The sequence below is a fragment of the Fundulus heteroclitus genome, chromosome 16 (genome assembly GCF_011125445.2).
Source record: "Fundulus heteroclitus isolate FHET01 chromosome 16, MU-UCD_Fhet_4.1, whole genome shotgun sequence".
NCBI lineage: Eukaryota > Metazoa > Chordata > Actinopteri > Cyprinodontiformes > Fundulidae > Fundulus > Fundulus heteroclitus.
Window position 1 is genome coordinate 14,409,737 of NC_046376.1, and position 60,948 is coordinate 14,470,684.

Here is a 60,948-nt window from a genome sequence, read left to right on the forward strand (position 1 = left end):
GTTAAGATACAGCTGGCTGTGATTATACAACTTGCCAGTAGGTGGTGCTGTGTGCACATGAACCGTCAAGAAATGAACCTTTTCTCGAACCAGTTGGCTGAGTGGTTCAATGCTTCATGAGGCTTCATCTCGCCATCACTAATTTAAAGCATTTTATTTTCAGTTGTGATGGTTTGTGCAGTTCTTCTCAGCTGGCACTGATGACCTGTCAACAAACCAAACCATTGATTACTGTTTAGAATTGTGATTGTTTGTGTAAATGACTTACCTCCTGTCTCTTCCTCTGCAGGGTGTTCAGGCTAAAAGATTCCCCGGGGGCCTGAACACCTTTTAAAGGTTCCGGAAGAGTCCATTATGGATTGAGGGGGGGAAGTAAACTGTATTTTGGCTGGTGTAGTATTTTAGGAATTTAGATAGAAATGTTCTGAGATATTTATAGATGATGATGATTGTTAAATAAAGTATAATGTTTTAGCTATATTATTTGTTAGTGTTTGTATGTTAGAGTGTGAGTGTGTTTCCCCTGTTTAATGGTAGATCTGGTTAATGGGAGGAGTTGGTGATCTATAAAAGGCTTCTTGTAAGACTTGAGTGTGATTGTGGCTGCTCCTGTGACCTGTTTGCCAAGGTTGGACAATAAATACCAAGTTGGTGCACCTTTTCTCTGCCTCAAGTCTCCTGCTTCAGCCAGCCTCTAAGGGCCATTCTAACACGGACCTGTAACACACCCTACATCCTATTGGATCCCCTGGATCCACCTTTCTGATCCATTGCTACCTCCCAGATTCTGAGAAGGTTGGTGGCTTTTATTCAGTGTTCAGTGTTTTAAACTGTGTTGTTCTTAGCTGCTAACCATTCTCCTTTGTTTCCAGTGGTTCCTGAGTGTGCCCCTAGCTATCTCCTGTCTATCACCAATACTCTTATTCCTTATACATCTTTTGAAACTGCTCCTGCTGTCTGGCTGAATTTTTCGTATCTCCAGTTTCTGTCATTACATATTTGGCCGAGGAAGCTTTAGGTTGGCGGGTCTTAGTCATGTGTTGTGCACACAGACAGAATAGACCAACAGCAAGAGACACACATTGTGATGGAGGAGGCCCTTGCCAATTCAGACAGCGTTTGGAAGCTAGATGTTTAGGCGCTATTTTAGATTCACGCAAGTCAAAGGTAAAAATGTGCAGGATGAATAAATAAATAAATAAATAAATAAGTGAATGGAGAGTTAGTAGTAAGTATGGAGTGTTTGGGTTTTTAATGCATGTTCAGAAGTGGGCCAAAACGTATACTTTTTGGTATTGCTTACAAGTGGGTACCTTAGTTTTGCACTTTACTTATGCAAAACTTCGGTGGTATGCTGTTATTTTTTTACTGTCATGATCACAAAAAATATTTGAATTGCAGTCTATCTAGCTGTTGTATTGAACCCTAATTAACTTTACTGCAAAGTGTATTTTATTTTGTTATATTTCTATAAACACTTTACAGCCAGTTGTAGCTAGTTAATGTGCAATAATTCTGAAGTTCTAAAACATCTATTATTTTATTATAACCATTGAATATAATGTTGATGATCATATCGACATATTTTAGTTTACAGGTGTCTTGTCTCTTTACTCACATGTGCCACCACACACACACACAGACAAGTGTACAGTGTTTTTATATATTTAGTCCATTTCATTTCTTATCAAGCATCTTATGTTTGATAACTGAACTCAGTAGTATTTAAAGTTCTAATAACATGAACGTCATCCAAATTCATTGGCATTGTAGATTGTGAAAAGTAACTGCATAGTTACTTTTCCTTGAAAAATAGTTACTTTGATCGTGCAGTAACCAATTTAGTAACTCGGTTACTTTTTGGAAGAAGTAACTAGTAGCTACAACTAGTTACTTTTTTAAAGTAACTTTGCCAACACTTGTTACCTCTTTGTTCTCCCTTGGAGTAAATTTGGAGACCAACCATTCCTGGGAAGATTCACCACCTTTCCACTTTTTTTTTTTATTTGCAGATAGCTCTGACAACCTCAATAGCTTTGTTTCTCATCTGTTCTTGAATTTCTTTAGATCATGGAGTGATTTGTTGCTTTTTCAGATTGTTTAGCCAAGTTTATGTTGCCAGAAATAATCCATTTAGCCGATTGTTCTAATTCTTGGCCGGTAAAATTGAAAATCCCACTTAATTCATAATTTAATAAGGGAAACAGTTATTTTTTGTTTTACAAAGGGGCAGGTTGGTTGGGGTAGCTTTTCATCTCTTAAACAAATTGAATCAATATTTGAAAACTGTATTTTGTATTTACTCCGTATATCTGTCTTACATCAAAATCCGTTTGGTGATCTGAAACTTTTAGGTATGACAAAAAGCCAAAGCAGAACAAATCTTTAAAATAGCAAATTCTTTATTTTACAGCACTGCGTACCAACTCTTCACCAGCATATTTAATTAGGCTCTTATGTTTATTTATGGCATGACATTGACAGAGAGTACCTTGTTACATCCTGAAATAAAAACACTGAGGCAAACAGAGAGATTATGCAAAATCCACCTTGAAACAGCTTCTCACACAGACTTTTCTGCTGTGGAGCTGCTGTGATGACAAACAGCGTCTTGCTTTCTGATGGGTGAGTAGAATACACAAACAAATAGCTTTAGCACAACACAAGGTTGGGAAGAAATCTAGGTTGCAACAGCTAACAGGGAAGATGGTCTTGGACACCCAAGTGAAAGTCCAGACCAAATTGTACAAAGTAAACATTCAGAAGAAAAACACTGGGAGGTTGCTTTCTCATAAGAATCTCCTGACGGGGGCACCAGCAAAAGCACAAGTAAGAAAACATGTATGAAAATGAAATGAACAACTCAAACTACTGTTTTCCTACGTAAGCACTGTACTCTGTACTTATTCTACACTTTTTGTGCAATCCTGATAAAGCAAAGAATTGTTGTAAATATTTTATTATTAGTGTAAGGCAGCAAAATCAAAGGCCCTTAATTTGATTTGATTACTAGTCTTCTGAGGAATAGTCCTAAAATGTCAAACACTTTTTTTATGTAAGCTGCTGCTCTTAGAAGTAACCTTCAGTCAGTGCATTTGGGTTTTTAGATATTATTTTTCTAACACTTTCTGCCGTCGTCACTCCAGGACTTTCTCTGCTCTTTTGAGGCCACCCTTGCACAATTGCTCTTATTTATTTTCTTGGGTCTTTGCTCAGAATAGGAAAATGGTTCTGAGCTGGTAGTCTGCATGCAGGCCCTGCACTCCTTAGTCTGGTTGGCTCGGCATCCAAAATTTCTTAAACGAATAAAAGAGGTTTTTGCAATTTAGTTCAGTATATGTTCATCGTCTCTGCCCCCCTAAATAAATTGTGCTCCCACTCTAATTCAGAATCAATTGAGAGTAGTTTATGAAGCCTTTTATGATTTCTCCACGATTGTGACTCTTGCCTTAAAAAATGAGAAGGGTTCAGTTGTAATTCAGTCATTCAGTAACCATTTCCCTCATCCCTTGTGTGTAGAGATTATTCAGAATTAAAGAAATCAATTATTGGAATATTTACTCATGCAGTCTTTCATTCTGGGGCTTCTCATGAATAACTGTTTTTTTTAAATCAAATTCACATTGATTTTTCCCAAAACTTATATTCAAACAAAACATTTAAGAGTGCATTTGTAAAATGTTCTTCCTTTTTTCCCATCCTGTATTCCAAACCATGCCCTTCGATGGTATTGATTGAGGCTTAGATTAAGCATAAATTGGCTGTTCTGGGAAATGTGTTTATTTAGTGTCACCTCTGCCGCTGTGCGATATGATTTAATGTGCGTGTAGTCATTTAAGAGCATTCCAGGGCTGAGCCGAAAACGTTTACTGAGTGAAGGATGTTCCAGTCAGATTTTGATGCGTGCATTTCTGGAGCAGTCAGGAGAGGAGACGGAAATCGAGGTGTGCTCAAAGCCTCTTTGATTTCTGTTCTCCTCTGTAAAATATTTGAATCCCCCTTCTGTCAGTGACAAAATAGAATCACAGTTGCACTGACAAGGATGTGCCAAACGTGAAATATCAAAACCACGTTTACACTCCAGTATACTATAATGACTTTTTGAGGTTGTTTTTTTTATGCAGTGCATTGCTGAGCAGTTGGTTGTAGTATTGCAGTCTCTAGTCTCCCATCTAAAAATAGAAAGTGAACGGGAGACTAGTCAAGCATGGGATTGCTACTGCAGATTTTTTTATTTATTTATTTTTAAGTGGTGCTTCAGGAAAAAAAAAGTGAAAGTATCCGGAAAGCATAGCTGAGTGATAGTGGAGCAATGGTTGATTATTAATAAATAGTTTCCAATGTTTCAAAAGTGGTTGTCCCCTGCTGGTCATTCATTTTCATTTTGAAATAGTCCGTTTTGCACTGCTTCCACTCAGTGGCCGTATTAGATCAATTCAAAACACAAAACAGAACTGTAATAATAGTAACTTCTGCAGACAGAAATATCACATTGGGTTTTCATATCTTGCTAAATCCCAGTTTTGGTTATATCTGACCTGGGTTATAGTATTCTCAGATGTTCATCTAATGTGGTATAAGATCAGTCTAAAAAGAACATCAGGGTAAAGTTGCTTTGGCTGTATCTGTAATGCAGCACAGCACTCTAGTGGCCACCAGGGTAATGTCTGAGTGTCTGTTGCATAGCTAGCTTTAGGAGGGTGGTCCTTTCTCCAAAGTTTTATAACTTTGGAGAATGGATGGTTCGGGAACATTAATCTCAGAGCTGTTTAAGTGTTGCAGTTTGTCTTTAGGAAAGGCGCTCTGAAGTAAGGGTTAGAGTAAGACTTTATGATAAGGGCCTCTGTAACGCAGACAAGTTCCCCTGCTATATGTTTCCTGACTTTAGTAGGCACCTAAGAAGAAAATGCTTTCCAGACATTGCTGTTAAGTGAAAATATAGTTGCAATGCGAAAGTGTACAGATAAGAAAAGGCTGCTTGAAAGCTACACTGGCATATTGAATTCTAATGTAACAATAACTAGTGGGGGTGGTAGTGGCCAGCAACTTCTTCATACTGCAAATAAGATATTTATGTGGGAAGATATCTTGACACACAGAATCTTTCTTTGAGACAGCCAGACACAAAGACTCAGCTTCTCCGTGGGAAGTGTTTATGGAACTCAAAACCCTTAAGCGGCATCAGCTCTCTTTCTTTTCTTTGTGTCACACCAAAGCTAAACGTCTGGGCTTAGGGTTAGATTTTGTGCTTGTCACATTTCTATTGCCCTAAGAAAGAAAATAAAAAAAAAACATCAAAAGTGCATCTTATATCTTTTTCCTCTATTTAATTTTTCTGGATTCAGTTTTAGGTTATGATGTTTGGGATTTAAAGGCCCCCGTTTGATCATTCTTTTTCTGCAGATAAAAGCAAACTATCTATCTGATGAAGATGTAAATTGGCTCAAGCGAAAAAACAAAAAAAATGGGGGCAAAATAAGAGTACAAACTTATGATTTAAAAAACAGATGGAGCCCATACCCAGTGCAATCTTCACATAAATCACCTCATAATAAATTAAACTACTCTTCATTTTCTCTGGAAAACAGCAAGCACCCCTCAAGCCCTGCGGCCACTGCAGCCATTAGTAGGACTCGACAGCAATTCATTATGCAAAGCAAAGCCTAAGTAATTCACAGTGTAACATTACATGGACTAAGTGATTTGAGACAAGAAATCTTTTTTTAAACTCTCTGAGGTATTTTATGTCAGAAAAATAAAATAACGAAACACACGGTTATGTGTCATATGCTGTTCTTCGTTCCCCTAGCAGCAGCTAGCACCAAAAATCCCATCCATCCCCCGTCTTTACCCGCTTATCTGTGCAGGGTTGCGAGGCGGCTGGTGCCGAGCTCCAACGGTCACTGGGCAAGAGGCGGGGTGAACCCTAGACAGGTCGCCAGTCGATGACAGCCCAACAGAGGGACACACAGAATAAATAACCATGCACACACACACACAGAGCAATTAACCAAAACGTTTGGTTCTTTTGGACAATGTGAGAAAGTACCCACAGACACAAGGAGAATATAACTCCATACAGAAGGTGCCCAGGCTGGGAATCACACCCCGGACATTCTTGCTGCAATGCTACCCTGCACCACTGTGCAGCCCAATATCGTAGACATATTTGCTCAAAATGTATAAACATCTTTTTTATAACCACTTGTCCTTGCAGGGTTGGGGTGGGGGTGGGGGGTGTGCTGATTCCTGTCACTGGGCTTGAGGCGGGGTAATTTAGAAACAATTAAAGTAAAGGTGAATCAGTTTGTCTGCCGTTGCTGAGTTAAAAGGTTCATAGAACAATACATTTATTAATATTCTTTTTATATATATTTTTTATATCTTTTTTAATTTGACACACTCAAGGTCCTCATAGACATCATACAAACATAAACACAACAAATAACAACACAACAAAGACCATAAAAGACTTACATACCAGTGTTTCCATAAAAACGACTGGTAGCGTTGTACACTGACCGAAGGATGCGAGATCATTACAATAAGACTGTTCTGTCAGCTGCACAAACGACACATAAACTTATGCATCAAGTTTCTCATGATTGCCTAAAATGTCCTGACACGTGCATTAAAAAACATCTCATTTGCACTACTGAACCTAGGTTTTCATGAGCGGGATACTCAAGGAGTCATTATAGGCAACCTCAAGTTTCTGCATGCTTGCCTTTTTATATCTATAAATTAATATGGTATTTTATACCACAACGGAGCTGTAAACAAAGGTGTACAGTAGGCTTTAAATTAACTGATCTTTAAATCATTTGAGCACATGAGACATTTCCCCTGCAGAGGGTTTACGGCGCTGCCTATATGTGTCATCATCACCACAAAGCAGGGCTGTGATGTAATGGCCCAGATACTTAGTTGTTTTGCAAACATTACATTTTTTCTGCCCTGAGAGACAAAAGTCTGGAAAACAAAGTTCCTTGTCCTCTTCAGTCCTGCACAACACTTTTCTTAGCATTGTACTGCATGTCATATTCCATCCCATAGTCAGAGCAGACGCTCAGCAGCTGCTGAAAGCCAGCACTGCTGGGAGAAATATTTTTTTGTGGCTAGACCATAAAGAGCTGGCAATATGTAGGTTATTTTTACTTTGGTATTTTTAGTAAGCTAAAAATATTTTTCTCTTTTAAAATCTCATCAGAAGCAAGGCACGCAAGACGGGTTAAAGATTACTGAGTGTAATATGAGAAATAGAAAAAAAATATATACCCTAATATTCCTTTAATAAAGTGTTTCACATAAAAGACCTGGTTTAGGTGAACTAGTCATGAATAAATCTTCTGCTTATGAGCTCAAACAAACCCTCAGACATTTCTAAAGGATTATTAAACCAAGTTATTAAAAAACGTAAAGGCCATATTTCTGTTTTATTCCTATATGCCCATCTTATTAAATGTATATATCTCAGCAGTACTTTTTAGAGTTAATATGCGGCTACTGAACCACAAGGCTTTTCAAAGATGTTGCAAACAGATATTGACTCTTGCTACGACTTATTTAAAAACTCAATCTGGGCAGCAGGTGACTTCCACATAAAAATATCTATCACCCACTGGGTTTCTTTAAATATATGCTGAAATCAACTTAGGAATATTTGAATTACAATTTTAGCATAATATGATCAGTCAAGGACACATGGGAGTTGAGGGGAGGTAAAGGAATTGGCCCAACCAATTTCAAAGCTACTGCTGCCTCCTCACAATGAATAACAACTCAGCGGGGCTGGTTCTATTTGACATTGTGAACGTGTCATGTTCATAGGGATGCTTTCCCCCGTTCTGTCAAGGAAGCCTGATGCAGCACTCACAGATTTCTGAGCAGCCTTACATCCACCTGAAAAGTGTATTGCAAGCATTTTTGCTAACAGTGAAAACTCCTCAACTGTCCATTTCTGCAGCAGCAAAAAAAAAAGTAGGCGATCTACAGTTGTTTCCCAGTTCTTGTGTATACTAATTCTTTAGCTACTTTATGATTTTAATTTCCAACCCTTATCTATATCTGTTTCAGTCTGTCACATTTATTTGTTTATGGTGTTAATATTGACTTGTCTTATGGGTTGAAAATCATACAGGAGCTGTTTTTCCTGGTCCTGTGTGCAATAAACTTTGATTTTAATAAAACTAAAAGCAAAAGAAAACACAAAGATGAACATCAACAGCCATACATTGTCTGCTACTTTTAAAGCTTCATTCGGCCTATGTGGTTGCTTGTTGTAGTACAGCTGTTCCAGTTGACCTAAATTGACTGAAATGTATCAGCCCGTGGCAACAACTTAATTCAAGCCTTAATAAATATTGTTTTAAATTTAATTTATGAAAGCCCTGTTCATTCACTCTTGCTTTGTCCTTTATTTCTGGGAAAGTCACAATGAAGATTATGCTTAGTAACAACTGTGCCGAAACCTAAATCCTATTTATTATGAAACTCAAGGGAAATTTGGTGTGTTTCATTTAAAGTGCCATTATGTGACTAAACAAACAAACTTCTGAAACTCATAAAACTGCTTAGGCACGGTGTGTCTTTGTGACAAATTGAAAGTAACTGAGTACTTTGTTCCTGGATAATTTATTTGTAAATAGATATTACGTACATATTACATCCTTTTATGGCTGTGATTCAGGCCAGTGTTAAGGGGTTTGACAAAAATAATATGGTTTGGGGGTTCACTAAAATGTCAGGACTTTATGCAAGTGAACATGTAACCAGTATGCAAGTAAAACTTCTAAAAGCAACCCACTAAGCTTAAGGAAATATTTCTCACACCCACTATAAAAACATAACATGAAAGTCAGGTTTCTTCGAGGTAAAAGACATTGTACAACAAGAATGAGGGACGATTCAAGACACTTGCAGAGTGGCAGGTGTAGGGGTGTGTGCAAGGTTAACCATGCAGCCATGCAGCCTCAGATCAAATGTTTATATTAGTCACAGATAACGCGGTGAATGCAACAAATGCAAAATTCATTTTTCAAATCATGGTTTAATTTATTACAGAAAAAAACGATCCGAAACTGTCTGGTCCAGTTTGGAAAATGTGTCTCTCCTGCATTGTTAAAACCATTTTTCCTGCGAATTACCACTTTTTTTTTTTAAAGCAGTGTTAACTTGTCACATCCAGCCCTGATAACCTACAGGATCCTGAAATTGCTTTGGTAAGCTAGAAGATCTTGAAAGTAAAACATCATGCTTTGACAAAAATTAATTCAAGAACATATGAGAAACAAAGTGCATGCCATCCATTCTCTTGGAAACGGTTACAAAGCTATTTCTAATGCTCAAGTAGAGATAATGTGGAACAGTGGTAAACCTTCTCATGAGTGGCCACCTTACCAAAATGACTTCAAGCATGTATCAGCAACTCATATAGCTAAAGAACCCAGAAGAACATCGAAAGCCCTGCAGTCCTCATATTTGCCTCAGTTACTGTCAGTGTTCATCATTCAATGCTAAAAAAAATACTGGGCAAACATGGTATCCATGGGAGAGTTACAAGGCAGAAACTACCGCTGACCAAGAAGAATACAAAGGCCTGTTTTCTATTCACCAAAGCATGATTGATGACCCCCAAGACTTTTGGATAAATATTCTGTGGAGCAGAAATGTCATTTACCTTCATAATCCAGATGTAAATATAAGTCTTTGGTTTGGTAAAAAACAAAACAAAAACGTAGAAGCGAGGCTCATTGCAGACACATCACAGAGCAAACCCAACCAGCTGTGTCTCTATTTGTGGATCGAAGTCGCTACACCTTGACAGGTCATTAGTCTATCACAGGGCAACACAGAAACACACTACAAACAACTTTGCTCACACTCATACCTAAAGGCAATTTAGCTAGTTAGACTAACCTAACTGTCATGTTTTGGGATTGTGAGGAATCTGGAGTACCCGGAGAGATAACATCCATGCAGAAAGACCTATAGGTGTCAAATGTCCTGGTTTGTGTGTTACTGTGATGCATTTTTCACTTCTGCCTGGGTCAAATTCTGAAAAGTCCAAAAATATTCAACAGGCGCTTTTCTGAAATGTTAATAAATTTGAGCTGCTGTCATCGTCACAAAGCTGCGTCGGCTGTCAATCAAACTACAAGGCAGCGTCCCACATGATGACCAACCTTCACACGATGCTCGTAAAAATAAAATAGAATGGGTTCATTATTTTAATATAGAATACAAAATATGATCTAAGTCAAAGAAAAGAAAGTGCAGCTATAACAGACTGGCTTATAACTGGTTGAAGCTAGTGAAAGGGTATTCTCAGAGAGCTATTTGTGAAGTTTGTCAGTTATATTTCAATTTCACACAACCGGGAAGCTTGATGTAAAGCAACAATGTAAAAGTGAGTCACAAAAAATGCATAGAGAAAAAAGTGGCCTGTTTATATTTTTACTCAAACCCGAAGATGGTTGTCTGAAAGACAAGAAAACGGCAGCCGAGATTAACTTAAAAAATATATTTCACCTAACACAAAGGTTTAATAACGTTTTTCTAAAAAAGATAAAAAATTGTGTTAAACCTTAAAAGCTTGTAGGTATTTTCTGATAACCCTAGAACTAAACCTTTTAAAATGTTCAATAGTTTTATTAAACTTAAATAACGTTTTATGAACTTGTGCTAATTCATTGTTGTGCAGGGATTGATTGAATGTGAGATGTGTTAAATTAAAATGTATGACGTGTGATAATGTGTCCCAGAAGGCAACTTTTTTTCTTTCTTTTTTGCAAGTAAACAAGGAAAACAAGAAATTATTTGGGAATCACACAAATTTAAAACGAGCATGAAAAAAAGCTAAGTTTGTGCCAATGTGTAGTGGTGACATTTAGAGTGAAAATAAAAATTTTCACTTCACATGATTTGCATTTAATAATAAATTTCAGCCGATGACTGCCCCCAGTTTGTCTACGCACCACACGATACGTGGAGATTGGACGTGACGTAATCACGCAAAGTGCGTACTCTCAATAGTGCGGGGCACGCGTGTTTCGGTTTGTTGTGATGCTGGAGGAAGAATAGCAGAGCTAAGCTAAAACTACCGAAAGTATCTAGATTTCACTGAGAAAGAAGTTGACATTCCGGACCGAAGGAGGCGTCTGGTGAGAGCTTTGAACAGTTGCACGTCTTTTTCTTCGAGCTGTCAGGTTTTTCTTCCGGAGCTCCCTGTAGCTCTGAAGCTAACGTTAGCCTCCAAGCTGCAGCATTAGTCATTCTGATGAAGCAGCCTGAACTACCACAAATGATCATAGGTTTCGTTGTCTGCCTTGTGCATTTTACTAAGGATGTAGAGCATACACTGCAAGAACGGAACTATAAATAAGTAAAACGTTCTTAAATTCAGTGTATTTGTCCTTGATTTGAGCAGGTAAATAAGATGATTTACCAATGGAATAAGATGTTTGCACTTAAAATAGGACAACTCATCTCCATCATCTTATTTCAAATGCAGGATGTCTAATTATGTTATTTTATGGATAAAAATTCTCATTCCATTGGCAGATAATCGTATTTATCTGCTCAAATCAAGGACAAATACATTAATTTTAAGAACATTTTACTTATTTTTAGATCCGTTTTTGCAGTGTACCCTCGTCCTGCGCCGATGTGGTCTATTTAAACGTCTACAGTGTGTTTGTCTCAGTTTTACAACCTCATTCAACGAAAGTTTGGATTATTTTAGATCGATAAGCACCCTTTTGGTATTTAACGCATTATTTATTGAACTGTTTTGTGCCTCGTTGTCCAAAAATCAGGAGATATTTCTGCTGGTGTGATTATGAAAGGTATGTAAGGAAAATGTGTTAGAAATTGTGAAAAGCAGTGGCCTAAAATCATATAAACGTCTAAATGTCCGTTACAGTCAAAATCTGAAAATGTAAATACATTTTAGTTTAACTTATTAGCTTTTAGGATAAAGCATTTTAATTTGTAAAAACATAAAACATTTATATATTTCTTGTGAGCAACAGATTTTGCTTTGTAGCAGTGGGGGCAAAAGTGGCTCTTTGAATTGAAAAGGATGCAGACCCCTGGGCTAGAATAAATAATACTTGTAGTAGTCTTTTTATTCGGCCAAAAGAGTGTAGAATATATTTTCACCATTAAAAACTGCAACAGAGGAAAGGAAAAGGAGCCATTCTGCTGACCATTTTTAAAATTAAACCTTATTGTCAAATCCTAAATTTAATCTATACGTTGTTTTTAATGTTTAATGGAAATTGCCTGGGTTATTTGTACACGTACACGTGCATGTGTGTAAAATAGGATGATTTTGTCCTTGAAAGCATTAACGAGCAGATTATTTTGTTGGTCTTACAATAAAAAGTATATTTATCTTAAAGGAGCTATCAGTAAGATAATTACCGTAAAATCAACCTAAATCATTCTCATTTCTCACCTGGGATGGAAGTAACATTCCCTATAAACAGTTGGTCCTCTCCATCATTAGTCATCTTTTTTCTCCTTTCAAACCTAGAGGTACGGTCCATAACTACTTCAGATCAGAGAGTAGCCTGTGTTTACTTCCTGAGCTAATCATATGAAAGTTCTCAGAGCGCAGCATTTGACATTTTATTTTGGTAAAAGAGTAGCAGCTTCCAACCGTGGAAGCCAGCAAGAGAAGCGGACCAGAAATGAGGCGGTTCTCAAATGACGTCACATTTTCCCCGAGACAGCTGGTTTCCGGGCTGGTCGGACAGGAAGGGCGCAAATTACATTGGCAACAACCGCATTACTAATCATTTTGGAAAATCACGAAAGGAGCTTCATTTCAACCTGCTTCAATAGAGAAACTCAGCGTAGAACAGCTGAAACGCTGGTTGATTTGTAGAGGACTCAAAGTGAGCAGAAAGAAAGCAGTATTTGAGGAAATGTAGGAGAGGCTGTCCTCTCCTCTCTCACGCCTCAAACTCCAGGAAAAAACCTGCTGATCCAACGAACAATTGCAGCTGATACTAAGAAATATATATATATTATTACAGGCCTATATTTTAATGTATTATAGAGCTCAGTGCAGAAAATAGACTTAAAAACAGTCAATCACTCTGCTGTAATCAGACACTAAGATCCCGTCGTCTCCTCTTAACACATACGTGCACACACACACACCACACACACACACACAGATCACTGTGAGAGAAGCAATCGACTTGAGCAATTAAAAGAAGCAGAAGACCAGCAAGAAAACCACCACAGCCACTTCTAATCATCACAAATGCAGGTATTTAGCTGGTATTTATGCACACCGGGACTTTTCCTGCACGTAAAATAGTTGTCATGGGGGAGGGGGGCTTGAGCCCCGCTTTCTTGCTGTGCGGCGCGATAACCAGACAAAGGTGTTCTGTCTGGGGGGGGAAAAAACGAAGCCCAAAAAAGCGACTGCACGTTCAGAAACAAATCCAAGAATCCGATAACGCCGATTCCTGAAAGTTACAAGTGACTTTGAGATAAACAAGCCCTAAGTTGTTGATGACAAGCGGACTAAATGCAACACTGAAGCTCACATGAACAGCCCTCGTGGATTGTATGAAGTTTTAAAGCCGCTGAGAAAAAGCCACATAAACATAGCCTTCCTGCCCAGATGCTGCAGCCGCTGGTTCCAGGTTTGGATGCTCACATGTTCATACCACCGAGGAAATGTGGAGACCACATTTAGGTGTCTTTGGTCAGATTCCACAGGAAAGTCCTCCCGGTTACAAGATCGTATCCAACACTGACATTTCTCTGCAATCCTCTGGGGTTTTGAAAAATCAATGGAGAAAAAAAAACTCCCTTCATATGACTATGAACACCATATCAATAGTCACTCCAGCAGATACCAACGCAGCAGCTGTGTTTTGCTGTTGCCATATTATAGTCTTAGGTGATATTCAGGACTGGTCTGTTCACTATTTGACTCAAACAAGAAAACTATTAAAGCGTTTCAGCTCTGCTTGTACAACCACAAGATGGCTGCGTCTAAATTTAGTAATTTAACATTATTTGAGGACTGTTCTATAGGACTGAATACATCATATACCTATCCTGTGTTTAGTAAAAATTCAGTGGCATTTCACAGCTACAACAGAAAGGCATTGTGAATGTGTTGTTTGGATTTTAACCACTAATTACTTATAACTCCTTTATGGTAAATTAGGGTTTTGTCACATCAAATTTTCTACAATATGCATCAGCTTTGTCCTTAGCAGGAATGAAAGAAAAAAAAAAGACGATGAATGAGATTTTACGTCTGTTTTTATTAGAATTTCCTAAAAGTGTGACCTATAATGACAAATAAAAAGCTGTTTTCCATCAGTCGTCGTAGCCAGTAGCTTAATCTCCAAGCAAGTGATAGGCCTACATATGGCAGCCTTAGTCACTGATAGTGACATATCCAATTATAGTCATCTTTAGGAGCTCTGCCCTTTGTTACTGCTATACTCATACTGACAAAAGCACTGGTGACGGAATATTTGATATATGATGATATCTGAACACAAAGCAAAACCACTCATGATCTTCAAAACAATTTTTAGAGATTGCCATGCAGTGTTCAACAGACTTATCAGTATAAGAGCTCTGCCTTTTAAGTGTTTGGAACGAATGTTATTTAATTGACTGGTAACCGTCATTTTATTAAGCCAAAATGTCACGTCTGTTAGCGTGTAATGTAATATTTTCACAATTAAAAACACTAGCAGAGAGTTTCATTTAAAAATGAAAGATGATTAGCTTTTCTTCTTTGTCAGATGATACAGAATAGATGAATTCAGAAACTGAGATAAAGCATATTCCCATATTTGAATAAAAACTGAACTGTGAACTGGCTAATTAAGTATGACTTCACATTTTAAATCAGTTGATTTTTGGAACCTATTGACATTAACTATCAGATTGCTTCATTGATTTTTATTTTATTATTATTTTTTTTTTAATCCACTCATCCTCAGGTAAATCAAATCCAGCTGTGTACGACCAAAACGTTCAACAATCGTCTACATTGCTTAAATAAATAAAGAAGTAAACAATATTTTTAAAGACATATATTCATTCATCAATTTCTGTCTGTTTTCGTTTTCTCTCCAGCATTAACAAAATGGCAGAGGCAATCATCAAAACGAGACAAGCACAAAAAGAAGTCAACGGAAATCCAACAGAAGTCGTCTGCACAGAGTTCAGTAATTACATATTTGTGGTCCTCACCCAGTACGGCAAAATCGGGACATTGATTTCGGTCACACCTGACTCCCGATCTAATGATATCAGCACCCCCACGTTCTCCACCAAAGTGCTGCTGGGCAAAGATGAGGTATGCTGGGTGAAATTGGTCAGATTAATATTATATCAGTGTGATTATACTCTTCTTGTCACATGGGGTAACTCATTTCACGCGGCAAAAGGCCAGATGAGATCAGCTCTGAACTACTCCGGCAGATTGTAGAGAAATTAGATGCACGGAGTTCGGTGGTCTTTTAAAATTTACTCAAGAAAGCTCATTTCATCTCTGCTTGAGCTTGTTATTTTAACAGGCACACAAGTACACGAGGTGTGGAAATCTAAAGTGTTACAAAGTTGATCAGACTTTTAGTTGATTTAAGAAGAATCTTGAGAAGACAGGACGATAAAGAAGTTTCTCGTTTCAGATTTTCTTGTTATATACATCACAACATCTTGATGGCATGAATAATTTAATTAAACAGAATCAAGCTAAATTGTGTATAGTGAGATTTATGACCACTGCTAGAATTTAGAACAGATTTAAAAATAAATCTGACATCATTTTTATTGATTTAACTATCCTATATTGCTGAAGACAGAACATGTGTACCACATTTTTAATAGCAGTGGCATGTTTTTTTTTTTTTTATTAAGAATGTTTTTATTTTTCAAGTTGCAGTTGGAAAGTGAGGGAATTATTAAAAGTGCTGTAGAAAGAAATAATAATTATGGTCATAAATGAGTTAGATTTTTTTAGTCAGGTATTCCTTTGTTTACTGGTTTGTTTAATTAGAGCTGCTACATGTAATATTTAGAGTGTTATTGCTTAATGCCTAATTTGTATTTATTTTTCCTTAACAGCCTCTGACTCATGTCTGTGCCAAAAACTTGGCCACATTCATATCTCAAGAAGCTGGAAACAGGCCCATCTTATTAGGACTGGCCCTGATGGATTCCTCCATAGACACAATAAAAGAAATCAAAGAGCTCATCAAAAGTTGTCAAGTGTGGTAGAGAGTCGGAGCCCCTAAAATAATCACATTAAGTAAAAGGACCTGGTGAAATAAAGCTTTTGGCTCCTACCAGTGTCACATTGTGTAAAATTATATTAAATATTACTTATTTTGTATTTCAAAACTCCTCTAAATTTTGTACTGTTTGAAATGTTCATAAATAAAAAAAGATTAAAGGCAATTTCAAGACACTATTTGTGACTTTTTTTACATACCCATTAGACTGTTCAGTGTTTGGTAAAAACATTATTGCAGCCCTTATCACAGAAACAAACTTAAAGTCAACAGTAAGTTTTTGGTACTTGGCGCAGCTTTACAAGATTTTGCTTTATTACTGGGTGTGAACAACTGTTTATTTCTTTATTACTATAGTGTGTAAGGATTTTTGTGAGCTTGGTAATGACTAACATTTGGTGTGGGGCAGATCTTGGATCTAATAAATGTTCATCTTGTCGGAATTAGCTGTTTTTATTTTTATTTATTTTTTATTTTATTGTAAGATGTCTCAGAAGATTATATTATTATAAACATGCCATGCCGATCATTATTGATGCCATTGGAAATATTTGTAAGTCCCCCTATAATAAATTAATCTTTTATTCCGCAGTGGACAAATATAGACAGTTTCATCCCTTACTCTGAGACTTATTCTGAGGGAACAGCAATTGTATGTAAAGAAAAACTATATAAAAGCACCGTTGCCACAATTATTTTTACCCCTGCCTGTCTATTTTTAGGGTATCTGAAAGAGAAACAGGCCCACTGCATCACAGATCCTGCACTATACTCACCAGTGGATGTGCCTTTTCATTTTTTTAAATTTTTATTTTTGTGTGTGTCATGCTAAACACACGTGGAATTAGTTACAGTGAATCTGAGTCTTTTCCTCATGTTAACAGAGTACATGGTTCCAGGTATAAGCAAATATAAACATCTGTGATGATGGGGCAAAAAAATGTTTTTTTTTTTGTTTTTTTTTTTAGTATCACTGTTAAACTGGCTGGTGTGTAGATGGCATTTAAAGGTTTCTGTAGGTACTTGGTGATCCAGTGAGTTTTATTTACCTCCCCATTCATCCTACTTTTTTTTTCTAACAAGATGGCCATGGGTCCTTATCCAGCCTGGTAGGCATTGGTTAAAACAAGTGGACCTCTTATTTACACCCCATGGAAACAGAACGATGTGGATTGTGGGCTCTGATCAACTTACAAACTAAAGTATACTCTGAGTACCTTCAAAAAGTAAAGTATAATTTGATCAAACAGTTTATTTTTTTTTTTAAATGGAGCGTTGGGTACTCAAAATAAAGCAAAATAAAGATTTTGGCTATACTGGAATGTATTTTAAGGCTGTCAAAGGGTGCCAATAAATATGGCTTGCCACTGGATACAATCAAAATGTATATTTTAGTAAACAAAGCAGCAAATATTAATGTTGCAAGTATATAAAGTAAAGATTAAGGCTATTGTTGATAAAATTAATGCTCTATTTGTGGCAGTTACAGTAAAGGCAAACATTATTAACAACTTTGCCTGATTTAGATTTTAAGTAATCTTTACGTTACTTCTTGGTAGAAATCATTTTGGACTGGCCCAACCAGAGTTTCGACCTGAATCTGATGGAGAATTTCTGGAGGGAACTAAAGATTAGGGTAATAAGTGACTTTCCAACCTAAAAGACTTGAGTCTTGCCACTGTACTGCAGTGCTCCAGTACTGTAATTCTAAGGAAAATTGAGAAATGCATAAACAAACAAGTTTGTTAATATGTAAATAAAAGGCACATTTAAAAAGTCACCTTGTACATTGTTTCATTGTCTTTTGTAGATGCCTGCATATTTTTTCTATCCAACACAAACTCTGTTGAAAGAAGATAGCCTTGATTCTACAACTTTCTGGGTGTCTGTAATTCTGGGCTCAACTACAGAGGCTGAAGTAGCCGACAATGTTACTCAAATACAGTGCCTTGCGAAAGTCTAATTTTCAGTGGTTCATTTTCAGTAGATTTTCTTTGATTAACAGAGGGGTATCAACAATTTTGTCCAGGTCTCTATAATTTAAATGTTTTTTAATCGTATTAAGTCTAATAAGCTCTAGTGTCACCAATTACCTTCAAAAGTCACATAATTAGTGAAATGAAGTTCATCTGTGTGCAATCTAAATGTCATGCACTGTCACTATCAACACACCTTTTCTGGAGGGCCCCAGAGGCTGAAATACTATTAAGGAAGAGGCTTCACACCATGGAGATCAAATAATTCTCTAAGCAAATCAGGGACAACGTTGATGAGTAAGTGTGGGGTTATAAAAAATATCCAAATCTTCATGTTCCTCCAGTGCACCATCAAGTACATCGTCTTCAAATGGAAAGCAAATGGTACCGTACCAAACCTGCAAAGAGAGGGCTGTTATGTTGGAGAAGATTCTCAGTCATCCAGGTCATGATCAATGGTTTGAGAGAGGGACAAAGAAGGCCATTTAAGTAACGCAAGAAAAAGCAATTTTAAACACAGGGAGAGGCCTCGGGTTTAAACATTCAAAAACGTACAACACAGCGATTGGTTTGATTCCTGCCAAGTTTTACCCCAATTCACACCTCCACACATGTGACCACAACATTCCTTCTGTGAGCCAGAGAAAAAAAACAATGAGCCTAACGACTCTCCATTGTTGGGGCGACCAGTTTCAGGTGAATTTGCATGTGGATCTAAACTCCAATGAGGCCTCGCCTGCAGATCTTTAAAGCTTGGAACTCCACACTACCACAGACATTTTGAATTGAGAAAGCTTCCTTGATGGGAAGCAAAATGTCTTCAGCTTCAGAATAGAAGTCCAGTTTTTTTTTTTTGTTTTTTTTTACCTTTTTTGGAAAGAGAGGGCTGCCCACCAGAACTCGCAAACTGGACAAGAAACCGGACAAGGAGCGCATTAATCAGAGAGGCAGCACAGAGACCAAAGGTAATCCTGAAGCAACTGCAGAGCTCCACAGCATAGACTGGAGGATCTGTCCATGGTATCACAATAAGCCATACACACCATAGAGCCGGTCTTATTAGAAGAGTGGTCAGGAAAAATCTCTTACTTAGTGTTGAAAATAAGAAGGTACATTTTGAGTTTGCCAAAAGGCACGTGGGAGACTCCTCAAATGGAGGAAGGTCCTCTGTTCAGATGAGACTAAAGCAATACTTGAGTCATTTAAAGGGGAAAGTTTGTTGGAAAGGCCTGGTCAAATTCCAGACCTCAATACAATCGTGAGTCTGTGGTTATGGACTTGAAGGTTGCTGTTAACAAAGTGAAAATCATCCAATATGAAGGAGCTGGAGCAGTTTTCTCTTGAGGAATTTGCAGAAATCCCTGTGGCAGGATGTGGCAAGCTCATAGGGACTTATTCAAAGACACTTGCTGCTGTTACCGCAACAAAAGGTGGCCTCACAGAGTACTGACTGTAGTCAGCAAGCTGAAGTGTTTTTATTATTTTGTCTTAGTTGTTGTTTGTCTCACAATAAAAAAAAAAATATGTGCATGTTGTGTAAAGGAAAAAGTGCAAAGTCTCAAGCAATCCATGTTAATTCCAGGGTGTGTGGCAATAAAACACAAAAATGCGAAGGAGTGAATATTTTTACAAGCCACTGTAAAAGTGGCATTATTTCATTATACCTTCACTCAAGTAGAAATAAAAAAAAATTAGGCATCCAAATAAGATTACTCAAATTAAAAACGTATTTGGTAAAAAGTCTACTCAAGTAGACCACTGAATAACTGATCATAAAGTTATTTAATTTGTTCAAAATATATAGTATGGTAAAACCATTCTTGTTCTTCATTCAGTGGGTTGTTTAGAGTTGCCAGACATTTACTCAAGAGTCTGATATTGCACCACTTCTACTTGGTTATTATTTGAATTAAACTGCTCCTAGGCGTACATTTTCATTTTAAAGTTACTCTGGTTAGTTACTTCCCAACTGCTCAAACGGAGAACTCTGAGAATAACTAAGAGAGCATAAACAGTATGGAAACTGAAACCTAAATTCATTCCTGATTCGTGTTACTATCACAATTTGGTAATGAAAGAAACATGAAGATAACCAAACTGTCTTCTTCTTGTTATTGGCGAGTGTTAAACAGCCTAGTGCATTACCACCAACCAACCGCTAGGATAACCAATCGTTTTCGCAACTGTCACGCGCCTATGGGCTGAAAAAAACGGTTCGCATGTCGCGAGCCAACGTGATGACGACATCCGTTAAATCGAGGCCACGTGACTTCTTCACCTGTGCCCCTCCTGTTTATTTCTACTGTGGAGTCGAGTCGCTGCCTACGCATAGATTTTATTCGTAGGAGTTTTGTAAACTTTTAGAAGTTTATCTTGTTATATTAAGCAAGTTCCCGCTGTGTTTTTTTGTCTATTTTTAAATTTTTATATCATTTGTATAAGTTTTTCATCTCCTTCTCTGTGGACTTCGACCTCGCTGAGGCACCTGTCAGAAACAAGGAAGTCCCGCTGAACCCGTCTCGTATGTGAAGCTGAAACGGCTTTTTTTTTTTGCAAATGCTCACGGTTGAGAAGCAGGTGTTTTGTTCTCAATGCTGATCCTTTAACGCGGCTGACCTGGGTCGATCAGTGCCATCTAAGCGAGTTAAAGCTGCTTCCCTCTGCCTCGGAACAAGGTGAGCCGTTTGTTGACAGCAGAGAGATCAAACTAAGGAACGTTCACTCATGGGCGTTTATGTTTTCCAAACAGGGTTATAAGTGAAAAAAAGAAAGAAAAAAAAAACATTTATCGCTGCAAGGGGAGCGTTTGACCTGTTTGCTCCTGTCTTCTTCAGATGAACGGCTCTTTGGTCATGGATTCGTCGTCCGAAAATAACTCGATTGTTCACCTGGACGAGCCAATTCTCCCGGACAACATGACCATCATTCGGACAAGAAACGGGTCACTCCAGGAGGGTCAGATGTTTCTGAACACCACGTCTGCCCAGGCTCTGTCTGGGATATTCGTCTTCTCCGCTTTGCTCATAACATGCCACCAGGTGAGTTTGTGTGCTGCTCCTCCAAAATAGTTTTCACACACACACACACACCAGAGCCAGAAGAACAACAAAAAAAAAAAAAAAAAAAAAAAAAAAAATCTCATCCTCAAATAACACTAGAGAGGAGCACACCCTTAAAGCTCTGCTGCCACAGTTATGCAAATATGTAATCAAAGACTCTCGGGGACACTTCCCTTCCCTTAGGCCAGAAATAAATACCTTTAATACGTTAATAAAGGCTTTAACCCTCTTTAGCTTCAGACAGTGAGTCTGAGGTCTGAGCACCCTCCTTGCTTTTTTATTTTTTTAATTTTTATTATTATTTCCGGGTAGGTATTCTTGTGCTTGCCTTCAAGGGTGTTGCTATACTGAAGGCGGTACTCGGGCACAAGCATTACTGTAACCTTTTATGATACCCAGATCATGCATCCAGGGTTAAATATGAATATGAAATAAAAAGAGTCTTGGGGTAGGCAATGAAAAGCTTTTACTGAGGTGTCCTCGCAGCTAGTAGCATTATCACCAATCTAGCAACTGAAGCACAAATATGAGCCGCAGACTCACTCATGGTGCTGTACATAATTACCGTTTACATTAGTTTTCGCTGCTTTGCGCTTTATTTTTATGGCCATACTGATACTAGCAGTGTTACGGTAAAAGGTCAATGATGCACCTGCCAGATAAACAGCTGCTACTTAAAGAAAAAGAGACACATTTGACTTAACAAGTCAAAAAAATAACTTAAAGGGAGCGTCCATTTACTAGATAGGCTTAAACCTTGCATTGTTTAAATGGGGCTCATGGCCCTGGTTATGATTCAAACCCAAGACTTTCTTGCTGTAAGGCAACAATATGATGAGCTGCACCACCATGCAGTCCTCAAAGGAAGCAAAATCTCTTTTCTTTTCTTTTTTTCTTTTTTTTTTAATTATGGTTAAAATCATGTGCTTTCAGTCTTCAGTGTATATCATCCTAAGCAAAATTCACATTTTAGAGGGAATACATCATTTAGCTAAGAGTGGCTTCCAAGTTTGTATGGGTGTATGCACCACACATATTGCAAACAGTCAAGTCACCCATTCAAATCACTTTCACGGCCACAGGTGGATAAAATCCAGCAGCTTGACTGGCAGACTGCTTCTACAAACGGTAAAAGATTTGATCCCTCTCAGGAACTCGGTGAATTCAAGCGTGGCACTGTGATAGGATACCATCTGTCCAAGTCATAAAATTTCCTTGCTACTAAATGTTCCACCGTGAATTGTTGCTAATATCAAGACAAAGTGGAGCTGATTGGGAACGACAGCAACTCTGTAACGAAGCGGTAGGCTACGTAAAATCCCACAGCGGCCACTGGGGGATGCTGAGCCACATCGAGCTCAGAGGTTGCCATCTTTCTCCAGAATAAATAGCTACAGACCTCTAAACTTCCTGTGGCTTTGAGATGAGCTTAAAGACGGTGTGAAGAGAGCATAATGCAATGGGTTTCCATGGCCGAGCTGCTGGATCAAAGCCTTGCGTCAATAAGTGCAGTGTAGAGCATCGGGGTGCAGTGGTCTCTCGAGTGACAAATCATGTCTGTGGCCATTCGCTGGCTCAGTCTGGGTTTGGCCGTTGTCTGGAGAGCAGCACTTTCAACGCTGCATTGTGTCATTTGTAACATTTGGTGCAGAGGGAATCGTAGTGTGGGGGCTGTTGTTGGGGAGTTTGACTCGGCCTCTGAGGTCCAGTTAGAAAGGAACTCTTAATGCTTCAGCATGCAAAGACATTTTGAAAATATACAGCCTCCTAACTTTGTGGAAACACTTTTTTGGGAGGGTCTCTTCCTGTTTTAGCTTGACTGTGCACAAAGCAAAGTTCTTAAAGGGTAACACACTCCCAAATCAAGTTTTTTTGATAATAAACTGTTAACACGGTTGTCTTAGAGGGCTGTGTACATATCCTATTGATTATTTTGACAATTTACTGCATATTGGTTTGGTTGAAATCCTGCTTTTGTGTCTGGAACCGTCAGTGTGGCGCCCTCCTTAGATTCAACTGGTGCCTTGCATTGAATTTAGAATCATTATTGCTATTGGTCCAACATGGGGAAACTGCGTGTCAGCAGCACTGCCGCTGTGGGGTATAAAAGCAGGTCCGTCTTGGGCCTCTGTAAAAAAAATAGATTTTGAATAGCGAGTTTTGCGGTCCTATCGACTTTTCGGGTTAGCAACTTATTAGCTTAGCATTCAGTTTATTTAGCGTTCATTTAGCTTTTACTTGCCCCTCATATTAAACTATACGGATTAATGGTGGGTCATCACTCAAGTTTAAATGTGTATTAAGGCATGGTTTCCGCAAATGTCTTTTTATTTTAAAAATAAATACACTTTGCAATGCATTATCCATGAGATTTACAGCTACACGCAGTTTACATTGCATCGTTTTTTTGTCTTTAACTCTTTACATTTCCTCAAAGCTGTACTTATTTTATTCACAAGAGGGAACTCTGATTACAATGGGGGGAAAAAAAAATTGCAGCTGATTACAACGAAACGAAAACCCAGCAAGCCCTCTCTGCATGGCCGAAGTTGATGGCCGGGAGAAATAAATGGTTTACCATGGACCACCTTTACCCGCTGCCATCTCATCACTGTTGAGAAATTAATATTTCCTCATGTGAGCGAACGTAGCCCACTGTGCAGAGATGATAGCTTATCATTATGGTTTTATCATTTGCAGCGAACATAAAGGAGTGCTGCGTTTTATCAGCAGGGAAATCGGTGGATACCGAGATAATGTTCGCAGCTGTTTGAGCGTGTTGTTTTCCAGTCCACATTTTTTCTTGTTATTCAGCCATAATATTCTATTGTTTTTTTGTTTTTTTGTTTTTAAATGTGTTAAAAGAAACATTAAATAGGCATCCACACGGCATTTCTTTAAAGCTTGTTGACAAGTATTTGTACGCTGTGTGGTGGAAATAATTAAGGAGTAATCTGCGCATCAGGGAGACACAACAACAGCAGCATCACCCCCCCGTTTAGGGATTTGTAACTCAATATCCTGCAAATTGGTTTCTATGTTTTTAATATAGTACGTGTTTGGCCAAACACTTTCTAGCAAGACATTTTAATTGAACAAATAAATAGCAAGCTTTCCTCCGGGGGAATGGAGTGAGTTTGCAACAGGCATCGCTTGTGTCACAGTGGGGGAATAAAACGGTCTGTTGGACCAGAGTTATAATGTTGGCAGTGTTTCATCTGACTTGGCTTTGGAGAACGGCTATAAACTACTAAATGCTCTTTCAGAATACTAAATAGTCATTGACCTTAAAGCTTTTTTTGCTGTGATGTTGCCAATGCATTTCAGACTAGTATATAAGTAATATAAGTATTTATCCAGGTGATCTTATTAGCTCCTTTGGAACTTAAAGAATTGGAAGATCGCTTTCAAGCTCTCCTTGTTTGCTCTGCATGGTAATCTCTTCAAGACAGAGTATGGGGCTGTTCCATCGAGCTATCCATGTTTGAAAATTTTTGCAGTCGGCTGTCAGGTGAGAGATTGCAGAAATGAAATCAAACTGGAAGTGATTGCTCTGCTGTCGACGGTGTTGTTTTGCAGTCTGAATGAACTGTGGTTTGGCAGCCAAACTGTGTCGATCCACATGAAAACATCCGCAGAGTTCCAAGTCTCGCAGTGGACGGGATTTAATGAGCAAACTCTAAAGGAAATGTTATCAAGCAGCTTCTGTTCATGTGAAATCCTTTCTTTATACTAAGGAAAAACAAACCAATTAACACAAGAGATTGCACTGAACTAAGAAAAATACATTTATTGTTTCCTAAAATATGTAGCACCCTTGATTGGTTATTTTCCCCTTCGCTAGGTTTGGGCAGATATTAACAAAATCCTCTTATAAATCTATAACTACTGATACAAACCTTTTTAGTAGATGCATCAGTTGTTGTTGTAAATTACTTAAAAAATATCAGTTGCTGGATAATTTGAATAATGAAATTTAGATTTCAAATGTATGTCTTAGAGAAGAAGTTTAATTCATACAAATTAAATTAAATTTTCACAATTAGTCCACTAACTAATTAGTAGCAGGTTGTTTTACCCCAAAGCCGTTTCTTGTTTATTTCCTTTTTTTTTAACCTTATGCATTAAGATGTTTCAATAAGCTCAGGCACCATAACAATTTGTGAGCTTCAATAAGCACATTTTAAAGCATTTTTTTTAAAAAAAACAACTACTATATTCATCTTTTCGATGACAAGATCTTATGATTCGTCATATGAATTTTACTTGGTGTTAAATTTAATTAGCCCTACCAAGTTTTTTTTTTTTTTACTGTGTGGCTATTTTATTCGCCTAAGTAAAAACAACTGTTTTTTAAAGGAGTTTTAAAGGTTGAGTCACTAAATGAAAAACAATTTAATGAAAAACAATTTAACTTTCATTCAACTTTCAGTTTCAGGTTAAATTTAACAATTTAACCTGAAACTCTCCTTGTGTCTAATTTTATAAATGTTTTTTTCTTCTGCACATCATACTGTATAATACATTGTTTTAGCAAAAATAAAAATAAATGCCAGTATCAGTAAAGTAGAATATAAAATCAAACCTTTGTTTTAACAAACTAATCTCTTTATTGTTAACCCTCTGAAAACTTTTGCAGAATCAAGAGGTTACTGTTTCTAATAATTTCTGCATTGCCTGCCGTATGCTGTTGGTATTCTCCAAACTTATCCGATGCACCACGTTCCATATGTGGGCCATGTGTCAAAACCAAAGGTTAAAACCTTAATCAGCCCACGACAACAACATTGATATGCTGCATTGTCTATTTTTGTGTGAAAATTAACTTGGAAGCACAGTTGGTGTGAACAAGGTCTGCCCTGTAAGTTTAGAGCAGCATTGTTGGGGAGGTTATTAAAATGTGAGTGGGCTAATCTGTTTAGTCAAGACAATGTTGACACTGCATGTCCTCATAGGAGACACACAGTGGGCGCAAGTTAATCTGTGGCTATAAATTGGACCTTTTGGATAAAATGGGGAGCTCGGTGTGAATGCGGTTAAAAGACACAATCTTGCTTTTGATAATGATGCAGCGCTAATCTTCAGAACATTTGAAAGCAGCTAAGTTGGTTACTAGCATTTGCATTGCTCTCTCAAGAGTGTCTAATAAAAGAAAAAAGCGGTTCATAGATATATCATGTGTCTGTATACATTATCTTAAACAAAACAAACAACGATGTGGCATCTAACTTGTGAGCGCAGTGGGAGGCGGACGTGGAAACGCGGTGTATATAACTCGCCAGCAGCTGCAGGAATTTATGACCCAATCCAGCGGAAGACGCATTGATGGGAGCGCGACAGAGAAATGCACGCAGATTTTCAATGAGGGTGCCGCTCGATTTCTCTTCATTGAAATATTGACAGTGAGGTCTTGTACAAAGGCTTTGAAACTGAGAGCCATAAATCATTTAAAACAGAATTAACCATTTATGCATGCAGCATATAAAGGAAAGCAGTCAATCCTTATTTAATCTCACAAAAAAAAACATAACAAATAAGTTGACCTTTGTGTGCATTTAAGTGCAATTCATATTTTGAAATAGTTATTTCTATGTGCAACTGATATTGTTTACTGAACAAAAATTAAAAGCATTTGATGTAAGGCCTAAATTGGTCCTGCAGCCAGTTTGTTTACATTTTAATGACAAGTCCCACCCATGTCTGAAAATAGTTTTTTTTTTTTTTTTTTATCCGTGCTTTCACATGAAGCAGTAAAACATGGCTGCTTGGCTCACGTTTTGCCAGCAGCTGCGTTCAAAAGGTCAATTTCCTCCTTCAAGAAGTCGTACCGTTATTTACCATCGCATCCTAACCTTGTTTCACTTTGTACCTGTAAACAAACTAGTTTGTATCCATGTGGTTAACCATTACATATTAGGTTAATGTTCTTGGTAATTATCTGTTTTGATTAGATTAAAAGACGGTTTTCCTGAAGATTTTCTCTTCTTTAACTGTTCTGATTGTTTGGGACTGTAGCTTCTTATGAAATATATTATTGCTCATTATCAATTCAAAATTTGTTTATGGATATTATTAGTCACATAACTACATTACCCTTATTTCAAAACAAGAACAGATCTTCTAAAATTCATTTAACTAACTGGTCGACAAAGCAGGTAACAAAGGTCCCTAAGGTTGGTACAAATTAATGATCAATTGGTTTGAAATGTTATGTGGCACAAGCAAAATAGCACAATGCTTCTTTAGGACTCAAAGAGCTGCACAACTTGGGCCAGGCAGCAAAAGGGCTACATTAACCCTTATTTTATGAGTAATTATTAACAGTTATATATTTTTTGGCATCTAATATGCAACCTCCTTTTTTTTTAACGACTCAGACAGAATATTTGAGAATAAAGGAAGATAGATGGTGAGCTCTTGTGCAGAAAAAGCTCCAACTAAGATTACATGAAATTACGGCTTTGTCAGGAGGTTGTTTATTTTGTCTCAGTATTACTTACTGATGCCATACTTACCTGTTGCATGCTTATCGAAGCTAAGACACTCTGACGTAATCAGCACATTTCCAACCATATCTTCCAGGCAACTTTTTTTTTTTTATAATGCTTTTCTGATTCCAAGATGACAAGGTCCCATTTTATTGCTGCACTTTTTCCATGACTGAAAACAAAGTTCATAAGTTGTTAAATTCCTGACTTGAGTCTATGGTTTTTGTAACTATACTTACTGTATTCTTTCTAACTTTTATGTTTTATGTTTCATTTTTATTCCAGATCTACACGCACCTTCGGTCCTACACTGTCCCCAATGAGCAGCGCTACATCATCCGCATACTGTTTATTGTACCAGTTTACGCCTTTGACTCCTGGCTCAGCCTGCTGTTCATCAGCAACGACCAGTACTATGTGTACTTCGACTCTGTTCGAGACTGTTATGAAGGTATGTCAGTGATCTACTTGATGGCATCTTTTTTCTGAACAGAGGCAGGTGTTTCCCTGCCCTCATAGTTATGGAAACCAGAAGCAGAAAGACGAAGAAGTGACTGAACTAGTTTTTCTTCTCTTCAGTCTTTGTTTTCAATCTGTAGACCTCATTATGGGTGGGGTTGCATTTCTAGGAGAAGTCATTTTAGAAACATTCTTTTTTTTTTTTTTGGACTGTGACAATCTACACTTTTGGTAGTTTTTGATACAGCGTACCTTTTTACCACTGAAATCTAACATTGTACAGCAAAGTTAAAGATATTTGCAGAATGAAATGTAAAAATGAATTTTAAGATGAAAAGGTGATTACCATGCAAATCTGAATAAAATCAACTTGTTTATACTTATTATTACAAAAAGTTTGAAGGCCAAGAGGCATTGATGGTAGAACACTATTTGTTGCTAAAGCATAATGAACCTTCCCTTGACAGGACACCATCTGCATATGCTTCATTTAATCCTCCCTTAAATAGCAACAAAGGATTAAGAGGGGATTTCAAGACACGGAGCCACTGGAAAGGCCTCATTCTCAGGACCGAAACATTCATTGTTAGACAGTGTTGAACTTTGTTTTTTGTTTTTTTTAATGTGGATGTTTATTTCCATCTGACATTCTTTGACTTTCAAAGGAAACTTGAGCTTGAATGAGATGGGAAAGTGTCCTGCTTGTGATTGAAATGGTGCAACAAAATATGTTTGTGGGGGTTAAAAAGAAAAAAAAATTCTCTTTGTGTTTCAGCTTTTGTTATTTACAATTTCCTGAGCCTGTCTTTCGAGTATCTCGGAGGAGAGAGTGCAATCATGTCCGAGATTAGGGGGAAGCCCATCCAGTAAGTACTCACCGTGCTATTCTAAAATTGAACTACACGTGTAAGCTACAGACTGAACTATTTTATCTATTTATACAATTATGCTAATTCGGGTAAAATAAATGCAAATTTTACTCTGGTTATATGAGGTGCAAAATTGTCTTTCGGTTCAAATATTAATATTTAATCTGAAAACCACCGGAAAGATCCTGGCAGTAAACAGCCCTCCACAGGAAGCTGTTCTTTTATCTTTGAGCATTCGAAATAGCCTTTATAGTCTGTGCTTTCTGACCAAAGGGCACAAGCTCTTTGCTGGGTTCTAAAGACAGAGATTACAATAGTCTTGAGGTCTTTAAGTGTAAAGACTTGGAGTGCATACTTTGTCAGAAACATTTGCTGTTCATGTAAGTCTCTCAGGATTTCTAAAGATCTCCAATGTGTTTAGCCTAAAGTCAGACCAGACAGGAATTTCCTGCAAGTCCCACAAATTTGAAATATTGTGGAATACCCTCTTAGCTAAGGATTAACGTGATAATGTATCCTAAGTTTAATAGGATTTGAAAAGCTCTGCTTCAACTGGAGCAACTTTCGTAATGAGCTGAAAACCTTTGGAAGCAGGGTAGCTGTGACTCAGTGGGAAGAGTAGTTGTGATGCAATTTGGGAGTGTGGATGGGTGAATGTGACTCATACTGTAAAAGCACTTTGAGTGGCCAGCTTTACTAAAACAATATATATGCAGTGGCTCTATTGTTAAAATGGCAGGTTTTTAAAACCTAAAACCACAATGATCCATTTTTGAAAGTTTTTTTTTTTTTGTCATGAAATCCAATTAAAAAATCTAGTTCACACAGCATAAATGTGAATGTCCTTGAATTAAATCGATTTTGATGACGTTTGTTCACTCTGCCTTGCAAAAGTTATTCAAATCTATCAACCATACATACATTTTATAATTATGGTCCTAAAGTTCATGATAATCAGGCCTTCGCACAGTTTGGTTTGGGAAAATTTTAGTGAAGCTTGGGTGTTTTCTTTGGATGAAATTAATTTTCCCTCTGAACTGGTCCAGATATAAAGTCATTTTGTCAGTTTTGGAGAAAAGTCAGTTTTTCCAGATTTCCTCCTTGCTTCAATATGCCGTTGTGTAAACGCATAAAGCTGTGGGACTGTTTTGATCATTTATAACTTTCCTGCAAACTCGGAAATTATTGCTTTAGCTAAAATATCCAAGTGTGCTAATACTTACAGTATCCTACTGAATGTTATTTCAGAATTTTATTAATTAATTGTAGATGGGAGGGCTGGGCGATGTGGGTTTAAAATAAAACGGCCAGTTTTTATTTGACCAAGCTGTGGAACTTGGTTGTACAATGGAAATGTAACAAAATGTTTGCTGCTAGTGGTATTACACATCTAAGAACAGGCTTTACTTCACTTGTGAAACATCAAACTAACTTTAAAAAAGTGAATAACTTAAAGGGCATCTAAAAGTATTCTCTTTAGAGTATAGTTCCCTAAATCTATTCAACATTGCATACTTTTACCAAAACCATTTCCCCTTTTTGGGACTGATAACGCTAGTGTGAACTGCTAACACTGAATGCTGTAAATAAATCAGAACTAGCTTCAACAAAGTATTGGTTTAAAGAAGCGGAATGTAATAACGACACCTAATGTTCCAAAGCAGAATAACTGTATATTCAGTTGTAATGCATGAATGTCATACCTTCGAAATAATTTAGATTTTTTATTTAGTTTTTTGTACATCACAGCAACCTGGCATTTTGTCAGGGTGGGCATTTTGAGAGCTACTGTTTAATTGATTTACCATTTGTAGAGTCCTAAACACTATTTCAATCTATTGTTATTAATAATATAACACGATTGATCCATTTAACATTTTGGTTGTTTTTAGTTTGACAAGAGTTCTGATCAGTTTAGTACTTACAGTGGACATTTCTTTATCACACGCCGCTCTGGTTCTTCTCATGCCAGTAAAACTGGACACGAATTTAACAGATTAAAGCCCTGAATCTTGTTTACAACTGGGAACAAATGTTCACATATGCACTTTAATCTAACAGATTTTACAAGCTGTTACAATCTAGATAGGGAATGAATAATCATTGGTAATTAACCAAAGCAGTGAACCAGAACCAAAAGATTATTTTATAATCATTTCATGCATCCTCTTCTGTTTTTACCTGAAATGACCTGTATTCTATCTCAGCACATTCCTGCAAGAGGAAGATAAAAATGTGCGTGTGTGTTTCTGTGTGAATCGTGTTGCAGCTGATGCCAATGACTCCCTACATTCATACAACTGTACTTTTTATTGTAGCTCAGGCATACGTGTCAGGCTTATTTGCAACTTCATTAAAGAAACACAGAACACAATATTTATTTGCACATCAGCAGACTAATTTCCCTAATCTTTGCAAGATGTGAAGCCACAATAAAAGCTTAAACAGCAGTTCAAGTGATGATAATAATAATCATAATAATAATAATAATAATAATAATAATAATAATAATAATAATAATAATAATAATAATAATAATAATAATAATAATAATATCAAGACAAAATGACTGAATAAATGGTAAAAGGTCTGTACTATGATGGTGCTTAATCAAGTCCTGAGAATCCCAAAGCGAATGAGTAAATAACACCAACTTTTTTAAATAGACGTGTTGTTGCTCAGCAGATATTCGTTATTTATTTTTATTTATTTTTTTGGGGGGGTTGTTACTTGAACATTTGATCTTGTATTAATGAGCTCTTGTTGCAATTAAATATTTAAACTTGGAACATGTATGGCATCTAAATACCCCCCCCCCAGTTTAAAAGCTTGGGGTTACCCAAAAAAAGTATTTTTTTTTCCCCCCAAAGGAAACTGATAAATAAGTTCCAAAATAAATTGAAAATGTAGTCGAGACTTTGACAAGGTTAGAAATAATGCACTTGAAATAATAATTCTGTCCTTCAAATTTTGCTTTCATCAAAGAATCCTCCATTCGCAGCAATTAGTCTTGCAGACCTTTGGTATTCTAGCTGTCAGTTTGTTGAAGTAATCTGAGGAAACTTCACCCCATGCTCCCTGAAGCACCTCCCACAAGTCGGTTTGGCTTGATGGGCACTTCTTACCCGCCATACAGTCAACCTGTTCCCAGAGAGACTTAATAGGGCTCAGACCTGGTGACTGTGCTGGTCACTCCATTATAGACAGAATACCACAATAGCAATGTCTAGACTGTATTTCTCATTAATTTTATGTTATTTTAATTGAAGAAAGTTGTGCTTTTTATTAAAAATATAAAGAAATTACTATGGGATCCCAGACTTTTGAGCATTAGTGTACCGATTGTTAAAAAAAAAAAAAAAAAAAAAATTGTTTTAGGATCATATTTAAACAAAGACACTGTAAAAATGTGAATTTGGCAAAACAAATGCTGATTACGTGAGGTAATTAACTGATCAATGAGTTTAACTTTCTTGACAGTAAAAAAATAAATAGTCTACAGTGATTGAATGCATTAAACAGATCTGCAGTAACACTATAAAGCAGTGAGAGGGGACTTAACTGACTACATTTGACCGATGTTCTGAAGGGGAAACTAAAATGTTACTTTGAGATTCACCACCCTAAATGTTTAGGCATACTGATCTGATGCTATCTAATGGGTCCTTTTTATGAGCAAGCCCAATTCAGATAACCAATTTTACAAACAGTGCTTAAAGGATCTATTTCATAAATCCTAGAGACAAAGTCCAGCGATCTCTATTATCACCTTTTTTATTTCAGTAAAATCAGAATTTCAATTTCTATATCTTATCCCTACAGATTATAACACTTATATAGTCTTTATTTTGTCACATGTGCTCCCATTTATGATATTTTCCACTTTGTACTTTTACTTTGTACTGATAAGTAAGTTTCCTGTTTGGCATTGCACAATGAGTCCATCCTTTTTATGCCGTCTACACAGGTCAAGCTGTTTATACGGGACGTGTTGTCTGGTTGGAATGAGCTACTCCATCGGCTTTTTAAGATTCTGCAAACAGGTGAGTCTCGATCTGCTCTTGTCTGATCCAGAGATGATATTTCTGATCTCTGCAACAAACGTGCTTACACTGAAAATACAAATGCATGAAATTTTCATGAATGAAAATAAATAAATAAAAGCCCTGAGCTGTTAATGCAAGCCTCCTGACTGCTTACGTTTGACAGCGGCAGTAATTGGATGTTCTGTGGGTTTAAAAAAACATCGCAAAAGGAAAACAAAAGCAGGTGAGGGTGGGTGAGAGCAGCATGATGATATACACAGATGATGTCAAGTGCCAGCACAGAGCTCCCTCTGTGTCTTGGGATGCTGCACAGGCTTCCTCACTAACACTGATGGATATTGGAAGTGAGTGATGTCTTCCGCACAAAATGCGTGGTGAAAAGGACTGTTTTCTTTTTTTTTTTCCTCCCACTGGCACATAATAAACTCTGTGCTTTGACAATGTTATGTAAACCAATTTTAAATTGAAAAGCTTTTCTCTCTAGAGGCACAACTGAGTGGTAGGATATTTCTCTAATAGAGAAAAAAAAATTAAAAACTTAATATTTAATGCCATCACAAATAAATTAATCCATTTATTTCTTATAATTTGATTAAAGTTTGAAAGTGACCAAATCTCCTCATTTCATTTAAAAATGGATTATTCTGCATTATAGTGATTGATCTCATTGCTATTTATCAAAGCACTTAAAAATATAATGAATTCAACACTTTGGTGATATTAATAAATGCTGATTTGCCCACCAGGACCAATGTGAACAGACCGCTGCAGGCATTCAGAATAATAATTTTGTCTTTCATATTACAGGTGCACCTCAATGAACTAGAATATCCTCCATGTTAATTTATTTCAGTAATTCAGGTCAAAAAGTGAAACTAGTGCGATAGAGATTCATTACGCAAGGTATTACAGCTAATGAAAAACTTGAAATATAGATTATCTGGAAATTGTTATATTACACAGCACCAGTAGAACAAAAGAAAAGTTATGTCCTGGGCAAATTATAGTCCAGACGACTGACTTGACAGTTGTCCAGCATGCCGTGTTTGACCCCTACCACAATTGGAGAAAGCTGCAAAAAGTAATTTCTAAAGAAGCTGGCCTCTCTGATTGCTGTATCAAATCAGAAAAGTTTAGTAGAAGGAAACATTTTGATTGAAAAAAAAAACATGCTCAAACAACAGAGGTAACTGCAGCAAAAACCCATTGAGGAATTTGGAGGAGATGGACAAAGCCTGGACTGCTTCGTGTGCTTCATGAGCAACCAGACACAGCCGTGTCCATTACGACAAGTTATGTTTTTAAAATATTTTTTGTCTTTATTGGATTTATTTGATATTTTGAGGAAGCTGATTTGTGGGTTTTTATAGGCTGTAAGCCATCATCATTAAAACTGGTTGAAGTAAACACTTGAGGTTTACCCCTCTGTGTGTAATGAACCTGTAAGTTTCTATTTCTGAATAGACTTCTTAAAATTGGATTTTAAATGATATTCTAATTGCTTAAGAGGCACCTTTACTTTATTCTAACTGACCTGCTTATACATTTATTTTTGAGCAAATGGTGTTTACAGAAACAACATTTTACTGATGGTAACAGGTCTTATCAGAGCTGAGCTCTTTAAATCCGACCAGTGCAGCAGATCTGATGGTCCTTCTTGCCTTCTTTTTAGTGATGGGTGGTTATTAATATGAGCTGTCTGCATATCTGGGGAACTTTGAGCTTGTAAACTTCCTTTTCCAATAGCAGTATAATCACTGATCTGGAAAAGCAGCTTGGAGTTAGTGTGGCTTCTGATGATAAGCGCGAGCATAGGCTGCTTTTACATACTAAACTGCTTTTTGGCATTTCAGTGAGAAATTAGAAGATGTTTGAGGAAGGTTTAATTTTGTTTTATTTTTTTGGAGGGCAGACCCCTGTCACAGTTTTTGCACACGATCCGAACAAATTAAGAATTAAAAGGTTTTACAATTCCCGTTGCCTCAGCTTATTGTATTGGTTATGTTACATCAGAATGACCATTTAACATATAACCATGAATAAATGTAATAGATTTCCCAGCTTTACCCAAAGAGGTGATCCTAAATTGGGCATGTATATTTGACATGCCTTTTTATTGTTTTCCCATGCATTTATTTCTAGTCACATTGATTACTGCAATGGTGTCTTCACAAGTCTGCCCAAAAAAATCAGACAGCTGCAGTTGATCCAGAACTCTGCTGCTCGTGTTCTCACTAAAAACAGGAAGATATCTCAAATAACCCCAGTTCTGAAGTCCTTACACTGGCTCTATGTAGCTCAGAGAATAGACTTTAAAATACTTCTGTTAGTTTATAAATCACTGTATGGCTTAGTTCCAAGATATATTAAACACCTGTTGTTGTTGTATTAACCCTCCAGACCGCTCAGATCTTCTGGTTCTGGTCTAATCTGCATACCCAGAACCAGAACCAAACATGGAGAAGCAGCTTTTAGTTCACATGCTCCACAAATCTGGAACAAACTTCCAGAAAACTGCAAATCAGCCGAAACACTGAGTTCCTTTAAATCCAGACTGAAAACCAACCTGCTTAGAGTCACTTTCGACCCATAATAACAGGACCACTGACAAACACATTTGATGTATTGATGTTTAATATTGTTGTTGGTTTCACAACCAGTGACTGTTTCAGTGTTTCTATGATGTTATGTTTTCATAATCTAAAGCACTTTGAACCGCCTTGCTGCTGAAATGTGCGATACAAATAAACTTGACTTTTCATGCAGTCTACTAACACGCAAAAATTTTACTATTAAGATCTGATACATCAACAAAGGGTGAAAATTGTAGAGTTAGCTTTCGGGGAAAACCCAGAATATGCTTTGTAATCCTAACACCAAACATGCCAACGTTTTACTTTGAAATCTTTGCTTTGAGACTTTTCAGAGTGACTAGCTAACACTGGGACAAGTTTAGGACAACTAATGTCAGTACTGAAAGCTTCTAAGTAAATCTGTTTTTTTGTTTTTTTTCATGCAGTATGAATCCTTAACGCCAGTTTGCAAAGCACAGGAAGGCTTCCATCGGACTGTTCAAAGTGAACATTTCTGGCCTGTGCTTTCATATGAGACAGCCCCCGTTAGGTTCACTTGGGCTTATGTTGTAGTGTCGTCTTGGATGTGGATGATGTCTTGCTTTTTTGTTGATGGATGTGGCTAAATTCAGGGTAATCCTGGAAGAAAACTTGTTCAATGCTGCAAAAGCCTCGACCAAGAGGGAGTTTTGCCAACCATAAACGTATACGGAGCTGCTATAGAATGGTTTAGATCAAAATGTTCATGTGCTAGAGTGGCTGTCAGAGTCCAGACCCCAAATTCAATTGAATTGTAGCAAGAATTGAAAATTTATGTTTACAGATGGTTTCTATCCAATCTAAGCTTGAGCTAATTTAAAAGTGCCGACGGACAAATCAGGTTTTAAGTCCTCAATGCTGGTATAGACTCATCTTAAAAGAGCTGCCACTTTAATTTCAACTAAAAGGGTATTGTCTCATATAGATGTGGTATGAATAAACTTCACCTCTCAAATCCTTAAGTAAAACAACTATAAGAAAACAGTTTTATTTCACTTCATGCGTTTTGTGATAGACCAACACAAAGGAGCACATAATTATATAGTAAAATGTTTTACTGTGACATGACAAAAAGGGAATGTCAGGTATGGATACTTTAAAGCACTGCAAAAGTTGTGTATATACAAAAGTAACCGGCAATATGATTTAATATCTCTATATTTACACCAAGTAAAGTTCACATGTGTTGTTGGAGATCATTAGAAAACTGCTTGTCATGGAGCAGTCCTGAACATTTGATGTGCAAACCAATTCTGATGTCCCTGTCCTTGGTGTGCCGTTCTGAATTGTCATGTATCCTCCAGGCGACACTCCAGTTCTGTGTTGTCAAACCCACCATGGCAGTCATCACCATCATCCTGCAGGCCTTCGGCAAATATCACGACGGGGATTTTAAGTGAGCAGCACCTCCTTTCTGCATTTCATTCTCCCGTGTATCCTACCGATGCATGTAGTTTCCAGAGGGTTTGTTTGCTGCTCCTGTGAACATGGAAACAATTTGGAAATGGGAGATATGCATATCGCCTCTTTGCAGGAAGCATGATAATAAAGGTTGAGTTGAGCTCAAAGTTATGGGACAGAACTTTGCAGCTGCGTGCCGTTCCAGAAGTGTTTGTCCAAATAGATATTACAACTTTTGCTTTGGAATGAAGATCTCCAATTACATGATGTAGTATGGGTTCATTTTATACTTTCATTTGTATATAATTTCATATAAAGGATAGGCATAAAGGGGTTTTGGGGCTTCAGATGAGAGCAAAACTCTTAAAAGACTGAGGATAATTTAATAAAATAGGCTTTAGCATATATTTAGTGTTATCCAGATTTTTCTAAGTTCTTTAGATATGTTTTGATCCCTCTCAGCTCAGTCTGTCTGAAGAGTCAGCTGTGACACTTGTTTCAAAATTACATAAAAAAAAGCAGACCTCAATGAGTGCTTGATACAGAAGTTTCCAGTCTGCTTTCTTCTCTGCCTTCATATCATCACACCTAAAGATATGCTATCTTCAACTCCTTCTCCTATTCATCTGTATACGTCACATCTTCTATGCGGGGCTGCAAAACCATGATGATTCACTCATTGTTTACTTATGCCTTCAGCCGACCGCGCACTCTGTTCTGCATTGGCGTATTAAGCACTTTCACAGCTGAATCCTCAGACAGCCTCTGTTCAAGTACAAAAACTAACTATCAAATGTAGAAGTCTCCCTGCTTATCCGATGCACTCATGAAATTACACTTGTGCTTAGGCAAATGTTGAAAAGTGCTCTGGTGCTCTTCCACTTCCTCTCAATGCAGTGTTAATGGAGGCTACCTGTACATCACAATCATCTACAACTTCTCCGTAAGCCTGTCCCTCTACGCGCTCTTCCTCTTCTACTTTGCCACAAGTGATCTGCTCAGACCGTTCGAACCAGTACTCAAATTTCTCACAATAAAATCCGTCATCTTTTTGTCCTTCTGGCAAGGTGAGTTTGTCCCCCTTTCTTTAGATATGCATTTTGTCACCACTGGCACATAGAGCTACAAATTTACAGGATGCTTGTTGCTCGTTTTCATAGGAATGGTCCTTGCTATCCTGGAACGATGCGGCGTCATTCCCAAAGCGCTTTTCATCGAAGGACATGAAGTGGGTGCCGGCACCGTCGCAGCCGGCTGGCAGAACTTCATCACCTGCATTGAAATGTTCTTTGCTGCCATTGCGCTGCGGTACGCCTTTACCTGCACCGTCTACCAGGAGAAGAAAAACGATGTGCCAGGTGAGCTCAGTTAGTTAGGAAAAGCTGGCGAAATGGCTCTTATTACTGCCAGCAGTACTGTGGCCACAAATGAAGGATATTGCTGTGTATTCGGGCTAATTGCCCTTCTCACTTTCGCAAAAGTGTCATTCTTGAAAGAGTGTCTAGCAACATTCCTTTGGTGGTCCCGTTCCGCCGGGCCAGTCACGCTGACCTTTAATGCATAGCCTGGCCTTTAAACCGTGTTGTAAAGCCGAAGCTTTCTCTAAATCCTGACAAAATAGTTGACATTAACTGAAGCTTTTATTTCTCAACGACTGATGTTGATGAAGGCAGAAACATTTGAAAGATTATACCTTGGGGTTATATTGGTTCATGTTTCTTTTATTTATTTATTTTGCTTTGTTAAGGCTGTGAGAAAAATGTTTACTTGCCCCGAGAACACGAAAGGACATCAAACGAGTTGAGATTCTCACATGCATCTCATCTGCTTCTAAATTATATAAAAAGTCTGTCTCCACGAAAGTTAAGAGGTGAATGAAATGAACAGCACTGCTTGAATGAATGCCAAATGAATGGAGTGGGTGTCTGGATTGGATATAAAAGGAACTTCAATTAAATGTGTTGCATATATTTAAAAACACAATCTTAACGTTAAAGTGCTTAGAGTGATTTAACATATGAAGTGCACAATACTGTGAAAAGATTTAGGAGTCTTAAGAAAACTGACTGTGTTAAGGTCAAGGCTGCTGGATGCAAGGGGCCACAAAGTCTTCAGGCACCACGGTTATTGTGATTTGGGCTCACGGGGTCGGAGTTGCCTTGGAAAACATTTATCACTCAAAATCCACCGCTTCATTCAGAAATGAAACCATTTGTGAAAAAGTCATAAATCAGCTCTGAAGTCACAAGGGAATGATCTTATCTGAGATGGACAAAAAGATGTTGGACACGTGTTTTCTGGTGAAATGTGTCATTGATTTGTTTTGCTTTGGGGAAAAACTACAGCAGATTCAGTGGGAAAGATTTCTTTGGCCGTTATCGGTGAATGCAAACTCAAGCATCTGTAAGGCGGACTTGGCAGCCTAATGCAGCAAACAGACAACTTGGTGGTTGTGTAACTTGGTTTGTTAAACACTTTTTTTTTGTTGCATAACCGAACTGTGTTGGAGCTGTAGTGCGCTTCTATTACTGTGCCTTACAAAAGTATTCACTCCTCATTAAACAGTTGTGCTTTTTTCTTAATGCAACAACCACAAAGAATTTTTTTTTTTTATTGATTTATGTGATAGACCAATAGAAAGTGTCTCATTTTTGTAAAGTGGAAGAAAATTACAGGTTTTCAAAAGTTTCTACAAATAGAATTGTGTGGCATCTATATGTATTCAGGCCTCATTAGGTAAAAATTTTGTTTCACAGCACTTAAAGCTACAGTTGCTTTTGAGTATTCCTTTAGACATCTGAAGACTGAACATTTGAAAATTTTACGCACCGGGGCTTTAAATGTTTACTGCAGTAATGTTTTCACGCTGCCATCAAGCTATCTATGGCAAGAATTTACAGTGACATTCTGTATTAGGAATGCAAATTTACTTTACATATTAAAAGCTTTTCGCAGAATCCAAGTCCTGGTAACGGATCCTAGCTGATAACAAAAAACTCAGCCTCTAACTTTTTGGGATAATCATGTACTTTCCCTAATAACAACGTTTAATAATTTTTACCAATGTTTTAAACGAAATCTCTCTGACCCCAAAGCGTTCGTAGTGTAAAGAGGGAGCTGCTACTGTAGGTAAAGGGTCAGCGATCGCTGATTGGTCAGTTACTGATGAGCCTCCAAGATTGATTTACAGGCGGCGTCACGTCAATTGCAATTAATTTAAATCTTCAAGATGCAGAACTGTGCAATTTACGTGGATGTCCAACAGACATTCACTGGCAAACTAAAGTGTGCAAAAGTGTGTGTGGGGGCCACAAAGTTAGATTTCATTGTTATCTGACCAGCGTATTTTCTTTTATGTTTGCCAAGTCCCCTACATGGTTATTTGCAAACTGCAAACAGGATATATGGTCTTATGGCTTTGTTTTCGTTTCCTCTTGCCTCTCTTTCCCCAGAGGCCAGGTTTGTAGAGTGATTGACTCTTAGTGGTCTTGTCGACAGATTATCCCAACTGAGTTGTTGGATTTACACAGCTCCTCCTGAGAATCCATTGGCCTTGTGTCTGTTTCTCCTAATCAGACTCCATTTAGTAATTAGTTGACTTCTTGGATGAATTAGTTGCACTGAATCTTATTAAGAGAAATGAAAACAAAGGCTGATGAATACATATGGGTGCCACTCTTCAGATTTAGATTAGTAAAAAACTGAAATCTTGCAACGTTTTCATTCCACTTTCCAATAATAGACAACTTGTTTCTTGTCATGCGACAATATGCAGAAAATATGAAGGCTTGTGAATATTTCATCTTTGAAATGCACTGTAATGGAATCGGTAATATTAGATAAAAAAGGGAAGCAATTAAACTCATAAGCAAGCAACATTGGTTCCGATATGCTCTATAGACTAAACACCGACACTGTTTTTAATTCATTTAACCATAAATCTTGAAGGAACTGGTTCACATACTAGAAGCCTGAGGGGAGCTAGGAGGAGGAAAGGAAAAGAGAGATAAAGCAAATTACCATTCAAGCTGAGTACAACCAAAATGATGCATGAAAGTGAGGCATGGTACGTACAAGATTGACAGGGGATAAAATATAGGGAAAATATCTAGCATTCAAGGTAGTAATTATGGAAATGCTTTGAAGGGGTACATTGTTCTCATAAGGATTACTGTTTTAATCCTATGAACAAGTCGTTATTACTGTCACTGCTAATTGTCAGTTATATTACAGCCGAGTGGGCTGGCATGACAATGAATATAGGACGTCTCAAAGCAGAGACGGATATTGGGCATGACAGTGTGGAAGGAATGGGCCGTTGAGACCGATGAATGCTCTGAAGGCTGGTCGGGCCATCAGTCACAGATCAGGAACAAGCAGCTCCGGGGCCTGAGATGGCCAGTGACCGCACATTAGGACATCAAGCTTCAGTTTTCAAAGCGTCCTCTGTAAAGGACAAAGGAGAGATGAGATAAAACGTGGAAAAGCAAAGATCAAGAGGTTAGGAGGGAGCAACCCTGTTAGTAACAAGCAAGAAACATCTAATTATAAATTGGCCACGGCAAAACAAAAGATGGTAAGAAACGCATTAAATCCAATATGCCTATTTGTTTTTCTTTTGTCGATCAATAAGAATTGATGATGGACCGTTTAAAAAGTTCTCATACAGCCAAGCATGTTTCCCCGTGTAACTAAATTCTTCCTATTGCTCTACAAGCTGAACGACAAATGGATAGAAGTAGTAATTTAAACAATGGAGACATATAGAGAAAGAAAATAAGTTACAGGAAGTAAATAAAAATTAGATTAAGATGTTCATCTAGTTAGTACATATATCCACAGCTCATTTTCTATTCCGAGCAAAAGGATTAAGGAGATGTGACAAAATATTCCAATTCAGGCGCACAGGAAGTAGCTCTGGTCACATGGAGATGAATGTGGGGAGCACAAGGCCATGTAAAGCTTTAAAACGTATTGACGCCAGCTTATAGCTTATTTTTAATTTACCAGTTAGTCAGTGTTGTGTAGAAAAAAAGGATTACTTTAAACTGTTCCAGCTAAAAGTAAAAGTGAAAACTGGGAAATTATTAATTGCTGGTAAGAGTCTCTGTATGTGTTACCCTGGTTGCTGAAGTGTCCAGCCTATCAGCATGAGCTGGTTCTAAAACTCAGAACACATGCAGCATACTAAACTGAAGAAAGTTGAGGAGAAAAAGACTTCAAGCCACTATATAATAATTATTGTTGCGTCTTCAGCCATTTTTACAGGAGGAATACAGGTTTTTTTTTTACGTTTTGGAAACATAGAAGTGTTGGAAATGTTAATAAACAAAAAGTATTTGAGGATATTTAGTATACTTTTCTGTCGGCATAATTCAAAGAATATACTGACAAAATGAGTGTCATCTAGAGCTGTGTGTACTCTACTGTACACACAGCTGTGTTAAAAATAAAGGTGTTTAAAAAAACTCAAAATGAACCTATTTATTTTCATGCAAATTCATTCAGAACGTTAGGAAAAATTTATGAAATTGGTTCTGACTATGAAAAGGTATGGGAGGTAATGTTAGGTTATCGTTATCTTTGCTGTTTTATTTTTTTTTTATTTTACATTTTATTTTCCTTTGTAACTCAAACATTTCCTATAAAACCTGAGAAAATGCACAGTCTTTTAGTTCACATATAGAATCAGCTTGACTCATAGCTGGATACCCAGGAACCATCGTGATTTCTGATTAAACTAAAGCTTGGGGGGGGGGGGAAATCTGGATTTAAAGGGTACTTGGTTTTGTACAAAGGGTTGCAATGTAACAAAACACAAATGTTTTATTACTCCCTCGACAGCAAATACGTTCAGTGATTTAACGGCCTTTACCTAGAGACGTGTTTTGTCATTAGCCTAACAAAACTGAAGAATTCTGGTTCAATTTGAGGAAGCTTTTACTGCCATTTGTCTGAGGCTGATAGAGGGCTCCTCTTTTTGAATGTCATTTTCACTTACCTTCTCCCTTATGTATGCTCTGCAAATGTAATGCAGCAGAGTATAATATTTATTCTCTTGTCTGCGCAGAGTCTCTCCCCCCGATGCAGAGCATCTCCAGCGGCTTAAAGGAAACCATGAACCCAGGAGACATGGTGCAGGACGCCATCCACAACTTCTCCCCAGCCTATCAGCAGTACACTCAGCAATCCACACAGGAGGTCACCCAGCCCAGCGCTAATGGAAAAGTGGCCACGGGCAACAAGAACTCTCGCAAGTCGGACAAAATCATGCTGATTACATCAGATGATGAGTTCTAGGCGTTTTCTCCAGCAAGAGACCCAGGTGTTAGTGCCCTCCCCACCCCTACCTCTGACCCTCTTGGGGGGGAAAAAAAGCTGTGTCCATCGCTCTCACAGCTGGGCTGAACACAGGCGATTCATTTTCACGAGCAAGCGTTTAAGGAGGACTACCTGCTTTTGTTCCATTATAATGATGATTTAATCAGAGGACGTGGAGGAAATTTTAACGGTTTTAAATCACGTAGCTGAATGGGCTGAGAACTGATCCGTCTCCATCTTGCTGTGATAATCTGGAAAGTGACACGTCATCTTCGCTTCATCACACGAGTCGGGAACCACGCGCTTCCTTTAAATCAAGCAGCCAGATTTTCAGCTGCGTCCCCCGATGCCGACTCTGTCGTCGTCGTCGTCGTCGTCGCCATCTCGCCACGGCAGCCTCTCCGGCTGTCTGAAGTGTGATCCCCCTGAATCATGTCAGTTTCAAAGAGCAGATGATTAATATGTGACTCCAGGTGGGAGGCAGGGAAGCAGGCGATGGCTGAGAATGGCACTTCATGGACCGTTACTCACATCTGCTTGTTTGAAGTATTTGTTGAGCGTTCCTCGGCATGGTTCCCTGACAAATGAAAGGCTTTTGTTCAAAGACGCATTAGTTTTGGAGCAGGCAATTGAAACTGCAAACTGCACTTCACTGTCCTTTGTTTCCACCGTAGCAGGGGCAAATTAAATAAACCTGTCACCTACAAAGTGGGTGGTTGGATATTCTCATTAATTTTCTCTGCATGCTAAAGAGTAGCCTAACTAGATACCTATGTAATAGATTCTAGCAGTTAATTGTTTAATAGTGTTCTCTATTGTAACTATTTTGTGTAGTTTTTATTTAATTTTCATGCTAACATCCCATCTTGCAAGGGTTAGGAAAGCTGCTTGAAAGTTGTTTGTTGTGCTGCTCAGTATGGTCGGTTTATGTAAAAATATTGAGTTGTAAACCTGTTCTATTTATTTTTGAAAAGTTCAGACCATTTCAGGAATTGAAAAGTTATAAATTGTATGTTTATTCCCTTTTTTATTACTATAAAATATCTATGTAATAAGTATAGCTTTTCAGGGACCTCACTATTATTCAAAAGTCTGAATTTCTTTATTTTAATCCTCTTGTGCCAACAATGTTTTTTTTTTTTGTTTGTTTTTTTTCTTGGGGAAAGAACTATATATTGCAAAAGTATACATGATAGTTTTAAGCTGGTCTCAAAATTCAAATTAAATGACTTGTCTGAAACTTTGATGCAACAAACTGAGTGAACCTTTTAATGAGGAACAAGCTTTTATTTAAAGGTATAAAAACAGACACGGCAATGCTAATAAAAGGAATAATTTCTTTTCAATCAGGGCAGAAAAAAAAGTTTTATTTGTACATGAGGGTAGTTCATTAAGAAAACATGTAAATAAATGAAAGGAAAATAAAAAATAATTTAGCTTGTTTTTTTTTTTAATACAATTACACAAATCAATAAAATAAATACAAAACATATGAGCACATTAATGACAAGTTTTAAAGGGTAAATAACTGGTTTATGCTGCCATTTACTGTCCTTGTTCAAGGTTAGTATAGACGGCAACTAGTTGGCCTCAACTCATTGCTTGGGGAAAAAACAAAACTCTTCTACTCCAAACTAATTAAGAACAGAAATTACAGATATTAAAATAGCATTTGATTTGTGTCGTCCTTTCAACATTGTTATAGCTAATTCTACGTGGCTAAATTTAAACAGTAGCTTGTAGACTGGCAGAACTGGTGTTGAAAACTTATTTTATCAGACCTGGTTCAGAACAAATAATCTTAAAAAGTATTCCTTTATCATCAGAATACAAGCTTGTTTTTATTTACAATTCATATAAAAGTGTTGGGCTGGAGGGAACTATAAGCTCCTAGATGGTTGCCAAAAATATTCACAAACTTCAGAGGAAAGAAAATGTCTGGACCGAGTTTAGTAAACATTACGGCAGGAGGTGATTTGTGCCTCCTCTCACAAATAAACCTGTCTACATTTTTGTCTCAACATCTGTTCAAATGAAATAAAATAATTGGTTTCTACTGATCTGCATAAAAGAAAAGACCCTCGTGGATCTTGGCTTGGTTACAGTGAATAACATTGGATTTAATTCACCCAGAGAAAGGTTTGTCTTTGATTTGGCACGCTAAAAATAATGTCGGTTTTACATTGGAAAAACAAAATCTAGACAAATAACATGTGCTCAAAATTAATCACATTAGTCTCAGATTAGCGCTTAGAAGTTGATTTTTGAAAATGAACCATTAGAGGTCAGTATAATCCATTCCATGTGTTTGTCAGTGATATGTAAAATTGACCTATGTAAACAAAATCGATTTATTTTTTTATTTTTTTGGCTTTAGGACTGAAACAGGCTGTCACATGAACAGGCCTTGGTTGGCAGTGCTGAATACATGAAGCCCAAGCATTACCGTCATTGGGTGCACTTTAAACCTGCAGTGACTGCACCAGGTTCACACGTAAGCTAATAAGCTCTAAAAAAATAAAAATAATAATGCTGAACATGTGAAACCTTAAAGATGCTTTAACAATTCAGCCATTTTCCAAGTCTTCTCACTCGTCTCTGTGGGGAAACTAAACACATGCTTTAAAAGTTGCACGCAGGGATCCTATAACACATTTGATCATTAGATCACATTTTAATGAGGTCCATTGTATGTCTCGCCAACAACACAGCGACAGCTCTGCGTGCGCTTATATGTGACACAACTGCAGTCTCCACTGTCTGCAGGGCTACACAAATATGAGAGTCTGGGTGCAACCCGCGGCAGCTAATTGTCGAGTATAAATACATTAAAGGTTTAAGTTACGAACACGGTCGCCACATAAATGTGAATACATTTTTTTGAAAACGGTCAGCTTCAATGTCACTTTAACTTCAGTGAGCGATTTACAGGGAGTCTCAGACGCAAATCCTCGAGGGCTGGTGTGCTGCAGCTTTTTAAGGCGTGCCTTGTGCTGCACACCTGAACCGGATAGCTAAGGCCAAAAGGCCGCCAAGCTCTGCTAATGAACTCATGTTTGATTCAAGTCTTTTAAAGCAGCGATGCATCTAAAAGTTGCCCGACGCCTGCCCTCGAGGACCAAAGCGTGAGCCCAGTGGGTTACACAGACACACCACTCAAAGGATAGTAAAAAGACAAAAAAAAAAGAGTAACATGTATATATCTTTGTATATGTTTTGTAAGCAGACTGTATAAAACTATCAGAAAAACGAGTATAGGACATATCAACACTGGAACTGGGTGACAATTCAAAAAAGAGTAAGAACACAGCAATGCCCCTGCTTAAAAAAAAAAAAAAATAGAATCACAGCAGGTTGTACAGCAGCACAGTTCCCCATTCTGTCCTTTGCAGCTATTGAACAGGGGAAGAACAGTCATGTCCTCTTAGGCAAGATGAAACCCTGACATGGGCCGTCTCTACTGTGTTCGCTCCGAATCAAGAATGGATCCTCTGTAGGAACAGCTTGTTTTTCAAGTCAGCTTTATATTTAAATAACGCAAGATGTTCATAGAGAGAAAGACATTTACTGCATTCAGTAACTTTTGTCTAGAGACGGGCGTCAGGAGTTTCTCTTGTAGAAGAGTGTGTCAAACGCAAAGTAAATAGCTAATGGCTGTAAAAAAATAAAATAAAACAAACACCGGCAGCAGCACTTCGTGTGACCCAGCGGTAGGAATGATTTTCTATCTTTTTTTTTTTTTTCTGGACGGAGTTTATCAACCTAAGTGACAAGAGAGCCAGCGGAGGCTTTGTCATCTTTAATCTGTAATATACAGGAATATAGATGATTTTTTTTAAAGGACTGCTTTCATTATCACTATATCCAATATGGATTACCCACCAAACATAGCAAGTGCAGCAGGGTTTACCCTCCTTGCTTACTTTAGACTACCACTAAATAATCCCACATTTAGGAGCCAGTACATACAAAAATTAGCTTCTGTTAAATTGTTGTGTCATGTAATTTACTTTATACTGCATTTTTACAGTTATAAGTGCTATGTAAGGAAGTACATCCTCTAATTACAAACAAATTTAGCTTAATAGGCTTCCTAAACACATTTAAATCTAATATTTCAGTCATTAGTTGAGCTACAAAGAGGTTTAAAAACCTGTTCGTTGTAAAAAAAAGAATAGAAACCTACAACTTTGAGTTAAGAGCCTGAGGAATAGCCAGACACTTGCCAAACAGACTTCACAATGTCTTTAACAACACCTTTTAACCCCCGTTTATATGAAACCAAGACAACTTTCGGATGAAATTTCATAACAGAAGCTTAATGTAGCTGATGGAGACATCCTCTACATTTCCCGCTGCTTTCTTAAAACGCATTACTCAGTGTTTTCCAAACATGCAACCCCAAGACACGTTTGTCGGTTTTCACTTTTACCACTTCTTAAACGGCTTCTTTTATGGCTTAGCGTAAGCTAAACAAGATAAAAGAAGAAAAAAAAAAAACGGTGAAAACTCGGGTTTCATCTTTTCTCTTAGATCACTGAAAGCTGGAGAAACGTCTGCTTGACCTTAAAGGTGGTACATTTAAAACCTTATTGTACTGAACTGCATGTTAGGTAGAGATTACCAAAATAGATCTTTAAGGCAACAGGTTTAAATGCTTAGCTTACAGTTTCTATGTAGATTTACACAATTTACAAACAGCTACACTGCCAAAAAAAAAGTCAAATTGTTTCTGTTTTCTGTCCTGCAGCATCCGGTCTGAGATGCGTTGCGACGTTAAGGCATGTAAGACGGACTGGTAATAAATGTCCACCATCAGTCACAGAGGTCCGAAACCCTGCCGGTGCTGGGCGTCGGGGTCGGGGTGGGGGTTGGGGGGGTGAACAGTGTGCAGACAGTGTAGGTTGTGTGAGAGACAGGCGAACGGAGACAGAACTGTGAATGCAGCATAACGTGGCAGAGCTTGGCACCCGATCCTTCAGTCCAGCAAACCACTGGGCCTCCTCTCGGCACAGGACGACTGGCTTCAGAACCACCGAGGGTCGGGCAGAGAGAAGGGAGAGAGCGGTCCCGTCAGCACTAGGAGGGAGCCGAGAAAGGGGTCTGGCTGGGGTTGCTGTGGTTGGCGGACTTGACGATGGTGATAACGCTGGTGGTGGCCACCTTGCCGGGCGAGATGGGCCCCCGGGTTACAGTCCTGGCAAAGCACTGCAGGGCCTCGTACTTGGCTCGCAAGGCGTCCAGCTCCAACCTCATGCTGGCATTCTCCCGCGCCAGCTTGTCCACCTCCTGCTGCAGCTCTGTCTTTTGCCTCTCCAGCTCCTCTTTCTGGGTGACGCGCTTGATGCGACAGCTGGCGGCGTAGCCCCGGTTCTTCAGGGTCCGCCGCCGCTGCTTCAGCCGCACGACGTCTTCCTTCGTCAGGCCGCGCAGGTGCTGGTTCAGCTCCCGCACGGACATGGCCACCAGCTCGTCGTCGCTGAGCGCCGGGGCATTCTCGCCCGTCTCCTTCTTGACCTGCGGGGGGGGCGTGGGCAGCGAGTGAAGACCAGCTCCACAGGCAAACACTACCATTCCATAATTCAATTTGCGAGGCTTACCTTTAAAGCTTTACTTGTCTTGAAATGAGTCGTCATTCCCTGCATGCAGAAAACTGACCACAACCTCACAGAAGTTGCACTGAAAATGAAAGAAAAACAAAAAACAAATGATTTAATCTCATCTAAGTTGAGAGCAACACATCAATGGCTAACAACACATTCGAGACAGGTGTAGAGCTGTAGCCTTTCCTGTTACCTTAAATGTCACTTTGTTCATTTATTTGGAGCGAGAATCAGGTTTTTCTGTCTACTTCTCACTCTACCAAGACAAATTTCACTCCAAATTAGGGAAATTGTCAATGAACGATGATTCTTGGGTTATTTAACCCCCAGCTTTTGATGGTCTTTCTGCTAACTGAGCAACACTATTTCAAAATATTTGGATATCAATTAAAAAAAAGCTTACAAAGGTATAGTAGCTCTATAATCTTTTAGTGTTTATACACAGTTCATACGTGTCATCTTGTGCATTTCCCGGACACATTAGTCTTTAGAAAACATACAATATGTTGCCAAAAGTATTTGCTTGTCTGCCTTTCATACGTGTATTTTTGCAGCTTTTACAGTGTCTGCTCTTCTGGGAAAGCTTTCCACAAGGTTTAGAGGTGTGTTTATGGGAATTTATGACCATTCTTCCTCTCTCCCAGTCTCCATTCTATTTTATCTCAAATGTGTCATTTTTGCATTGAGGTCAGGATTTTGCACAGGTTAGTCAACTTTTGGGACCTTTCTTAGTGAACTGGTATGCAACCACGTTCCTACAACATACATCTTGGCATTTTGAAGTATTAAGGATTCATTTTTCAAGAACAAAGGGGGCTGGGTGGTCCCGCTACAGAAAAACAGCCTCACAGTATTTTGATCCCCTTTGGATCAAACTTTACATTCAACCCGGTGCAGTTAGGGTAATGTTCGCCAGGAAACTATCTGAAGCCAGACTTGTCCACGGACAGAAAGGCACGATTCATTTATCATCTGTTTTACAATTTTATGTGTTTTACACCGTTGTACTCTTTGCATTGCATCTGCTGACATAAGGCTCACACTGCAAAAACGGAACTAAAAATAAGTAATATTTTCTTAAAATGAGTGTGTCTGTCCTTGATTTGAGCAGGTTAATAAGATAATCTGTCAAGGGAATAAGACTTTTGCACTTAAAATAGGAACAACTCATCTCCATCATCGTATTTCAAGTGCAGGATGTCTAATTATCTTATTTTAGGGGTCAAAATACTCATTCCATTGGCAGAAAATATTATTTACCTGCTCAAATCTAGGACAAAAACACAAATTTTAAGGACATTTTACTTATTTTTAGATCCGTTTTTGCAGTGCAGACACGGCTGCTATGTCAGCGAGACCTATTCCATGAAGTTCTCGATGGACTATCCCTGTGCTAATCTGAAAACCACATTAAATTTGGAGGTCTGTAGCTATCTACAGAACAGAAAGTATTTCCGTAACCATTCTAACATGTTACACCTGCTTTGAATAACATTAGAACAAGCCACAATCTTCTAATAACATCCATCACACTGGTTGAAAACACTTGTGTGTGCATGGAGAATTTTGTCTGCTTATATACGTTTTATCTCATGATCCTCTTCTTAATCTCAGCATATAATAATTCTATGAATATCAGTCACTCTGAATATCAGCGCGTGAAATAACCCCCATTATGCCTCTAGTTAACATTTCAACAGTCCGGGCTTGTTAACATATCACCATCCAGCAGGTGGCAGCAAGACACTACATCAAAACCCCATCACCTCTTTGCAGTGCTTGTTCTCCCAGTCATGAGGGAGATGGAGCAAATTTGTTCATTAGAAGAAGCAGAAATAAAACAGCGAAACACCCCCAACCATGTTTTTTTTTTTTTTTTTGTGGTTGTTTTTTGTTCACTGAATGGTTTGAAGATTTAAACTTTTTGTGTGTCACTCAGGGACGTTTTTTTTTTGTCTTCTATCTTTTAAAGGGGCCCTTGGCACTCATCATACAGAGGAACAGGTTTCTCAGGCTGCTCTTATGACCAAAGAACAAGAAGGGGGGGGGGGGGGGGGGGGGCACACACATCCCCCATGGCTGCGTTTCAGAACCTGCAGACCAGCCTGACTAGGAGTTCGCTGCTCCATGCTCCACAGCTACCATGGTGACGCCCTGTGAATGGGCGTGGGAGAGTGAATCACGTGGTCACCACAAGGGTAAACAACTCTCATTCATAACCGCAACATGGCCCACGGACGGCGCTAAAAAGACGCACAAACATGTTTGAGTCATGTTTGAAGCGTGACGTCCCCCTCCTAAGCTTTGTTTCTACGATCTTTCTCTTCATTTGGCCAGTTGATTTGTATCCAGTAGTTTGCAGAGTGTTTTATCCTTCAACTTGATGTCTCTGGGGCCACTGTCAGGCCGCAACGCTCCGCTTTTCCGCCCCACATCATAGCACCGCCGGCGTAGCATTTTCATTAATGCTGAACTTTACAGAGCGGTACAGCTGTGGAAAATTCCTGGAGGCAGAATGTCACATGGAAATAGTTTCCTTTACAGTCAGTGGTGTATTTTTGTTGCGAGACAATGTAGTCTATCGATTTAAGGCCATCTCTCCCCGGCTGGATCTTCTTACACTGGGCTTTCCTGAACTGCTCCATGCCCTTATTTAACTCTGCTGGATATATTTAGCCCACACTGCTGACATAAAAATTCTGCCAACTAAACAAATCTAGGAGAGTAGGCCATAAGCGATACCCTCAGTGAGAGGACGAACATCCTCTATAATGCTGTGAGTTACATTTTTCACTGGGGAATTAAAACAACACTCTGAGTGTTCGGGTTCCGATAGTGAAACTTATCCTGTTTTCACAATTTAAGCCATAAATAGGTCTTTGCTAATTTTGGGAGTTTGTAGAATGCGGTTAAGAACTGCAAAGAAGTGAAACTAGAGGGGAAAAAAAACAACTGCGCTACTCAAGAACTTCCCTATTAATAGCTAAATGGAAAATAGACAGATGCAAAATAGACCAAAGGTGCTAAACTAGAGGTGTGTAAATGTTTATTTATAGATTCTGGGACCATCTGGTGTACTGCATTGTTTGCACCGCTAACTATTGCATTATTGAGATTTCAGAAGCTTTAAATATTGATGGACTAAAATAAAGCATTTCTCGACAGCAAGTTGGCTGTCACAAGCTAATTTTGAGCTGTATTGCATCACAGGGGGTCCCTTGTTATATTTGTTGTGGAAGTCTTGGAAATGTGGCGTGGGGCCTCCCCCTCTTCATCAAGGGGGCCTCCGGTCAGAATCAAGAGGCCAAGTTGTTGCCCTGAAATTCTTCAGGCGTGTGCTTATGCTCTCGCAGCTTGCGCCGAGACGCAGTTTTCATAATCACGTTTTCCTCGGAGGGAAGCCGGCAGTTAAATCACACAGCCAAAGCCACTCGCATAGACGAGACACACAAACAAAACCCCGGCTTCTCAACACAGTCAAGAAAGCGACTCGGACCGGGTTTTCCATAAGGGAGTCTGAATAGGTTCCTCAAAGCAAAGCCGCAGATGGCGGGTAGAAAAAGACTCAACCGCATTCCTGAGCGAGCGCGCATGTGCAGACCCTCACATGCATACAGACAAACCTTCTCAAGAGAGAGAAAACATGCGTTCTGAAAAATGTTCTGTGATGCAGTCAGGCGTGGGGATGGGAGACACATCATCCCCACTTTTAAAGCAATGGTTGCAAAAATTAAAAAAATGTATGGAATTCAGCGGTGTCTCACATGCACTGCTTGCCCCCAAAAAAATGCTCAGCAGCCTATGCACATGTGTGCAAGTGAGTTGCTCACCATCACCCTTTGAGGATGTAAACCTTAACAATGCAGACCACTTCTAACTCTACTCTCCTAGTTTCTTTATGTGTCATCATTGAAAATGCACATCTAATAACTAATAGCTAAATTTAACTTTTACTCAGCAGCACAAGGGAGAGTTGTGCACACTAGATCTGTTTACGCCTTTAAATACATAGCTGAGGCTAGTTATATACATGCACTGTCTGACAACAAATCAGCCTAAACATTTCCCTTTTTTGAATGACCAAAATTATTTCTGTTTTCTAAAAGCCAGCATAAAGAGTGAGATTGTTTTACGTAATCATTTTTTATGTTCATACTTTCTTATAACTATTGCAACACATGAACGTGGCATCTTCAAACATTTGGAAATTGTACCAAAGGATGAAGGTCCATAATTCTCCGTCTGATATCTTTAGATGGGTCAATGAACACACAAAGAAGACGTGCATTTGAGGTGTTGCCTTAGAATACATCCACATACGTGCCTGTATGTTAAATAAATTAGCTAAAGATGCTTACAAATCCCTAATTTCGTCATCTTGGCTTTCCCAAATTAATTCCAGGTATAATAACAAATCCTAAAAGTACATCAACTTCCATATTTGAATAGAATAATTGAAACTAATATTCATTATTCTGACATTTTTTTAAACAGAGATGCAATGGCAGTCCAATTGACCTAAAACAGCAAGAATACAATAGTGGTATAGTCATAATGTGATTTATAGTGACATCACGAATGCATCTCATGTAACGTATAAATATACAAAAAATATGCAACAAACCAAACCGAAAAAAAAAGAAAAAGTAAAATAACAAAGATTGATAAGATATAGACATCACAGACAGAGTAATAATAGTAGCGGAGTGGAATCTAGCAGTGGTGGCGAGAGATGATTGATTGAACATGCAGATGTTGGTCAGAAAAAGTTCACGGTAGGAGTTAATACTGTACATATTTGTCCCTAAAAACAACAGTCAGCAGGATTTTTTTTAACTTCTCACAGTTGAGCGCTGATGGACCATGGATAAAAACTTTTTTTTATTCATTTGGGAGGTACGGACTTTCATCAACTTACAAAGCTTGCCCTGACGGATCAGTCTGCAGAGACGCGGAGCTGATTGGTAAGAGTCTTGTGTTGATGTTTGTGGCTTTTCTGATACATCTGGAATCAGCAATATCCCCCAGGTTGAAGGGTGAGCGTCTGGTGATCTTTTGTGATGTATTTATGACCCTCTGTATGGCCATTTTATCTGCTGCTCTGCTGCCAGCATACCACACTGAGAGGCAGTAAGTTATAAGACTCTCATCAGTGGCACAGCTTTTGGTTCAGTGTGTTTTCACTGAGAACTCACACAAAGTGTAGACTGTTGCCGGGCCTTCGCTGTCATTGCCCGTATGTTCCTAGACCATGAGAGGTCATTAGAGATGACAAGTCCCAGGAATCAGAAGGAGGATGCCGTGTCTAGCCATTGCCAATTTATGTGGATAGGGACATAGTCCTCTTTAGTGTTTCAGACGTCGACAATGACCAGCTTGGTTTCCGTTGGATTAAGAAGAAGGTTAATGGCTGAGTACCACTCTGTCAGCAGCTGCACTTCGTCTCTGTAGCTAGCCTCATCACCGTCTGTGTGATAAGGCCCACCAGCGTGGTGTCTGCAAACCTGATGATGGGGATGGATGGACAGGAGTAAAATCGCTTGTGTTCAAGGTGAAGAGAAGAGGACTCAACACGCCACCTTGAGGGAAGCCAATGCTAAGACACAGGGAGGAGGATTGGTGGGAGCCCAACCTCACTCTTCTGTGATTAGGAGGTCTTTTATCAAAGCACGGAGGTGCAGACCCAGCAGTTTCAATGGTGAGAATGCCTGGAGTGTTGTTATTGAAGGTGGAGCTGAAGTCTATGAGCAGAAGCCTGCTGTAGTTTTCTGGATGTCCCAGATGTCTTAGTGAAGTGTGGAGAGGAAAGCCTGGTTCATGCTTCCTGCATCAATGATGTCTGCGCAGCCGTATTACATCATTTTGGCTACCACACCCTCCGTGAGGCCAAAAGTTTCCACTCTGCGCCTAAGACAATTCCTAACTACGCGGACAGTCCTGCATGACAAAAAAGGCCGATAAGCAAGCGCTCCTTTTGGTGGAGGATGATAAATTTAGACATCTTTATGGTTTGGCCTATGAAAATCACCGTGATCAAGAAATTGTTAACAATTCCTGGACAGAAACCGCCGTCACTCTTGGACTCCTAACACAATGGATCAAATATTTAATCTTTTTGTTTTTTGTTTTAATGCTGTTGTTCTGATGAATAGGTTCGTCTATAACATATGACAATGGTTTCTTACACTAGAATGTTTAAACACTGCCACACTTTTTTCACTATATAATATCAAAAATAGTATAAATGGCTTAAAGGTCGACTCATACCTGCATTTAACTTTTAACTATCTATGAACCTGATATTGCAAAAATAATATCAAGCCATTATTTATTAAAGGCAAACTTTAGTTACATAAGGTTTTACAATTTTTAAGGAGTTTATTAATATTATTTATCAAACTACTGACCGCAGGTACAGATCAAACAGCAGGGGGTGCTGTTGTCACATTTTGAATTGTTTAGAAGGCCTGTATTTCTGGACAAAAAAGGGCAAGGCTACTCTTGTAATCAACATCGAAGACTACATCTAGTCCTAAATCACAATATCTATATAATATTACCCATCCTTACTTGTTTTCGTCAGTGAAAATACTTACATTTAAATTTAAATTTAAATGCAAATTAAGTTGTTACTATTTAGCTCAGTTTACTATTGCTCTCTGTGTTTAGAGTGATACAGGGCAAGCTTTATGTGGCTTATTATCAGTTATACTCATCTATTCGTCTCTTTTTAGATGTCCTTCTGAAATATCTAAGACTTGCATCTTCAAAACACTTGCACAGACCTCAACCTTAGACCCTAGCCACAACTAGCCCCGTCCCCTCTGCCTCTGGTGATACTCTAACAAGCAGAAGGTGAGGTAAAAGCTGCACCATTAGATCTGCTGACTGTCTGTCTGTTCTAAGAGACAAAGAACAGAGTTTGTTCCTAGAGGACAGGATCAAATCCAACTTGTTTGTCTGGTGGAATAAAGTTAAGTTGAATTGAAATTGAATTGTGCCGCTTGTTTATCAATACTTTTTTTTAGGTTTTGGTATTTGTTTGCATCTAACATGGAGCTGATTGCATCCATGTACGCTGTAGAACAACGCCTTGGGCACCAAATTGGCTAGAGCTGGCTGTGGTAATACTGACGGCATCCTCTGTGGAGCAGGTTGACTAATATCTGATCTGAGTTGATGAGAAATCAGCTTCTTGGAGCATTTCATCATCAGTGATGTGACGACTAATGGGCCTGTAGTGAGCTAGACTGCTGCTTCCGGGTCTTTTGGGATTACGAGAGCTTAGGCGAGGCAAAGATTGAAAATCCTGGTGAAAATCTAAACACGACCTCGAGACTTTACTGGGTGTTTCATCAGACCCCGTAACCTCCGTTGGGTTCACCAGCCTAAATTCATGCCTCACCCATGAATTCACTGACGTCTCGTAGTAGTGTGGAGGAGGTAAAGATGTTCCGCAGGTTCAGGTTTCAGAACTGAGAAACATCTAGTCTGATGTAATGTCAGTGAAAATTAAAGGTCATCTAAATAAAAATAACCGGTTTAATTTATATATGCAGTTCAATAGAAAGAAGAGACCCTTAAAATGACTTTTGACACATACAAAAAAACAACAAACCGGCACTTCATGTTACAAATTAATAAAAGTATAACAGGACAGATTAGAACATACCAGAACATACCAACTTGATTTAGTTTTTGAGGCAAAGAGATCAGTAAACTGTTCCCCATGTTTAGTGACACCTACCATTGACAAATCTTTGTTATGTCATGATACCATGGGGCCCAGTTGCCTCCTAAAATAAACAGCTTATCAAACGGTTATGAGCTCATACTTTGGAGCCAAAAAAGAGCTGACTAGTCTTTGTTCTTTTTTGAAGTCTAAAGTAAACAGAAGACAGATTTGTCTACACTCCTCCAAGAAAGCTTTTCCCACACAATAAGAATCCTAGATTTTTTTATTTTTTTTACTCCAGACTGACGTGCGCTCTTTCTCTGTTGCAGCACATTTGGTGGGATGTTATGCAAAGGAAAAGGAGAGCATAACTGCATGGTGAGTCATGCTGTTTACGGGTAAAAGCGACGACGAGCAGCAGGGAATCACACCCTCCCGATCTGACGTTTCCTGGAAAATCCCGTTGTTTCGCAGGGAGGAAGGAAAAGTACAGAGAACCCTGGAAATGGTTGCTACGATCAGCCGGAACCTTTGTGCGGAAAAGGGAGGAGGACCCACGGAAAAGATATTCTCCCAGACATTGGGATACAAAGAAATGTTAGGAATGTGGGGTGGAAACACGCACTTCTATTCACTTTTTTTTCTACACTGAGATTAAAAAAGTGAGCAACAACAGAAATATTATCAGGCAAGTTAGCAACATTTATTTCAGTAAATATTTGAGCGCTTTAACAGCAGCTTTAAAAAAAAAATCATCCACGTTCAATGTTTTTGAATAATTTGTTTTAATTATTTTCATAAAAATAACAAGCTGCTGTCAGCCCCATTTAATTTCATGAAGAATTCCTAAAAATAGATGACACCCAGAGCCGGCCCAAGGCAGAAGCGGCATTTGCAGCTGCTGAAGCTCCCCAGCTAGCTTGGGGGGGCGGGGTTAAATGTATTAATATGTATTAAGAGGTATTAATATTTTCACAAACTGATATGAAATCTGGTTGCAGGGTTTTTTTGTATGGTGGAAGTCCATTTTTCTTTTAGCCCAGCCCTGATTAAGTCAGACCTTAAAGAAAATCTAATCTGTTAAAGAAAATAAAAGATAGTTGTGACCTGTTGGTCAGATATTGACTTCTAATGACCTTTCAGCAGAGTCCAGTTTAAAAAATCTCTGCAATCCTTTTAAAGAATTAGTTTCGGATCATTAGTTACCTTCAAAGCAAGCCCTGAATGCAAAACCAATTGAGCATGCTCGGTAATAATGAGACATGGAAAGGTTTGATAAAATCTTGGGCCTGAGTTTGAGGATCACTGCTATGAGCTCGACACTCTACGTTGTTTGAAACTCTTATTTGGAAGTTCAGCTCTGAAAAGTGCTTGGGCTGTTGCTCATCGGGTCGGCTAGCAACATAAGCATAAGCATTGATGAAGCTCGCAAAATTTTTCAATCGATTGCGAGGCAACTTTTTTTGCTGCGCTGTAGACAAATGTAACTGAGAGTATCAGAAAAGATAGGAACGATTGTATGCTAAATGTGGCTCAGCTGATCTGGAAATTCATAATTTTATTCTAATTGCAAATGTATTTCTAAGAGTTAGTCATTTGTGAAAGCAAAAAAAATAAAATGAAATAAAAGCGAGTCACAGATTTACAAAAATCTCTTCTTGTTCTCATGAACTCATTAGCATGTATCGTGTTATGAGGTGAGTTAATTGGTACACCTCTAAACATTAAGTGGTGTTGAGGTTGAAGTGAGCCCCAAAGTAAAATAGTGCCTTGAACTTCCTGTGACCGGCTCTGTTGAAACATTCCACAGCCAAAAGTTGAAAGCAGCTTTTTAGGGCTGAATAACTAAAAGTACAAGCAGAAAAAGAAGTCCTATTTTCAATTGCAGGTGCCAGAGTGAGGTTTCGGGAAGTAAAACAGCAATTACGTCTTATTTTGTCTGTTTAAACATCATTTGCCACATCCAGTCATGTTTAAAATACAAGCTGTTTGAAGATAACTATTAACAAGACTTCTTTTTTTCCCCCCAGCAAAACACGTCACATTGAACGCATTCCCTGTGAGTCAGCAACCACAAATATTTCACTTTCACAATATTTAACCACAACGTGTTTTGCAATCAACACAGATTTCATCCATCACCGGACTCAAGGAAAATGTTAAACCCTGAGAATAAACTACATAAGTTGCCTGTTTAGGTGTGTGGGGAGGGGGGGGGGGGGATTTCTTACAGAGTACTTTGGCGGCACAATGAGTCAGCTCTTGTAAGTACTCCCTCCAAAAAAAACCCGCATCATCACTTTGGTGACTGAAGCACATGTTAAACTTATGACAGAGGAGAACACATGCCTCCCCCTCCACAGACGGGCGCCCACCTGAAACTTAAGTAAATGGCAACACCCTCGTGGCTTGGGATCCGTGGCACCTCGCAGTGGAACAAGTCACTCAGAGACAAATACTTTCCATTTATTATTATCACTGGACCACACGTCCAAAATGTTATGCAAAAGATAATGCAAAAGCAATGAGAATCATGTGGCATTAGGTCATTACCCCTTACAGCACATGACTCCCTTATCCTGGCCCAAGAAATGAAGATTTATGTGGACCAGAAATCGTACAGAAACAAGTGATAAGATAAAGGCATTCCCCCCCCAATCTGGCTGATTTAGTGTTTGTGGAAATATGTGCTCCTCCTGCTGTAGACTAGTCAGCCCCGGTGGTCTGCCCTTTGTCCCACATGTCTACAACGCAGACCACGTGTTTATTCCGATGTCAAAAAACGTAGGGTGGGCATTTTGCATCATAATAGTCTATATCTGGGGGCTGAATGTCAGAATTAGCCTGGAGGGATGTGACAATGTTTGAGCGTGGAAATAGTTTCAACAGAGATTCTTGGATTGTTTCACTTCCATTCTGCTTAAATAGCTCAACAAACGGTTTTTCTTTTTATGATGGCTGTTTATGGTTTTTTTTTTTTTTTTTTTTTTTGTCATTGTAGAGCTTTAAGATTTGTTTTTTATCCAGTGCTGGGTAATGATGTAAACACAAAGCTCTTGTATTTTTTTAAGCGTTCAGCGTTGATGCAATGCTGTTATACTATAGTAGGCTATTTATTATAGCTTTTTGACACGTATTATAAATTATTATTTTATTAGAGAAAAAAAGAAAAAGAAAAAAAAAATATATATATATATATATATATATATATATATATATATATATATATATATATATATATATATATATATATATATAAACGTAAGGGTTACAGCTTAAAATATGCTTTATGGAGGGAATTTAGCCTAATGTGAGTGATGATCAAAATATGGAAAACCACTTGCGATTATACGTAGATTATTTTGTCGTCTTCGATTTAAATGCAATCACTTCTCGTGCACTCAATATTTTTTTTTTCTTCATTCTCCAGCACCAACACGTGTCCCCCTCGGCTCAAACAATCCGCAAAGTCAACGCAAACCTCCAGAACCAACACCAGTAGGCTTCCCTCACGGGCCAGTGAACCCGGGACCAGCCCGCCTGCGCTTGTACATCAGCGTGAGAAACTTGAGCAATTTTCTAAGAGATGTCAAAACATATTCTCGCGAAAAGGGGAAAAAAAGAGAGGAGAAAAAAAACAACAACCTTACCTCTGTGGACGCTGATAAAGGCAGACGGGAATGCGCAAAGGTGGCGGAGTAAAGTTTCCTATCCAAGCGGCGAGCTGAGTTGATACAGTCGGCGAGACGCGGCGGGCGCGCAGTGGCGTATCCTCGTACTGAATTAACTACAAAACAACAACAATGTACCAACATTCCACGCTCTGCTTCCGCAAGCGCTTACGTCACCGATTCCTCGTGACCGCCCCCTCCATTCATGAAAATAACTTTCTGCTGACGTCAGTCTGGATAGGGGGGCTCGAGGGGGGGGGAGAGGCCAGAAATAGAAGACAGATACTGCTGGCAACCGCTTTTGCTTACTTTACAAAACAAATCAAAGTCGGTTCGCCAAGAGAAACTTCACGTTTCGAAAGTAGCTCACTTGCTTTACTTGTTGCTCTGTGCGCGCGCCGAGCCGCCCCTCCATGTGAGTGGACCCTTTCATGGCCAGGTTTGCACTACAAGGTATTGAAAAATGTGCTTTAACGGAGGGG

General features: G+C 38.5%; 3 protein-coding genes across 3 annotated transcripts; 2 read left to right on the top strand and 1 right to left on the bottom strand.

Moving 5' to 3' along the window:
* The first annotated feature begins 10,998 nt into the window (after positions 1-10,998).
* Positions 10,999-16,463, top strand: psmg3 (proteasome (prosome, macropain) assembly chaperone 3). Its single transcript, XM_012850182.3, has 3 exons — positions 10,999-11,162; positions 15,127-15,349; positions 16,120-16,463. The coding sequence occupies exons 2-3, from the start codon at positions 15,137-15,139 to the stop codon at positions 16,270-16,272; spliced, it is 366 nt and encodes a 121-aa protein (XP_012705636.1). The 5' UTR covers positions 10,999-11,162; positions 15,127-15,136; the 3' UTR covers positions 16,273-16,463.
* A 4,064-nt stretch (positions 16,464-20,527) lies between these two features.
* tmem184a (transmembrane protein 184a) lies at positions 20,528-45,309 on the top strand. Its single transcript, XM_012850183.3, has 9 exons — positions 20,528-20,937; positions 21,097-21,300; positions 28,095-28,260; positions 29,044-29,134; positions 33,105-33,180; positions 37,100-37,191; positions 38,094-38,263; positions 38,357-38,554; positions 43,267-45,309. Exons 2-9 carry the CDS (start codon positions 21,097-21,099, stop codon positions 43,494-43,496), a joined length of 1,227 nt encoding a protein of 408 aa, XP_012705637.2. The 5' UTR covers positions 20,528-20,937; the 3' UTR covers positions 43,497-45,309.
* A 2,427-nt stretch (positions 45,310-47,736) lies between these two features.
* Positions 47,737-60,610, bottom strand: mafk (v-maf avian musculoaponeurotic fibrosarcoma oncogene homolog K). Its single transcript, XM_036147859.1, is given in 4 exon segments — positions 47,737-49,034; positions 49,118-49,196; positions 60,446-60,495; positions 60,497-60,610. Coding segments are annotated over 4 exon segments (681 nt in total). The 3' UTR covers positions 47,737-48,596.
* Positions 60,611-60,948: the final 338 nt, after the last annotated feature.

What these genes read in the sequence shown, in the direction of transcription:
- psmg3 (XM_012850182.3), top strand. Translation starts at nt 15,137, where the DNA reads ATGGCAGAGGCAATCATCAAAACGAGACAAGCACAAAAAGAAGTCAAC. An exon ending in TGCTGCTGGGCAAAGATGAG is followed by an intron (nt 15,350 to 16,119) that starts GTATGCTGGGTG and finishes TTTCCTTAACAG; the next exon opens with CCTCTGACTCATGTCTGTGC.
- tmem184a (XM_012850183.3), top strand. Translation starts at nt 21,097, where the DNA reads ATGAACGGCTCTTTGGTCATGGATTCGTCGTCCGAAAATAACTCGATT. An exon ending in TGCTCATAACATGCCACCAG is followed by an intron (nt 21,301 to 28,094) that starts GTGAGTTTGTGT and finishes TTTTTATTCCAG; the next exon opens with ATCTACACGCACCTTCGGTC. An exon ending in ATTAGGGGGAAGCCCATCCA is followed by an intron (nt 29,135 to 33,104) that starts GTAAGTACTCAC and finishes CCGTCTACACAG; the next exon opens with GTCAAGCTGTTTATACGGGA.